Source organism: Canis lupus, chromosome 4 (assembly GCF_048164855.1).
Source record: "Canis lupus baileyi chromosome 4, mCanLup2.hap1, whole genome shotgun sequence".
In the NCBI taxonomy this organism is placed as follows: Eukaryota; Metazoa; Chordata; class Mammalia; order Carnivora; family Canidae; genus Canis; species Canis lupus.
In genome coordinates this window covers 29,285,351-29,356,836 of record NC_132841.1, presented here as the reverse complement: position 1 = coordinate 29,356,836, position 71,486 = coordinate 29,285,351, and the positions used below count along the sequence as shown (strand labels likewise).

At 48.7% G+C, this 71,486-nt stretch overlaps 2 long non-coding RNA genes across 2 annotated transcripts in view; one reads left to right on the top strand and one right to left on the bottom strand.

Annotated features, from left to right (window-relative positions):
* Positions 1-96, top strand: part of LOC140631529 (uncharacterized) — a 3,231-nt gene extending 3,135 nt beyond the window's left edge. The window contains exon 3 of the long non-coding RNA XR_012029071.1: positions 1-96. This exon is cut by the window's left edge and continues 1,802 nt beyond it. This is a non-coding gene — a long non-coding RNA (uncharacterized lncRNA).
* A 27,976-nt stretch (positions 97-28,072) lies between these two features.
* Positions 28,073-36,536, bottom strand: LOC140631528 (uncharacterized). Its single transcript, XR_012029070.1, has 3 exons — positions 36,304-36,536; positions 33,769-33,945; positions 28,073-28,424 (listed from the first exon to the last, which is right to left on the bottom strand). It is a non-coding gene; the product is annotated as an uncharacterized lncRNA (long non-coding RNA).
* Positions 36,537-71,486: the final 34,950 nt, after the last annotated feature.

Sequence of the window (71,486 nt, the reverse complement as noted above, 5' to 3'; positions counted from 1 at the left end):
TGTTTGTATTGGGTCAGAGAAATCAGGATGCCCACCCATCCGTCCAAGTATCTCCCCATCCATTCTTTCGACTAAAATTTATTTGTTTGAATTAAAGTTGTTTGAACTTTATTCTAGCCAAGCTTTAAGCTATGCCCTTGGCTTGCAGATGCAAGACAACTAAAGACACTAACTTGCGTGCTTTGATTAATTTAAAAAGTCAAGTGATTGAGAATCTGTTTTAATGAAAACAAGTTCCCACCAAATACCACTATCTGAAATATTAAATATTTCTGGGTGGCATGAAGCAGGAGCAATATTTAAAAGGTCTGGCCCCATCTTCAAGGAGCTCATCCGGCTGAGTGTAGGAATGAGCCATGTGAAGGGTGGAACTTCACCCAGCGGAGGGTCACAAATAACAACACGAATTTATTTAGCTCCCAGAGCTTCCCATCTCTCTTTCTTATCCATTTTCTGATTTAATCCTGAAAACAATACTGTGAAGTCTGAGGAAATTCAGACTCAGAATTTAAATGACTTGCCCCAAGTTACAAAGGAAATGAGCTACAGAACCATAACGAAATCTGAATCTTCAGAGTCTCCCAAGCCCCGAGCTCATCCATGCTGACTTCCATTCATCATAGTGGAAGATCGGACACCGTGTTACCCGAGTCCTGTTTTGAAGAAAGTGGGGCCCTTTTGGGATGTCCAGGCTACTCATCCTGCCCACATGAAGGGACAGTTGTGGAGCGGTGTCTAACCCAGAAAACAACTCAAGGAAGCCAAGACCCATTCCTTTTTTTTTTCCCCCAAGATCCATTCCTAAAGAAAAGTCATCCACTTCCCAGCTTGGATCATTACAGGGAACTGGAGACATTGGTCTCACCAGCAAGCCTCACTCCTCTGAGAGCAGAATCAGAAAACCCCCAGCTTCCTAACATCTGGTGAATCCCGAACATTCAACACCTTACCCATGCCAGGTCACTACAGAAAAAAAAAAATCAAAACATACACTGGTAGTCACAACATGGCTCTTTGAACAATATTAAAACACTTCAGCAACATTTCATATAGAATTAATTAACATAAAATCCAGCATCCTCATTGCTGCATGGCCCTAAAGTGGTTGCCAGAATTTAATTAGACTTAACCTTTTTTCCTACACCAGTACCACTTTATAATAACTGCAAATCATTATTAATTCCTTTGGTGTTCACTGTAATAACATTAATCATGATGAACTTCTTTCTGTAGTAATGTGTATGTAATATGCAATTCCATAGCAATTTAGTATTAGTTAAGGCTAAATTGAAATTAATTTCACAAAAAGATACTATTTGTTATTGGATACTGTATATTCATAAAATAACATTTTAGAGCAATTTATATGAAGGTGGCCAGATTAGGAGGCATTTGGCAAACTGTTGGAAGTCCGCAGATAGAATTATTTGCTTCTGATTAGTAGAGCATACCTGATTGTTGGCATCTTGCATTCCAAGGTGTTTGAAATATCAAACCAGTAAGCTATTATGGGGTAGGACTGTATCAATCTGAAGGCACAGTGTTGGACAAGAACATACCTTGGAGTCATTTCCAGCGGCCAAGCCTACAATTTATTATGCTTCATCTCAAAATTCGAGACACTCACTTGGCTTTTCCCAGGCCCAGTGTTCTCTTCTATAAAATGGTTACATTGTCCCCTCATGGTGGTCATCAGGGACTCTCTAAGGATGTGTTGGATTTGACAGTGATATGAAAAATAGGAATAGCCGAGAACATAGGTGTTGTTAGAAAGAAGAGAAGCAGGAGTCAGAGAGATAGACAGAGATGAACGACACAGCTATAAATGGATAATTAAAGTGTATTTGAAATAAGGATGATAGAAAGGTGCTCGGGTCAGGGGTGATAAGGTGCAGGTCCTGACCAATCAGCATGGAGGCTGGGGGGTGGGGGTCAGGAAGGCATGTATGTGCCCACTGGTTGGACACCAGCTGAGCTCAGGGCAAGAGAGTTTTTGAGCCTGGCAGCCAGGAAGGCAGGGTTCCTGGAATCCTCCTTAGAGAAGGAGAGGGTCTGGATCAAAATGGGCTTTGGCTAAGGCAAGGGACACCAGAGGCTCAGCTCAGAGACAGGAGACCCCTGATGTGCATGAAAGTAACTACCAGCAGACTGTCCTCGGGCAGGATCTGGTCAACCAAGGAGGATGGAGCAGCCTTGCTGGACCCTGTGCCGCACTGGGGTGCTTAGACTTCGGAGGGTAAGGATGGGGATGGGAGGGATGCAATGGGACAAGAGCACTGCTTTTGGTTTTGTATAGTTTTCAGCATTTGAAAAAAAAAATGATCTCACTGTTAACAGTAAAAGTGATATATGCCACATAAAAATTAAGCATTTATGTCTGGATATAGATACCATAAACAAAATCAAAAGACATATGATAAATGTTGGGAGAAAAGATTTATAGCACACATTACAAAAAATTGATAGCCTTTATCTAAAGGGAGCTTTTTACAAGTTGATAAGAAAAAGACAAATAACCTGATAGATAAATGGACAAGGAAAAGCCACAAATAACCAATAATGCAAGGGGAATAAAAGAGTCCTTTTCTAACAAAGAATCAAGGAAATAGGGGTGCCTGGGTGACTCAGTGGTTGAGCGTCTGCCTTCAGCTCGGGTCGCGATCCCGGGGTCGCATCGGGCTCCTCGCAGGGAACCTGCTTCTCCGTCTGCCTGTGTCTCTGCCTCTCTTTGTGTGTCTGTCATGAATAAATAAATAAAATCTTAAGAAAAAGAATTACGGAAATAAAATAACAATAAAATACCAGGTTTGTAAAAAAAAGATTTTATTTACTTGAGAGAGAGGGAGAGAGAGAGAGAGAGCATCCCAAGCAGACTCCCTGCTGAGTGTAGAGCCCAACGTGGGGCTTGATCCCACAATCTGAGATCATGACCTGAGCTGATACCAAGAGTCGGATGCTCAACCGACCCAGCCACCCACTCACCCCGGAAATACTACTTTTTAAACCAATATGGCACAATTAAAGAATGTTGGTAGTATTCAATCCATTACTGAAGAAGGAAAATGGGTTCTCTCATGCTTGGTGGTTTAGAGTGTAAATAGGATGCAATTGTTTCACTATTAAGGTTTAAAACATGCATGCCATTTTGATCAGAAACTCCATTTTTTGAAATCCCGACTACAAAGAAACTGAGGTAAGAAGGTGAGGTGGGATGTTTAAAAAACCTGAAATTTTGTGTAAGAGCGTTTCAATAAATTTAAAAACAATGTAAAGCATTGGTCAGTGACTTGGAGGGATGCCCTTGGTAAGTACTAGAAGAATATCGTATGCTAAATGTATACTGGAAATCCACTAATGTTAAAAAAAGAAAAGTTACAAGCAGTCATTATAAAAAATTCAGGAAATAAAGCCTACCACCAAGAAAAAGGTAGTGACTGATCCTCACAGAGGATCAGATCCTCACAGTCGTCCCCAGAAATCAAAACTTGCAGATATCTCGATAGCGTCTACATAGACAGGAACATAATGGTGGGGGGTCATACAACGCAGGCAACATTTTAATAAAAAGTATTATGTTAAATTTTGTGTTTATTTAAAAGAGGAGCAAAAAGGAAAATGAAATGGAAGGAACGGTTCCATTTAGATAAATATTTCGCCAGCACAGGAGATATTATTTTCTAACAGATTCTCTCTCAGGGATTATAGAAAACACTAAGAAGTTGCAGTCGGTTTTAAAACGACATATTTTAAATTTGCACAGTATTGATTGACTTCATGCTCAGAGAGCTGAGGAGATGGGCACCTATACTTCCCTGATTCTCTCCTCCCACTTCCTGATATTGTTAGTTATATTATTATTTTTATAATTTTCTTTTATCTAACATTTCTATTTCATCCCTTGGTAATGTCAGTTTTTAATGACATCATGAAAGGAATTTCATGAACTCTGAGTATGAAAACCATAATGTCTCCATATCTCAGTCCCTGATTTAAGACATATCTGTTAGTTGACTGATGTATCGATCAGAATTTGGTTTCACTGCATAAAACAACAACAAAAACTGACTGGTTAAGCAAAATAAAAAGTCTCCTTCTTGTTTGTACACAGTAAGCCTGAAGGAACAGTCCAGAGGAGGTGAGGCAGGTACACAAATTTATTAGGCTGCGAAATTCCTTCTAGGTGTCTTCTCTAACATCATTAGGATTTAGGCTTTGTCCTCATGGTTTGAGATGGCCCCACTCATCACATCTGTCCTTCAGGCTGCACAATGGATGAAGGCCAAAGAGGGATATCCTCCTTTCCTTTAATTAGACTTTCTGGAAGTTGCATACACCATGTCTGCTCATATACTATTGACTAACACTTCACAACTTGACCGTGACTGGCTGTAGGGGAGGCGAGGGTACGTGGTCTTACAGGTGTGTGGCAATGTGCCTGGGGAAATGCCAAGATTCCTATAACTAGAGGAACAGGAAATGTAGATATTAGGAGGTTTTCTAGATTCCGACCACTACTTAAGCTGAATTATATCATCAAATAGCTCTTTAACATGGGATCAGGAGTAGTATAATTCTTTCAATTCTTTCCTAGTTGGAAATGTCTTCCTGTAGCCTTTATTCTCGAGTGACATCTTGGCTAGATATAATAATCTTGGCTTACATTTTCTTTCCATCAGAATTTTGAATATATTCCTCCATTTCTCCTCAAGTGATATACTGTTAACCAAAGATCCAGAGGCCAGCCTGCTTCACAGCAGCTTGTTGATGCCTAACTTTTCTACCTGGATTCCTGAAGAGCTTTCTCTTTGTCCTTATGGTCCAAAAGCATTACCTGGCTGTGTCTTTTTCTTTTCTTTTCTTTATTTTTTTCCTAGTTGTGTCTCAATGTTGATTTTTCTTTCTTTTTTATAAAAGATTTATTTTATTTATGAGAGAGAGAGAGAGACAGAGAGAGAGAGAGAGAGAGAGAGGCAGAGACACAGGCAGAGGAAGAAGCAGATTCCATGCAGGGAGCCTGATGCAAGACTTGATCCCAGGTCTCCTGGATCAGGCCCAGGCTGAAGGCAGCACTAAACTGCCGGGCCACAGGAGCTGCCCAATGTTGATTTTTCTATATCATCTTCCTACCTCCTACCCAAGACCCTTGGGAAAAGTAGTTTTTTTAATCAGCAAATTCCATTATTTTTTCTTTTCAGGGTTTTAAAAATTTCTATTATTATATTTCTATTTCATTTGCCATGCTTTCTGCTTCCTAATAGAAGGTCAACTTTGTCTTCCAAATCCATTAAAATCTCACTATATTACTTTGACCTTCTTGTGTTTTTCTTCTGCATTCACTGTGATCATCTTGAGCAGAGGGCTGTGAGGTCTCGGAGTGCAGAGCTGTGGGAGCCCCCATTCACATCAAAGACTAGGACATGCCAACTCCCTGGAGTTGTACCACTTGGTAGCCCATTCTCAACACTTTATTTGATATCAGGCATTTATTTGTCATCTGCATTGATTCTATTCTTTTTAAAAAAGATTTATTTATTTATTCATCAGAGACATAGAGAGAAAGAAGCAGAGACACAGGCAGAGAAGCAGGCTCTCTACAGGGAGTTGGATGTGGGACTGGATCCCGGATCCTGGGATCACATCCTGAGCCGAAGGCAGACGCTCAACTGCTGAGCCACCCAGGCATCCCTACATTGATTCTATTCTTAATTTCTTATGATTTCTTTCTCATTCTGTAAAGGTATTTTGACGGTTCTTATTTTGTTTCATTGGCTCTGAAGCTCCCTCTCCATATTGTTCTATTGCTTTCTTAAACAGTTTTATGGAGATATAATTGACATAAAACAAGCTGTACATATTTAGAGTGACAGTTTGATACGTTTTGACATCCGAGTACACCATGAAACCAGTAACATAAATCAACATAATGAACGTATACATCACTTCCAAAAGTTTCCTTGCACCCCTTGGTTATTTCCTTATCTCTCTGCTGGCTTACTTCTTTTTTCAGTTATTTCACTATTTTAGTCTTTTAGAGTTTGTAGTCTATGCTTTCAACTTATTGTTATATCTCTTTGCATTTGTTGTAAGATTCTTACACTATACTTCTCTTTTCCTCTCCAGGCTTTGAAACTATTTTGGTTACACATTTTACTTCTATATGTGATAAGCCCTACAATAGATTGTGATTATTTTGTTCTAAACAGTCAATTAGCTTTTATGTCCCTTTAAATGATAAGAAAAAAAATTTTCCATGTTCACTCACATACTTTTCATTTCCAAGTTGTGATGAATCCCTCCAGCTTCTGTTTGAAAATGTCTTTACTTTGCCTTCATTTTAGAAGAATCATTTTGCTGGGTATAGAACTCCAGGTTGGCAGGTCTTTTCCTGTGGTCCTTTAAAGATGCCATTCCATCTCTTTTGGCTCGCATTAGTTCTGACGAGACATCTGTTGTTACCCTTATTCCTCTCTATATACCTCACCCTCAGCCTACCTCTGGCTACTGTTAGAATTTCTCTTTATCACTAATTTTAAGTGATTTTAAAAATCATGTGGCTTAGTGTATTTTTCTTCATGTTTCTTGGGCTTGAGGTTTGTTGAGCTTCTTGCATCTTTTGTGTTTATATTTTTCTTAAATTTTTAAGTTTTAGTGATTGTGTTTCAGATGTCTTCCCTTTTTTCCTTATCAGACTCTAATTACACATCTATTAGGTCCTTTGAGTTTGCCTTACACCTACGTCTTGCTTTGTCCATCTATTTTTAAATGTTAATTCTTCACTGTTTAATTTTGGGTAGTTTCTATCACTCTATTTAAAGTTTATGAATTTTGTTTTTCTGTGATCATTAATCTGCTGTTAATCCCACCAAGTGCTTTCTTTTCCCCCCATCTTAGACATTAAATTTTTGATTTCTAGGATTTTGATTTGGGTCTTTGCATCACCAGTCTCTGTATCTCTTTCTTTCAGTTTCTTGAGCATGCAGATTGTGATTATAATCACCATTTTAATGTTTTTGTGTACTAATTATAGTATCTGTGTCATTCTTGGTCAGGTGTGATTGAACATATTTTCTCCTAATTATTGATTATCTTTTCCTGCTTCTCTGGGAATTTTTTATTGGATGTGAGACATTTTGAATTTTGTCTTATTAGGTGCTAGAAAGCTTTATATTCCTATACATGTCATTGAGCTTGTTCTGGGATGTACTTAAGTTTCTTAGAAACACAATCCTATTACTTTAAGCTTTGTTTGGCATGATCAGAGCAGCATTTTAATCTTGGACTAATTTTACTCCTCTATCCTGAAGCAAAATCTTTTGAAGTACTTTATTTAAAGCCCAGGGACAGGAACGATTCCCACCCTGTATGAGTTCCCGCACGTGCTGCTGCCTGGAGACTGCGCAGTATGCTGGGGCAATTGTAAGGCTCATCTTATTTGTTTTCCATCTTTTGTTTCTTATTCCATGTGTCTTGCAAACTGTTGTTTCATGGATTTTGCCTGTTTCTTTGCTTGTTTCAGGTAATAGGGTAAGTCTGGTGCCTGTTTCTTCATCTGCATATTGTTCTTTGGCTCTTATTTTGATGCCATTTTTTTTTTTTCATCAAGTTTTATTAGATCGGGGAAGTGTTCTTATTTGGGATTACTCTTTTTCCAGACTGGGTTCTTTATCCATTCTTGCTTTGCTTTTCTATTTCTTTTTTTTCCTGAATAATGTTTACATGGTTGTCACGCTGATCATTTTAATCTTGTTTATACCTGACATAGAGACTGCTGTTCAGTTCTTGACTATGAAATAGTGAGTGGATGTGCTTAATCGTATTCCCACTTGAATGGAAACATAGTTAGCCTTCTCTCTGGACCACATCTTAAGGCTTAGGTGTTTTACTATATTACCCATTCTGTTGTTGGAGTATGAGGGGAGGAGGACAGATTGAAGAAAGGAAAACTTTCAGTTTATCCACAGCATCATCAGAATTTTAGAAAATATCCGAGGAACTAGGACATAAACACCATAAAGGTAAGGTGTTTTTGTTTTTCGTTTTTTGCTTTTTTTTTTTTTTTTTTTTTTGGTCAGCTTTGTTTACTCTTGTACCTCTAGCCCTTAAAACAGTGCTTGATGCATAGTAGATTCTCAATAACTATGATTTGAAGGAAAAAACAAATTCCACTTTTTGACTCCTGGTTTTATTCCAACTGCTCCTTTCTAGGAGGGTCCAACTCTCTTGGGCAATAGGGTAGGCCAAGGGTCTAAGCATCACACTGACACAGGTGCTCTGCAACTAAGCTGATGGACAAGGGTCCCCTAGATCAAGATTCTTTCAGGCAGCAATGCCAATCAATAGCATAGGTACAGCATATGGATGTGTGGCCACATTACATAATTGAGACTGATCCCAACCCAAGTCAATGGGAGAAAACCATGGTCTCTACAGTCCAGAGATCTTATTTAAGCTGAACATAGCTCTCAAATACTGCCTCCTTGGTTTCCTTCTTTGTCCATAGCACAGACCTTTCCCAAGCTCCTTAGGCAGAACTAATTAGACCATGTGTTGGTCCGCATCCAATTTCCAATAACTGCATATATGTTATAAACTGAATTTACATTGCTGCAGAATATCTTATTCTGCTATTCTCTTCTAAAGTGGGGAGAGACTTATGCACAGATCAGCTCTCTTGGAATCCCTGATTCATTTGGTCAAACTCCAGCGGGTTCTCAGCTCACCTCACTCTTGAGGTGGCAAGAATGTAAACAGTCTGCAGCGATTCCCCTCCTTGTTTTGTCTGTACATCCTCAAGGTCCTAGTGACCTGTGTATTTTCCATCAAGTTCACTGACTTCAGACTGTCTGTGTTTATTAATTATCATCATATATTACCCCTTCAATATAATTCATTTCCTTGTGATCACTATTGCTCACTCACCAACATTTCTGGACCATAAACTTTGCAGAGCCTCTTGACTCCAGTTCAGTGCTCACTCTATGTTAGAGTCCTTTAGCCTTTTATGGGGTGAGGGGCTCATGGTAGCCATCAGTACCGTTGTCCAGGCTCAGTTCTAGTGTCTGAGCTGCTCCATGGGAATGAGAAGGAAGGACAGGAGTGGTGAGGTCTTGAGAGACTCCCAGTTAATAATGTAGATTCAACCCTAACTGCTTTTTTGGGGTGTCTGCCAAAAGTCATGATGGGGTCAAGATAATTGGCTGTGGAAGCCTACAGTACAAAGGCAGAGAGCCATGGGCAGGTCTCTAATGAGACGTGTCCAGGAAAAGTGCCGTGAGTTCCAAGCTTGCCAATATCTGAGACAGGGAGAGGAATGACAGGATGCTCACAGAAGAGCAATAAAAATGATTGAGCCTCCAGAGAGACTGATTTATGACAAAGGCTCTAGGAGCTAAATACATTTCACTGTGGCCCAGCAGAGCAAGTGAGGGAAGGGGAAGGTGGTGGGATTCTCTGCAGAACCAAGCAGGGGAGAGAGGTGGGAATGGAGGTGGCCTCTGGGGAAGGCGAGTGGGCTGGGGACTCCTTAGAAACAAGGAGAAGAAATTTAGAGAAAGGGAGAGAAAATGTAGAGGAGAGTAAGATTCTAGGGAAAACCTTGCCTGCGCAGTGTAACGGCCCTGGGGTCTGAGAGACAGCTGGGGAAGCCTTGGGGTTGCTAAGGTCAGCAGTGTCATTCAGATGTTCATTTCCTCCCTATCAAGCTCAGACCTGGGGCTCTTCCCTGAGCACCTTCCCAATCCTCTGTCCTGGGGACCTCTGCATCTCCCTTCACTGCCTGGAAGGATAGTTAGCTGGATGCACCTCCTCCCCCAGACCGTGGGCTTCCTGGAAGTCCAGCATCCAGCACAGAGCTTGGCATACAGTCAAGTTCTCCAGAGAGACTGTTAACTCAAATCCCTAAATTTGGGGTAGAGAGGGCTGTTCTGGCACAGGGTAGTTTGGAGAGGGCTAAATGTGCCTCAGGAAGCCCCCGCCTCAGTGCATCCCTTTATTCCCATCCAAGGACGCCTCTGGCTGTGGAAATCTCTTTATGTGGCATTGAATAGCAGCAACAGGGCCGCTGGGAAACGATGCTCTGAGACCCTGGACTGAGCCTTGGAGGAGAAGTATGAGGTTGAACTGTTACAGAGGTGTCTCCAATTCCACTTCCAAAATTACAGTGTAAAGCTCTTCAAAGACGAGATGAAATAAGGGTAATCATAATAGTCATGGTGAGGCCCTACATTTCTATGCTACTTACAGGTCAGGGAAAGCTTTCACATCCATTAACCGTTTGCCCTCCTAACATCCTCGCCTAGCTCAGTGGGTTGTCAGGAAAATCAAAGGTTTCCCCCAGGAACTGAGACTACAGGCATGCCCCACTTTAAGCAAATCCTGCTGTGAAGAAAGCCTGCTTCGCAGAGGAATTTAACGGCATTATTTTAAATGGTGGGTTCCCCCAGCATGCGAAGAAATAGGAGGCAATTTAGTAGAATGCTTGATTGATTGACACGTATCTTGTTCTGCACCAGCTGCATGCCGTTAGCATCTAATGTGTGCTGAGCCTGGCTGTCTGTACTGAGAGATGTGGGAGTGCATCCCATGCAAGTCAACCCTGGGAAAAGAGAAATTTTTGCATCTTAGGGTTCCTCCTCTACACACACAGCTATCTCAGGGGTGATCTTACATCTCCGAGATGGTAAAGATGGCATTAAAACTGCCCCTCCTTCTCCCACAGGGCTGGACTCCTCCTCTGACACTTTTGATTCAGGTCTGGCAAAGAGAGGTAGTCCCCCCACAGTAGGGGGGCCGCCAGATAACACAGGGGCGCTGCTGGTGGTCACTATTGCTATGTTGTGAGGGAAGGGGAGAAGAACCAGACACAAGTGCGGAGAGACAAAGGAGGTCCATCTGGGGCCCTGGTTCTGGGTCTCCTGGGCCTACTGTTTCTACAGCTTGGCTGTTCAGTTCCTCCAGCTACGATCCAATCATGCCCTCCTCTTTTCATTTTCAAGCTGGTTCAAGTTAGGCTTCTTTCACTTACGGTTTTAAAAATCACTAAAAGGACCCTTTGCTGAAGGAGACAGGATATATGTACATAACCCCTTTGAGATGTACAAAGGCAGTTAAATGTGTTGGTTGAGAGTTGGGCCTCCAATGCTTGAAACAGCAAAGATCGAAAATACCCAAACACCAACCAAAAAAAGTTAAGTAAATATTGGTGTACAAAGAAGTACGATGCAGCTGCAGGAAAAAAAAAAAAAAAAAAGAGTAGCTTTCTATTCCAATATAGAAAGAGCTCCAAGCCGTTCTAAGCTTAAAAAGTAAGGTATGTTATGAGGTACCACTACTACACACATATTAAGCTGGCTGAGATAAAAATTGTTGACAATATCAAGTGCTGGTGAAAATGTGGGGCTGTCATGCGTTGCCAGCAGGAAGGCAAAAAGTGGAACAGCCACTCCGTTTGGCACAGTTTGGCAATTTCTTACAAAGTTAAACATACAGGAACATATGACCCAGCCATTCCACTCCTGGGTATTTACCCAGGAAAAATGAAAACTTACATTCATGCAGAACTTTACTCACAAGTGTGCAAATAGGTCCATTTGTAGTAGCTAAAAAATGAAAACAACTCAAAGGTTCTTCAACAGAGAAATGGGTGTCTATAACTATGGTATAAGGAACAGGCTAGTGGTGCCGGTAAATGCTGGATGGATCCCAAGGGCTTTAGGCTGAATGAAAAAACCCATCGCAAAGGTCATGTACTGTGGCTTCCATTTATTGTCTATTGTTCGCAAAATGACAAAATACAGTGATAGAGAATAGCCCATTGGTTGCCAGGGGTTAGGGCTGGGAGGAGAGCATGGCTCTAACAGGGCAGCACATGGAATGTTCCTTGTGGTGAGGGAGCAGCCCTGAATTCTGACAATGTGGTGCTTACACAAGTCTACACATGGGATAAAACGTCATAGAGCTATTTACCAAAAAACATTAAAAGTGGTGTGCCTAAACCTCGTAAAAATTGGAGGGATAGTAATTGGATTATGCCGTTGTCCATTTCCTGGTCTGATAGCTGTACTATAGTTACATTAGATGTTGTCACTGAGGGAAGCTGGGGGGGCAGGTCTGTGGGAATTCTCTACTATTTTGCAATTTCTTTTTTTTTTTTTTAAACCTTTTTATTTATTCATTCATGAGAGACACAGAGAGGCAGAGACACAGGCAGAGGGAGAAGCAGGCTCCATGCAGGGAGCCTGACGCGGGACTTGATCCCGGGTCTCCAGGATCAGGCCCTGGGCTGAAGGTGGTGCTAAACCGCTGAGCCACTCGGGCTGCTCTATTTTGCAATTTCTAAGTGAGTGAGTCTAAATTATTTAAAAATTATTTAAAAATAAAAATCTAAAATTATTTTAAAATAAAAATAACAAGATGAAAGCAATGTGTCTAGTATCTGGCCTTTTGTGTAAAAGGGGAGGGACAAACTTTGTGTTCATGTTTGCTTGCCCACTCCTAAAGAAACTACGAGTTAAAATAAGAGACAGAAGAGTGGTTATCAAGGGGAGGGTGGTTGAAGATGCAGAGTGATGAAGAGGAGGCTTTGCTCTGCCTTTGGTGCTTTCTGGGTTTTGAATCATGTTTATGTTTTCTTAAATTTCTTAACAATTAAGAAAAGATGAATGTGGCTTCTAGACTCACTTAATAGGGGGGTAACTATGTTTGAATCACAGTGCTAGTATTTACCAGCTGGATCACTCTTTACAGTCCAGTTTGCCTCTCAGTGCCTCAGTTTCCATGTCTGTAAAATGGAGTATGTGTCTCATAGGGGTGTTATGAGGATTAAATGATCTATAGTATGTAAGATGCTCGGCACTTTTTCAACCTGGAAATATAGTGGTTTTATTTTTTTTCACATGTCCCCATTTGGCAGAGATGGAAGCTAAAGCAGAGAGGGATAAAAGGGTTAGTTCAAGATCACCCATTTGTAAACACTGGAACTTGAACTCAAATCCAGATGTTTTACTCCAAGACCCACATTCTTGACCTCTATACTTGCCTGCTTCTATTTCTCACTGGGTGGTTCCTTCTCTGAGTTTCTAGCTGGGAGAAGAAGAGATGAAGGGGAGCCAGCTAGCCCCCAGCACAAACACACGTCCCTTCCAATCTCCTTCTTGTGTCCTGATAATGGCTTGCCATCTTGGCAAGCAGCTGCCTTGGGTTGGGGTCGGTCATAGTCATGGCCATAGCCCGGCATCGGGCTTCAAGGGTCAGTATCCCCAAAGTGGGTCCCGCCCTCAGGGCCCAGCAGCAGCCATGGGACCTGGCTTCAAAACACATTTTAGTAAAATAAATTAATTGCACATTCTAAATAGTGATTTCTGTTTTATATTACACGAATGGTTTTCCCAGTACATTTTGAGCTGAGTGCATGTCGGGATGGTCATGGCTCTCAGGTCTTCTGTCTGCATCTGCCCAGGATGGGAGTGGGTGGGACGTTTGGCCCCCTGAATGTGGGCAGTGCTCTGAGAGAGACAGAAGGAGAGAAAGCTCAGGAAGGGGGAGATGTCAGGGGTTTCCACATCACACTGCCCTATTCCAGATTCAAGGTTCAGCTTGGTTGCCAGCTCACGGCTCGGCCTTATGTGAATCCTTTTTTTCCTGCCAGACTTTGTTTCCCTCATCTGGACCGTAGACTCTATGTCCCTTCTGCTTCTAATCCCTCTTGGCTCTGACCTCAGTTTCAGAGCCTGGAAACATGGTGAAGGGGTTGCAGGGGATGCCTGCTTGGGCTGGAGGCATGTGTCGGGTTTTGGATTAGGGATTGTTGAGGTAGGAGGAAGAGAATGAGAAAAGCAGAGAGGTCTGAAAGTGCATACTGTTCTTCATTCTTTCATTCCACAAACATTGTTTGAGCCCCTACTCTGTGGGGCCTTCTCTATTGCTTGGGAACAGGGCTGTCTAATCCATGCCTGTCAAGGGACTTGAGGTGTAATGGGGGAGATGGATGAGAAGGTGAGGATGGAGCCGGTGGAGAGCATGCGGAGAGAAATGGAGTCGGAAGGAAGGAACCAGGAGGCGGAAGGGCAGGAGGCTCTCCTCTCCGTGGGAGGAGAGAGAGGTCCAAACCTACCATTCACCCAAGGAAAGAAACGGGTCTCTGACATAGATGTTTCAAGATGGCGGTCCATGGGCCAAATTCCAGCCTGGATAGATTTTTTTTTTAAAGATTTCTTTATTTATTCATGAGAGACACAGAGAGAGAGAGAGAGGCAGAGACACAGGCAGAGGGAGAAGCAGGCTCCTCACGGGGAGCCTGATGTGGGACTTGATCCTGGATCCCAGGATCGTGACCTGAGCTGAAGGCAGGCGCCCAACTGCTGAGCCACCCAGGCATCCCCAGCCTGGATAGATTTTATTTGATTCCATGAAATATGTTAAAATTATAATAAGCTTCCAAGTATAAAAATAGATTTTATATCGAAACCTGGAATTCTGTTCTTGAAGGCCCAGCAGCCCAGGCTGCATTGCCGGGATGTGACAGTGGCTGGCCGGAGCCACGTCGAGGTGGCCTCGGAGAGAATGGGCTCCCTGGCTCCCCAGTTTCCACCACTCCCTATCAGACACTTCGCCTGGAAGCCCCACTCGTTTACTTTACCCTCCCGACTCTCCTGACATCTGGGTTTGTGAACTGCCTGTCTTGTTATTCCTGTAAAGGGCTGACCGGCCTCATGCTTGGATTCATTCTGAGCCAGGTGGATGGAGGCCTGCCACATGTCCCCAGGCCCCAGCAGCCACTTTGCTTTGGTCATCATTAACACGATCTGCGGCCAGGTTAGAAAGATGGAAAGCATCCTTTCAGGCCCAAAGGGAACCCCTTGGCAGGTGCAGAAGCCAATTCAAATTGTTTTTCTTTTTTTATTTGCTCATCTGAAAAGTCCTCCCAGATCTTCCTTCTTATTAACAACCTGCACACCATGCTGTGCTTAAAGTTCAGAGCGCCATAGGATACAGAGCCGTAATTAATCTCAGTCCCCGAGTTCTAGAACACTTAGAGCAATTATAATTTACTGTCGGAAAACCAATTTGGGGAAGCGGTGGTGTTCTCACCCCTGATCAGGGCTCCACCAAATGCCACTTCCTGTCCACGTGCTGCCTGCCGGGAGAGCAAGACTTTTAGTCTCTACATCCATGAGAGGCGACACAGGCTGGTGAAGGCAGGGGGAGGGAAGGGGGACGGGGAGAGCCACCCAGGTGGGCATGGGCTTGCAGGACCACCGCGCAGCTGCCTCCGAGCAAGCTTTGTCACCCTGCTACGGGCATATTTTCCAATATACGCAGATGTCCCAGCCACTGTCCAGTCCCTCCCACGGTCCAGATGCTGCTTGGTTGGGGCCCACGCCAAGGCCTGCTGCCCATCTTCTGTCCTCAACCCTTTCTAGCCACTCTTCCTGCTTCCCTGGGCCACATTTGAGCTTCCAGATCCACGGATAGAAGTTCCTCTTTTTCTCATCATTTCTTGTTCGCTCAAGGGCAGGTCGTCGTAGTGTGGAAATCACTCCCAGAGGACTGGGTCCAATGGACTCACCAGGCACGTTTCCAATTATCCGTGGGACAAGAGTGGCGCTGCACGCATGCACGCCGGGTCAGGGCTGCACGCTGCTGGATACAGCTCGCTGGTTATGGGCCTGTCTGCCCTGCTGCCGGCCGTCTGCCGAGGGCCACGTCCCATTTGTCCAGGGGGCCCAGGACCTGGCAAGAGGCCTGCATGGAGCCAGCAAAAAGGAACTGTGGGTCCATAGGGATGGACCCACAGTTTAACAGAAATGGGTATACGCAGTATACCCAGGTTTAACAGAAATGGGTATACACAGTAGCGCATTTGCAAATATAAATACCCCAGAGGAACAAACTGATCATGGCCTGTATTTGTTCATTCATTCATTCATTCATTCACTCAATCCTGACAGTCACCAGGACCTGGACTATATTGAAATTAATACATCTTGGGATGCCTGCGTGATTCAATGCTTAAGTGTCTGCCTTTAGCTTAGGATGTGACCCCGGGGTCCCGGGATCGAGTCTTACATTGGGCTCCCTGCATGGAGCCTGCTTCTCCCTCTGCCCGTGTCTCTGCCTCTCTCTCTCTGTGTTTCTCATGAATAAATAAATAAAATCTTAAAAATAATAATGTATCTTGTCTCTGATCCTAGCTTTAAAGTATCCATAATGCAGTGTGATAAAAGCTGTACTAGAGGCCCATTTAAGGGGTCACAGGCACACACCAGAAGAGTCCCTGACTGTCTGGTGGGTAGGAAAGCATCCTGAAAGAGGTGATACTCGAGCAAGGCCCAGATTATTCTGTGCTCCTTTCCCGCACTGCACTTGAAAGTTGTTCTAAGCTTATCCCTTATGTGCTTGTGTCCCCAGAAAGGCTGGGAGCCCTTTACAGAAGGGACTCCATCTTTGCTGCCCTTGGGTTCTCCTCACCCGGAACAGTGCCTGGCCCATGGGAGTGTGTATGTGGTGCGTGTTCGGGGGATGAATGGATGAATGAGCATCTTCTGGGTAAGAAAGAGGAGAGGGTGCAGCCGGACGGTGGAGCAGCTCAGAGGAGTGGGAGGGTGCAGGGCTGCGAGCCTAGTGTTGGTGCCGAGAGCCCCCCGGCCAACAGGGCTGGAAGGGAGTGTAGTGAGCACCAGGGTAGTAGAGGGGCAGGGACACAAAACACAGCTTCCAGGGGTCACACTTGGGGCGACAAACTCTGATGCCTCCAGAAGCAAGGCAGACAGAAGAAATTCATGAGGGTGGCAGGGGTGGGGGGGCCCATGGAGAACTGAACGGAGCAGGACCCACCAGCAGCATCGGAAGGCAACGCTGCACAATGCTGTTGGCCAACCAAACACCTGGGCCCTTGGGTCACAATTTTGCAATTCCCCCCACCACACCCCCATGCTAGGCTCTCTAGAGAGGGCTGTATGGAACTGTGGGGAATGCCCTGCCTTGAAAAGCTGGAGCAAAGGGAACAAATCCCAGCTTGGCCCCTCGAGTGCTGGGAGCCTCCTGAGCCTTGGCTGAGCCTCTTGTCTTTCCTGCCCCTCTTGGGTCACCTGCTTGCTCACCTTCCCGGCCCACCTGTCAGGCTGGTTGAGATGATGGACACTCAGTGCTCTGTAGATACTGCAGCCCTGGGCACAGGCTGTGGTGGTGGTGGGGTTTGTTCTAAGGCTGAGGCTAGGGAATGTGAGCGGTACCTGTGGAGAGAGGTGGCCTGTAAGGGGCAGCCTTACGGGGGATGTGGAATAGCTCCCTGGAGGGGGGTTCTGGCAGAGGGGAAAGGCCCCTGACCAGAGTGGGGAGGGGACCCCCCTGGGGTCCAGGGCAGAGGGGGTGGCAGGGAGGCTGGGGTGGCTTGAGAGGAGATTCTGGAAGAGCCTGAGCTGCTAGGGGAGAAGGACAGCAGGGAGTGGATGGTCAAGGAGGTGGCCCGAAGCCTCCCCAGTGGCTTGATTCCCTGAGATGTGGCCAGAGCAGGAACAGCATCTGGAAGAGGCCGGGTGGAGGATGGCCGAGATGATGCTCCTGGAGGCCTGGGATAGAAGTTTGGGGTGCCCTTCAGCTGTACTTCAGCATTCCTCACGGCCAGACACAAGTCCCCATCACCCACCTGGACCCACCTGGACCTACCTGGAGCAATCCTGGAGTGCCCCTGCCTGCTGGAACTGGGGGCGCAGAGCAGGCCCCCAGGTCCCAGGGTCATCGCGGTCAGCTTGTCGGTGACTCTTAGCCTCATGCCTGCCCACCACTGCACCTCGGCACCCTCAGAGGTGCCCAGCACACAGTAGGTGCTCTGCAAATATTGCCGCACAAATGAGCAGAGGGTTTGGAGTCCCAGGGGTGTAGCCAGCGCACAGTCTCCAGAGGCCTAAGCGCAGTTAGGCAAACACTTCCCGAGCATCTACCATGAGGCAGCAGGAGGCGGGGGCCAGGGCCTCCCCCGTGACTGGGATGGATCTGGTCCTACCCCCAGGGAGTGCATAGTGCAAGAGGGAAGCAGAGGGATGAGGAGAGCAGAGCCCTAAGCTCCCCCATGGCCAGAGAACCCTGGCTACCCTACTGGGGCTTCCTGGGGGCACTTTCTGAGTCCCCGCTCTATGTGGGCTCCTCCTTCTTCCCCTTGTCTTGCCTTCCTACCCACTCCCATTCCCTAGTCAAGGCCTGGCTCAAACAGCACCTCTTATGGAAAGTCCCCCCTTACCCTTTTTTCAGGTGGGCTCTCCCTTGGGCCAGCTCCATTCTAGCTGTTCTCCTCGGCTGTGCTTACCGGCTCTGTGCATCTGCTGAGCCCAAGGCCGGCTGCTGGGTGGGTGTTTGTCGACTGAATGCCTGACCGACCAGCACTTGGGACAACATTCCTGTCTCCTTCATGGGAAGTGCGGGTGGGGCGCTGAAGAGCGTGGTCCCACTCAGCGTTCCCCACTTCCACCCTCCGGATGGCACAGAGCCCGGCACACCACGGGAGGCTCGGCTTTGCTCCTGTTGAAAGTACTTTTGAATGGTCACCAGGTACTGCTGGGCCCCGGCTATGCATTACCTCATTGTAACCCTCCATGGCCTTGTGAATTGATTGCGGCATCATCATCCTCATTTTACAAAGAGGGGCAGGTGGAAACTCAGTGACTCAGAGAGGCCGAGACATGGGCCCAAGGTCACACAGTCCTGGCACGGTGCTAGGACAGATGGCTTAGCCTGTGTGTCTGGTGAAGGAGGAGCTCATGTTTGTCGGAAGAGGACAGAAGAGCCCCCCCTTCCCCTCCCCTTCCCCTGTATCATATTCCAGATACTAAAAGAGTCTCCACCTGGAGGCCTGTGGATTTGCCAAGAGGCCTTGGTATTGTTCCCACAGGGAGCTTCCTGGGCTGCTCTGACCCTTGCAGCTTTCTTCGTCCTCCAGGACCTGGTCACAGGTGGGATCTGATTTATGCTGTTGTCCCTTGTGCCTGCACATGGGCAATTCTTGCTCAGCTGGCCTCCCCACTCGCTGAGGTCAGGGATTGAGCCTGGATACACAGCAGGTACTTCTTAAAGCCACGTGGCTTGTCATATCCATTTTGAAGATCCTCCACCCCCACACATAGCCACCTGCTTTTCCCCCCTTGAGGCTGACTTTTGCCCATGTCCGTTCTAACTCATGTCCTTCCTGGGTGGCCACCTGGATGGCTGATGGGGCAGGTAGGAGGCCCAGGGCCTCTGCCACTGATTGCTCACAGGGCTTTGCCTCTGGTCCTCAGATGCCTCATGTATGACCAGAATAACCAGACATGTCCTTCAGGGGACAGTGAGTGCCCAAGGAAACCCAGGGGCCATTCCCTGTGCCTCAGTTTTGGCTAAGCTGCCCAAGGTTGAGAACCACCGTGGTGGGTGCCCTTTGATTTCAAAGGAGATGCTAAAGCAGCAGGCTGGGCTTCAAGGTAGATGAGTAACAGCAGGTTGGGGACCTTAGCTCAACACCCCGCCCGCCCCCCCCCAAAGGGATAGGGAAGAGGCCCTCAGAAGAGTTCCCTTTGGGGGAAGAGTAAGGGTGCTGGGGCCTTTGTCCTCACCTCCAACCTAGTGAGAGGCTTTCAGGACTGTGTGTCGGTCAGGGTTCTCCAGAGAACAGAACCGGTAAGATACTGTTGGTGTAAGTCTTGGAGTCCAAAGGCCCAAGAAACAGAAGGTCTGATGTCTAAAGGCAGGAGAAGATAGATATTCCTAGTCAAGAAGAGAGAAAATTTGCCCTTCCTCTGCTTTTTGGTTCTGTTCCAGGCCTCAAGGGATTGGATGATGCCCACCCGCATTGATGAGCATGGATCTTCTTTACACAGTCTATTTATTCAAATGCTAATCTCTTCTGGAAACAGCCTCACAGACGCAACCAGAAATAATGTTTCACCAGCTACCTAAGTATCCCTTAACCCAGTTGAGTCGACAAATAATAACCATCACAGAGGGCTTGATATGGGTGCCTGAAAGTTTGGGAAGCATAGTGATAGGAGTCTGCTCCACGTCAAAGAGGTCTGATGGAAAGCCACTGTGGCTGGAAGGGTCTGGGGCAGTAAAAGGGACAACGAGGCGCACACGAGGGTAAGCTGCCCTCTTGCCAGCAAGGATATAGGTGAGCGCCTGTGTGCTAGCATCTGGCTGTGCAACTCCTTCAAAGAAGCAGACCCGGAGGGGCAGTATGGCCTCAAGAGGATTCCCAGAGGCCCAATGGCTAAGGAAGTATCTGGAGGTGATCAGCCAAGGCTGATGATGGAGTTCCCAGCAGGGGCTCATCCAAGAACCCATGACAGCCCCATATCAGAAAGAGCTGGATTTTATCTACCAACTCCACGGAGAACAACACCAGGTCCCGGATGCTGTGCTGGAGGAGGGGCTGGACATCCTGCCCTTGATCCCCTGCCTCTCTGGGCTTCACCCTAAGGGGTCAGAATCCAAAGTCATGCATGAAGTTGGAGAGCAGAGGTCAGGAGAGAGGTAGGTTGCCTCTCCCCTTCAAGGCCAGTGACATTCCAGCCCCAACTGCTGGAGGAGACTGGCTAGAAATGGGACGAGACTGTGGTCTTAACTGGACTGGATGTTCTAACTGGTGAAAATAAGACTCTTGGTTACTCCAGTGATTACCCAAGAGTAGCAGAAAAATGGGATGCCATGGACCTGTGGAGACTTCATTCCACGCAGGGAAAGAAACACGCCCTTCAAGTAGGTTTACATTTTGGTATTTTGTACCTTATGGACCTCTTTTTGGTATTCATTCTGATGTTTAAAAATACTGCATTAAACTATGTCTTATTTTGATTACTGAGATTTTTTGGTACTATCTTAACTTCTACTCCCGAGGCCAGTGCCTCCCTTGGCCTCACCCTATTCCCAGTCCCGGTGGGGAGGAAAATTAAGATCACTTCCAGCTTACATGCTCTTGGGTTTAGCAGATTCACTCCAAGGACTCCAGCGTGCTCGGCAGCAAAGTAGCGGTAGTGCCACTTATAATGAGGATGAGGATGGCAGCCCACACTCGTAGGGAGCTTCATGACTAACCTACATGGAAGGGGACATTTTGTCTCTATTCTATGGAAGAGAAAAGCAAGGCTAAGAGATATCAAGTGAGCTGCTCACCATCTCCTAGGGGAAGAGTGGCAGAGCTGGGATTTGAACCCAGACAGTCCGGCTCCAGAGTCCATGCTCTTATCCACTCTCCACAACTGCCTCCTTGGTAGGCAGTGCCACTGTGAAGTGTCACCAGATGCTGCTTGGGCTTGAAATCAGAGGCTGGTGGCTCCATGGCAACTGCTTTCCCAATTTGCTCTTGTTGAGAATCAATAGTGGAAACCCAATTTGTACCTAGAGCCCGGTTTATCCCCCCAAACTCTCTGCCTGGGTACAGCTCTGCTCTGTGATGGGCAGGTCAGCTCCCTGTTCTACTTCCTGGTCCTCACAGGGCTCCTGCCTCAGTAGGCAGAGGGTGAGCAGAGGGGGGCCCTGGGAGCCCGAGACCAGGGCAGTGACTGGCTGTCGGGGTGAGGGCCACCCTGGGCTGATTTGCAGATGGAAATTTACATACATAATGTAATTTGGGCCAATTGAATTGTCGATTAAGATGGAATCACTTGACATGCAACACGTACCCTGGCGGGTGACCGAGGAGACAAGAGGCCCTTGAGATGCCTGTAGCAAAAACACGCTTTTGTTTTTCAAGGAGATGGCCATTTCCAAATTCCACATTTTAACAACCTCCTCTCCTAAGCCCCCCTTCCCTCTGGGTCACAGCTGGGATCTGTTGAGATGAAAAACTTTATGGGCCATTCGCATTTAAATCCCAGGCACGGTAAGCATGCTCCTGGGTGCAGCTGGTGAGGTGGGGGGGAGTTGGACTCCTCGGACTGGGGAGGCTGGGGAGGCTGCAGGCCGGCGGGGCCTTGGGTTGGGCCCTACAACCTCCCACCTATGACAAGCAAGGAGGTGGCGCTGGGCGCACACTGGGGCCGTGGGGAGGGGAACACTTCTCAGAGTCTTGCCTCTCAGAGCCTCCATCTCATCTCTCAGGTGGAGAGAATGTTCCACTATAACCCGGGATGACAATGGTGGGAAGGAAAGCTGATAGCCTAAGAATCTTGGAAATCATTACATGGCGTTCATCATAATAACGAAGGGTAACTACTGCATTGCCACGGTGCTCCAAACTCTCTGTCTTACTCATTATTTTCAGGTCTATTAAAGTAATAAATTCCTTGCTGCCCCAGAGCATTTGCACAGGTTGTTTGGCCCGAAATTTACTTCCTTCCCACTGTGTCCCCTGCTTTGCCTGGTAGGCCTTTCCTCTTTTCTTAAGCTTTGCCTAAATTGAGTTTTCCAGTGACTTCTGTCTCCAGCCATAGCCCAGCCTGGTCTTCCTAGTCTATGTTCTGAATGCCCTGAACCTGTCCTTCTTACACAGTGATAATTTTATGTGATTACTTGTGTCCCATCAACCTCGATACCAGGCTCTAAACTCCATCCAGGCTAGGATTGTGTTTGCCTTATTCGCTGCTGATTCCTGGTGTCTGCTGCAAAGTAGACTTTCAAAAAGTAGGTGTTGCATGCTGGCAAAACACACTGCCTCTCTTCCCCTGGCTAATTTTTGTCAATCTTTTAAGTTTCAGTGTGCACATCGCTCCCTCCAGGAAGCCTTCACAGATGCCCCCGATGTGAGTTAAGTGCCTCCCGTGCGGGCCTTCCACTGCATGGCCCCTGGATTGTCACTATTCATTGGTTGGTCTCCATCTCCCCACTGGACACTAAGTTTCCAAGGTCAGGGCCGGTGTCTTGTTCACTGGGGCACCCCAGCACCCAGCTCAGGGCCTGGCATATGGTTTATCATGGAATAAACCAATTGGAGGTCCAATCTGGGTGAGAGAGTGTGGCTCACACTATGGCTGTGGATGGAGGGGAAGTGACCCAGAGGCTTAAGGCAAGGAGGTGAGGAATCCTGCCTGGAGAGGGCTGGGACCTGAGACTTTCTGGCTTCATCTCCAAAGTGAGGGGCAAGGCGGGTGGTGGCAAGTCCACCCCATCTTCTCCCTTTTGTCTTCCCGGCGGGTGCTAAAATTGGCTTTGGCTCCAGGATTATGACTCAGCAACTGGAGCCTTGCTGTCCTTCTGCTGCATCAGGCCTTCACCAGAGGGGCCCATGCAGCAGTGTGGAGCCCTTGGGGGTCCTTTGGGGCTGCTTGCTCCCTATAATCTCTTGGACTCCAGCTGCAGCACCCGGGGATAGGCCTTGCCTCAGTGTCCCCACTGCCTGCGCTCCTCCATCTCCTCAGGTAAAAGGATTCTTCGTGAGTCCAGTGGACAGAAGAGTTTTGCACACAGTAGGTGCTTAATGAATGCTTGTTGAAACCCTGTTGGGAATCCTAAAAATGTCATCCTTCACATGTGCTTTTCTAGCCACCTGCTTCGATCAGCAAAGACCTATGAGCTCATTCATAAACCTAATAAAAGTTATTAGCAGCAGAAGGTAGAGCACAGAGCCCTATGTCACTCTGCTAGGTGCTTCCTTCTAGGTCACTAGGAACCTACGTTCAGTAGCATTCAGAAGTTTCGCAGGTTGTTAGATAACAAGGGAGCCAACTCTGAGGCCATAGAACTCATCTCTGTCTTCCATGTTTAGAAAGTATAGGGGAAGTATGACAATGCCTTTCAGGAAATCTTTAGGTTCTGTTGACTTTCTCTTCTCTCCCAGAGCCACCTGCTACCTTCCATGTGTCCCCTGGAGCTGATCACCTTTGTGGAGACTGGGTATATATTGGCCTTGGGATAGATACTCTGGCCCATTCTCAAGGGAGAGCACAGAGAAGGAGGGTCCCTGGACTAGTCTCATTCATCTGCTTCTCACACTGCTCCTTCTAGTCACCCCAAATTGCCTCCTCCTCTTCCTACACCCCCCTCATCTCCTGAGGCCATGGGCTCCCCTCACTCCCCATCAAGCAGGGTAATCCATTGACCCATGTTAGAGAGCTGCCACCTTATACCCCAAGGACCTGGCATGTCCTTTCCCTTCTCTGGGCCTCAGCCCCGTGCTGTCAAATGGAACGCTTTGTGGTAGATGGTATCTGAATGGTTGTGCAGGTTTAGCATGCTCTGCACATATTACAACTTGCATTCTCGGCCCGCTCAGCCACATATGGTGGGATGTCAGGAAAGTCCCTGCTTCTCTGGCTTTGAGAGCCCTCAGCTCTAAAGTTGTGGGGTGGGGGTGGGGGCGGTGGGCGTGCTGGGTGCAAAAGCTTCAAGCATTCTTCTTACTGTTCCTTTTCGAGATTCTATGAACCCTAATACCAGTGACTTTAAAAAAAAAAAAAAACTATTTAAAGAAAAAAAATCCCTGAAAATCACTATGCTGTAAGGTTTGATTTCTCAGAAATGATCAGGAAGGAAGAATGTGGGACGCCTCAAGGTGGTGTGTGTGTGCGCGTGTGTGTGTGTTCTTTTTTTCCTTTTTTTACACTCCAGTGAATCAATCTTTGCAGAGAGTATGAAATGAAAATCTGCCACCTTGCAGTAAAATTAGAGCTGGCATCGCTGTCTTAACCAAAAAAAAAAAAAAAAAAGAAAGAAAGAAAGAAAGAAAGGGAAAAAAAAAGAAAAAAGAGAAAAGGCAGCCTCAGAAAAATTATGACCAGCTGCCTGCTGGATTCACCCTGTAGAGGAAGTGCCTTGTGACACATTTTATGACCCCGAGGATTATGGCGACCTTGATGCTATCATCTTAATTGCAGGAGCAGGGCTGAAGCCAGTGGTCTCCCTGGAGCCCCCGTGCTCTGGCCCACATAACGTGCCTGGCTCTTAATCTGACGAATTCTTTTCTCTACTCTATCTGCTCCAAATTACTTTGTGGAGGCTGCAGGCTTCCTGGCTACTACTGCTTTTTTTTTTTTTTTTTTCTTTTTTCTTCTTTTCTAAAGTGGGGCTGTGGAAGCCCAGAGAGGTGGCAAGAGGGAGTAGGGCAGCTTATTCCTCTCAGAGTATTCTCTCGACGTGGCAGGAGAGGATTGGAGAGGAGCCTCTGTCTTTCTGGGCCATGAGCTGGTGAAACATATGGTGGTGTCTGAGGATCATAGGTAATGGCAGGATTTGGGCTTCAGCTTTGGAACCAAAGGAGTCACTACCATCTTGGGAGCTCATCCTCATTTGACTGGAAGGGATTGAGGCACATGTGCTGGGGATAGGGTGCATTTCCCAAGATGTTGTTTGGAGGGAGGAAGGTGTCTGGAAGTCCTCGTGTTGAAACTAGACATCTAAATCCTAATCCCACCTCCACAACTTGCTCTATCTCCAGAAGAAATACACCTTCCCTGTTTGGGTCTCAGCTCCCTGTTTGAAAAATTGGAACTTTGAATTTGAGCTGGGGTTGCAAACTAGTGGCCCTGAGGTTTAACCCACAGAAATTGTTTTGTTTGGCTTGAATGATGCTTTTAAATCTGGAAATCTTATATTTTAAAAGATCCAAAATTTTTTACTTCTCTTGAAAAATCAGAAGACTTAGGAAAAAAAAAAAAAAGGTTTACTTTGCCACGCGGCAAAAAGTGGATGCACCTAGAAAGTGACAAGCTAATCTTAAAATTCATCTAGGACAAGAGACCTAAAATAGCTAAACCAGTCTTGAAGGTTTAGAACCTTCCAGTCCTCGCATACTTCCAGGCCTCAAAAGTTACTGCAAAACTACATTAATCAAAACAGTGTGGTGTTGGCAAAAGGGCAGACCTGTAGCTCAATGGGATAGAACTGAAAGCCCGGAAATAAACCCCCATATTCATAGTCAAGGGTGCCATTTTTTGTTCAGGGTGCCAGACAATAGAGAAAGAGCAGCCTTTTCAACAGATGGTTTTGGGATTCCCTGGATTTCCACATACAAAAGAATGAATTTGGACCCCTACCTCACACTACACATAAAAATGAATAAAAAATGAATCAAAGACCCAAATGCAAGAGCTCAGTAATAAAAACAGAACTTAATTTAAAAATGAGCAAAGCGTCTAAATGGACATTTCTCCAAAGAAGATCTATAGATAGCCAATAAGCACATGGAAAGATGTTTAACATCTTTAGACATTAGGGAAATGCAATTCAAAAGCCTAGTGAGATACCACTACAATGAAAAAATTGGTTAACAACGGGGACCCCTGGGTGGCTCAGGGGTTGAGCGCCTGCCTTCAGCTCAGGGGGTGACCCTGGGGTCCCAGGATCGAGTCCCACATCGGGCTCCTCACAGGGAACCTGCTTCTCCCTCTGCCTGTGTCTCTGCCTCCCTCTGTGTGTCTCTCATAAATAAATAAATAAATAAAATATTGGAAAAAGAATGGTTAACAACGAAGTGCCAAGGATGTGGGGAAACTAGAACCCATCTGCCATGCTGGTAGGAGTGCAGAACAGGGCAGCCAGTCTGGAAAAAGATATGGCAATTCATCCAAATGTGGACTGTAGAGTCACTGCGTGACACAGTAATCCCACTCCTAGGAAGGTATATGAAATGAAATCCCGTGTTCACACAAAGCCTGGTCCACGAGTGAGCAAAGTGGCATGACTCGCAATAGCCAGGAAAGGAGAGACCACATGAACGTTTGTCAAGTGGGGGGTGAATGAAACCAGGTGGCACAGCCATACGATGGAAGAGTATTTGACAATGGGAAGGAATGAAGCAGTGATGCATGCACAGCATGGATGAGCCTTGGAAGGTGGAAGTCATAGAAGGCGGTAGCTGGGTACTGTATGGTTTCATTGATAGGAAATTACTGGAACAGGCAAATCAACAGAACCGCAAGTAGCTTAATGCTTGCGCCGGGCTGGTGGCCGTGGGAGGGTGACTACTACTGGGCCTGGGGTTTCCCTTTGGGGTGACAAAAACGCTTTTGCGTTAGATTGTGGCAATTGACATACAGTTCTGTGAAAATACTAAGAAACATCGACTTGATCACCTTAAATGGGTGAGCTCTATGGTATGTTCTATGAAATTCTATGGCGTTCTCTGGAATTTTGTCTCAACAAAACTTCTTTAAAGAAATAGTGTCGGGACCTGAGAAGGGGCATCTCCCTTTACGTGGGGTAAGTGCCCTCGGCTCCCTAAAGTCCCTACCTGGGTTTTCAGCCTCTCAACTTACCTGCCGGCCCTGTCAACCTCTGTTTACAAGCTCAGATTGGAGGTTCATAGGGGGTGCTTCGGGTCCTCTTTCCCAAAGATCCATGGGATGTCATGTTCTCCCCTTCTGGGAACACTCTCTCTTGCTGCTGCTTCTCTGCTGCATGACCTTGGACCCCTGCCTTCTGTGAGCCTCGGGTTCCCCAGAGATGCAGGAAGGGAGGGGTTTGGACTTGGCCATCCCTCAGAGTCCCTGTCGCCCCAGCCTTCTATGGGTCTTCGAGCCCATGAGCTCTGGCTCTTACTGCCTCTTCTATGCCCTCTCATCTAACTGGCAGCCTCTGTGAAGAGTTGGAGGGGCCAGGAACAGGGGCACAGCATGCAGGTCACAGGCCCGAGAGGCCAGCTCAGTGGCCGCAGGCCATTCTGAGGGCACCACCCCATTCGTCCAAGAGCACGTTGGGAGCAGAGCTGCCCAGTTGCTCCCCAGCCCCCCCGGGACCAGGCCTCATCACAAGCTGGCACAGGGCTGTGAGGCCCCTGGAGTGGCTGCTAGGGCTTCCTGGGGGCAGAGCAGAGAGGTCCTGGGGAGCCAAGTCTTCACCATTCGGGGAAGGGGATACAGGAAGGAAGTCCTCTTCCCACCTTGTTTGAAAGGAGAGAGAAAGGCAAGCTGGGTATGAATGAGGAGGAAGGTACAGCTGCTCCACTAGGTGCTGGCCAGGCTCCAGCCCTGCTCTGAGCGCCGTTCCCCTCGGGTCACACCTCACGAGAACAGTGTGCTCATGACGGCTGCTCCTTCTCGTTATGATCCCCACTGTATCAGAGAGAAAATCAGGGGACAGGGTGCTGCACAACTGGCCCAGGGTCACTCAGTGAGAAAGTGGCAGAGTCTGGGTACAGAGTCCACACTCTTAACCAGTGCACAGATGTAGGATTTTTATTAAAATGTTTCAGACTCACTTCTGACTGTCCTTAGTGTTCAGAGGCTGGGATGGTCAGGGAAGGGTTCATTTTCTAATCCATCTCTCTGGGGGAGGCTCCTGGATGATGGAGAATCAAAGGGTACTGTGTCTGGATGAGCCCATCCCCCTTCAATCGAGCATGCGGTTGACATGATGGCTCTTGGGGAGCGAAGCGGACCCAGACCCAGGCAGTCTGGAGCTGGCCATCAGCTGTCTGTGGAACCTCGGGCCAGCTGCTTTGCTCTTCTGACTCTTGGCTTTCCTGCTGCAGGGATGCTCAGCCTGAGGATGAAATGCAGTCATGTCTCCAAACCAAATTTCACATGGTCCTGGGCAGGTGGAAAGCCCACAGTGAACGGCAGCAGTGACCATTGTAACCACACCTAGGGTTGGCATTTTCTATGATAGTTGATGGGCCAGGAGCTGCAGCCCTGAGGTGCTCCTGCTGCTACAGTACTGAAGAGACTCAGCCTTTGTTTTCAACGATGGGGAGGATGGCTGGTCCCAGCGGACTGGTCTGCTATTCAAGTTCAGCGGGAGCACAGACCTCAGCTCCCACTGCATTCTTGGCTTCCTTTGGATGGGTGTGCTCCTGCCCTACATGCTCCTTCTTGTCTCCAAACCCATGTTTATGCTTTCCCCCCCTCCTTCCCTGGAGACTTCCCTTCTTATGTCCTCAGACTCCACTATATCCTGGTTCGGGGTCATTCTGTGTGTGTGTGTGTGTGTGTGTGTGTGTCTGTCTGGGAGCAATGAAAAGGGAGCAGTGATCTGATTTAGGAGCAAAGAAAGTCTCCCAGGACTCCCACAAACCTCAATTCCCAAGGGAACCAGGCAGGGTTGGGTCATTAGTGAAGCAAGGACGATGGGATGGGGTCTGTGGTAAACCAGGGCACCCAGCTCTGTCTCAAGTTCCTCCCAGTTGGTGTCTTGTGAGAAGTCACCTTCAGAAAGGCTCGATCTTTTAACTTTTCAGGAGGAACTGGAAATCTATATTTGCATACAAAATGTACTGATTTTTTAAAAGAGCATTGCATAGACCAGACAGAGTTGTGCAATGCTTTTAAAACTTTCATGCCCAAGTCTAAGCTGGGGGCCACCACAAGGCCTCTTCTTCGAGGTCTGTCACCAACAGGCCTCTGGGGGGAGGGGGCGCTGAGTACACCTGGCCCGAGCCCAAAGGCACCAGTCTGCCAATCTGGGCTTTGACTGAGCTCAGGAGTGGGAATGACCAGAGGGATGGTGGTAAGAGGGAGGCCAGGAGAAGTTATAGCAGATACAGTAGGTTTTGAGAGAGAGAGAGAGAGAGAGTGAGAAAGAGAGAGAGTGAGAATATTGGAATGGAATGGAATGTTTGAAGTTGATCCATGTGTGGTGGAAGGGTCACTTACTGGACTGAGCCCTCACATTGGTCAAGCCCCAGAATCTGGCACACAGCGATAACACATCATACTTCCTGTCCCATGGCAGGCCTAGTTTCCTACAGTAGAATCAGACATGGAACAAATCTTTATCTTCTATACCTGTGCAGTACCCTGGCTGTCATACTGTCAGGGAGGGAGCATTGTCCGTGCTGCCTAAGGCCTGGCTCACTGGGGCAGGAAGAGAGACATTTGAGCTGGGTATAGAAGTATCACTAGGATACTGTCATTTAGATAAAGGGGAGGGGGGTACTTTAGACCTCAAGCTATTCAGGCATGCAAAAGCAGGGCCTTCCAGAGTGGTGTGTAGGGTATGACAGAGATGGAGAGAATCATGGCAGGAGACGAGAGCCAGAAGGACTGAGGTCAGATCATGAATGGCCTCAGTACTGGGTAAAGGGCCTTCCTAATGAGATCACGGGGGTGGGGAGGAGCCATGGCAAGCTTTGAGTTCAGACAAAGCCCCGATACACTCGTTTATCCACCCACCCATCCATCCATCCATTCATCCATCCAACTAACCATTTATCCATCCATCCATCTATCCATCTATGCATCAATCCATCAAATATATACTGAGCACTGAGGACTCAGTCGTGAGCAAAGCATGTCAACTCTTGTCTCCAAGGAGCCAATGGTCTAGGGCAGGGGGAGATAAGAATGAATAAAAGAATCATGCAAATAAGTTTATCACTTAAGATTGTGTGAAGAGCAGTGAAGGGAGAAGCCGGGATGCTGTGATTAGGAGCCAGGAGTGAGGGGGAGGGAGGGTTGCAGAGGAGGCTGGAAACCCAGGCTGTATGGACTCAGCCACAAGCCCCAGTTAGGATTTTTTCTCAGGTGCCCAAAGCCTATGGACTGACTCATTTGGGGTAGGACTCAGCCACAGTCTTGCTGGGAGCCTTGGCATGGTCCCTCACCCCCCTCTACTTCTGATTTCCATGCGTCCAACCAACAGGCAGGACAAGGTCTCCTCCCAGGCCCCCTTTAATTCTCTGTTTTCTTTCCTCCAGTGTCTTCCCTCCCTGCTACTGCCACTTAGCCTGTTGTTTGAGGAGACACAGCAGAACCAACGGTGATTTCATGTGGTTGTTTCTCCCACTGGCCTCCCTGCCTTCCCCTTGAGAAGCCCCCTCTGGTCTCCTGGCTACCTCTGTACCTCGTCAGCCCAGCCTGGAAGGCAGGAGGGTGATTGTTGGGGGCCCTCCTGGTTGCTGAGGCACACATCCTGCTGAGGAAGTCCCCCTCGGGGGCAGAGGGGACCTTCTGTGTTCAGAAGCCCAGGGAGCCTAGCACCGAGGCGCAAACTGCTTGAACCTGCCCAGTTGTGGGCAGCCTGGTGGGGTGGCCAGACCACTGGCCTGGAGCTGGGCTCCTGGGCTCTATACTTGGCCCCATCCCTGACTCACTGTGTGCCCCAGGCCATCGTCATGCCCATCATGGCCTCAGTTTCCCCAACTGGTAAGATGAAGCAGTTATTTCAGAGAGGTAGTTTTATTAATAGTCTGGAGCTCCCTTTGTTCAAGGAAAAACATGCGCCTGATCCTGTTTTATAAACCAGATAGAATCGGAGTCACCAAATTTTTTCTGGTGAATGAGGAGTGGGGGCACCACCCACTCAACTGGCCTGACCCTCTCCCCACCCAGAGCCCTGGGGTAGATGACCTGGGCTGGGTGGCCCCCAGGTTCCTGGGCAAGTTGTAATGCTGATGTCAGAAGAGACTGTAAGTATTTTGGGGCTGACAGTGTTAGGGTCTCCCCCCTGGACAGGGTGGCTGAGGCTGGGGAAGCCCGAGGAGGGGAACGGCTCACCCGGCTGCCCACTGGCACCCTGCTTCTCAGTCAGGGTCACCCAGTCTGGAGGGGCCTCTGGGAGACAAGAAAGACCCCTCTCCACAGATAATGTCCCTCTGGTTTTGGGGGAGAATGTTCTGGTGCGTTTGGGCCCAGTCCTTCTTACTTCTTTAGAGGAACCAGGCATCCTGCTCCCCACCCCCTCGGCCCCATGGAATGTGGGAGGGGAGAGCAGCCCAGGCTGAGGCGACGTCTTGAATTATTTTGCAAACACGTTGGGTTCACCAAAGCCCCGCTCACATCTTGTCCCCGGCACCCTCTGCCTGGATGTGTGAGCCCATATGTTCCTGGGCAAACGTGCTCCGTCTGCCCAGGCTGCATTTGCAATTAGCTCATCAGGATGCTGTTCTCTAATAGTGCTTTGATGTCCAACGAGCCTCCTAAGCCTGTGCGTTTCCTTTCCTTTGAAGCAGGACATTGTGTTTTGCCAGAAGTCAATGAAACGCCCTAGTAGAACAGAACGGTTTAATTCCCGCCTCAGATACAGGGCTGAGGAAGTTCAAACGGCCTTCCGCCCATGCCCACCGTCCCAGTCGGCCTGTCATGTCCACCGGGGACGCCTGCTGGAAGCCACAGCCCCCGGAGGCCAGGCCTTCCGAGGAGGCTCTGACCACCTCTGTCAGGGAACAGCCCAAACTGCCTTGCAGCCTTGGTCTGCCCTTGGGCCCTTGGCCTGCTTCCCTGTGGATTTGCCCGTGACCCTGATTCCTGGGCTGGCTCTCACCTTGATTTGTTTCCTCTGATTTGAACCTGGCATCAGGCCCAGCCTGGGCTCCTCTCTTGAGTTCTGGTGCCCTGTGCACCTTGGCTGGGCTCACGGTTGGCTTCGGGACTCCATCTCAGCCTGACGGCTCATGGTTCCCCCAGCCATGATGTGTCCAATGGAACATTCTCCTTGGACCAGCTGGGGCCTCAGTGTCAAGCCTGACCCCGAGCGGCCTCGTATCCAGGTACGGGTTCTACCCGTAGAACGTACAGGTTCTACGTAGCCTGAGCACGTACCACCTGTTCTGAGTCTTCCTCCTGCCACAGATATTTTAGAGGCATGAAAACTTCTCCTCCTTGGTGTTTTGGGATTTGCTAATGCAACCATTATAGGTTGTTCTCTGGGCTGCTAACCAAGTTGACACTGGGGACTCCTGGCCACGTCGGTGACCGCTGTACTAGGCCGGACCAGTTCTACCAGCAGAACTCTGCCTCCTAGAGCTGGACCTTCCCCAACCTGATGCTCTGAGCTGTCCCTGGGCTCCCAGTAGACCTCCCAAGTCGTCCTCATCACCTGCTGCTTGGGTCAGAGCTGAGTAGTTTGGACTCAGCTAATGACCTTGAGATGCAGACCTCAGCATATAGTCCCTGTGAAATTAGAAGGAGCACATTCCCTGCCTTTGGGTCATGTTGACTTAGGGGTGCAGAGCCCCGTGACAAGACTACTTGGGTCCTGGGGAGGTTTTCATTCATTGATGCATTCATTCACCAAAACGTTGTTGGGCTCCCGATGGGTGCTGGGCACGTGGTGATGAGTAAGCTTTCCCCCTTCTGTCCTAATGGAGCTTACACTCTCATAGTGGGCACACCCCATTACACGAATAAAACAGTATCTCTGATGAGAGAACAAAGCTAGGATGAAAATATGACCGGGAGCTACCACGGACCCGTCTAGGTGGGGTGGTAAAAAACTTCTTTGAGGAAGTGACATTAAAGCTGAGAGGTAGGGGCAGCCCAGGTGGCTCAGCAGTTTAGTGCCGCTTTCAGCCCAGGACCTGATCCTGGAGACCCGAGATCGAGTCCCACGTCGGGCTCCCTGCATGGAGCCTGCTTCTCCCTCTGCCTGTGTCTCTGCCTCTCTGTGTCTCTCTGTGTCTCTCATGAATAAATAAAAAAATAAAAAAATAAGAAAAAAATAAAGCTGAGATGTAGATGATGAGCAAGAGCCAGCCATGCAAAGTTCTAGAGGGAGAGGAGGAAGCAGCGGTGCAGAGGCTAGGGGCTGAGGATAAGATTGGCAGATATAAGGGTCAGAATGACTGTCTTATATATGTTATATATATTACATAGAATATATACATCATTAATGTAATGTATTATATGTGTGTTATGTATATTATATATGTAAATAAGTGTGTATATCTAAGAGAGAGTAGAAGTATAAAACTATATCCTGAAATAAGTATTGAGATAAATTATGACAACTGAAGGCAGCTCTGTCCTAAACTTAGAAAGATAACTTATCACTGAAGGTTTGGATGCCCTGTCCCTTATTTTCTTGGTCGTTCTGATGTTGAGAAAGCAGCCTGATGGGCCTTGGCCATTGGCCAAGACAGGCTACATCTAAAAGGCTCCTTTGGAAAATTTGATCTGGAAAGATGGACTTAGGCTTTGCTGTAAATTGCAGTTTTACCTGTAGGTCTGGAACACCTGCCAGTGAGCTGCGCCCGCCGCTTTCCCCCCCCGAGGCCTGCGCCCTGGTCCGGGGGCCGGCTAGAGGGCCCAGTGACAATCCGCAGTGGCTGGTCTGAAGCTGGCTCCGGGCACTGACGGTTGCCTCCTTTGGATTTTCTCATTTGAAACTCACGACCTGCGAACAATCCATGTATGTTGTTGGGAAAGATGGAGCATCTGATGATGTTATGGTGCAGAGCCTGGCCCCCCAGTGGGTTCACTCTAGACAAGCCATGTGATGGGGGCAGAGCATGAGGTTCCCTCTTGGGCCAGTTTCTTCATCTGTATCAGGGGATGGGGATCCCTTTCTGGAAGGCTGCTGTGGAGTCAAGGATGAGTCCCCATCGGGCTCGACCAGAGAAGGGCTCACACATGCTTCTTCTTTTTATTAATGAATGTAGCCACGGTTGCAGAACAAAAGCCAAGTTATGAATTAGTGATATATAGCCTTGTTGGTTCCAAGGATAATCAATTGTTGGTTAAACCTCGCTCTTGGCCAGGCGGCTGACGTTCGAGCATGCTGGCAACTGGCTATGAAAAATTAATGGCCTTAAGGCAGCTCTACCCAGCCTTCCCGGGTCCTCCCCACAGAGGCAGAGGCTTCAAATGCAGGACCATGATGATGACAGGGCTAGAAGGGACAACGCCAGCCCTGCCCTGGGTCTGTGGCTGGGAGCCAGGCCGGGAGCCCACTGGGTGGACCTCGTGCCTGACTCTCCCTGGGCCACTCACTGCCGACAGCACAAGGCCTGGCACAAAATAGATGCTCAAGGAAACATAACATTCACACATGGGTTCATTTACCGCCAGCCCCAGTGGTTTTAATCAAGGCATGGCTGGGTTCTTTAAAAATAAACAAATCAAGTGTATGGGTTTGCTTTGACAATGGCCTCATTCATGCCTTTTGCTTCGTCCTTTTTGTCCTGGGCTCACTCCTTAGATACTGTCCTTTACTGGTATCCCCAACACATTCACGGACACTCATGCACGCGCACATGCCACACTCATACACACACACACACGGTGCACATACATGTACTCAGAGAGCAGCACTACAGGGTGGCTAAGAGCTCCATTCAGGCGCCCAGGGTTTGCTCCTGGTGCCAGTGTGTCATTGCTCTGTGACCTTGGGCAAGTTGCTTAATCCTTTTGAGACCCAGCTGCAAAATGGAAAACAAAACAAAACAAAACAAAACAAAACGAAAACCAACTAAATAAAAAGAAAAAACAAAACAAAACAAAAAACAATCCCAGGCATAACTGTTGTAAAGAGAAGCATGTAAACCACTTGACGTGGCACCTGGCACGTAGGACGTCCTCAACCAGCGCTAGCCCTGCATCCCACAGTGCCCCTGCGCGCACTTACACGCCAGCACGCAAGGACCAGCACGTCTAAACACGCGGCTGAGATCCGGGGCTTTTTGGCTGCGGGAGTCACAGGGTCAGGGGCCCCCCGGGAGGGTCTCGGGCTGCTTGCGGCTGCACGTGGCTGCACGCTGCGGGGCTTTGCTGTTGGTCTCCGGCGGGGGGCTGTGCTGGGCAGGGAGCAGCAAAGGTTTCCGTCTGGGAAGACGTGGATGGGAGCCAACAGCGACCCCTCATCCTCCTGTCAGTTGGCCGTGAAATAAAAGCAGGCTGGCTTTTGTCTCTATCAAGTGGTCTTTTATGTCGAGAGATAACGAAGGACAATTAATATAGCAATTGGGAGCAACCTTTGATGCCCTAGTAATTTCCCTGCCTTATAATTATCAAACAATCAGGGTTTTTCAAGCTTCCAATTAAATTCCAGTCAGAACCAGAGACAGCCAGAAAGTGGGCACTGCAGTAGCGGCCCCGCGGACCCGAGGAAAGACAAGAATCTGTGACCCCCAAGGAAAGGCCTGGGGCGAGGGTGCTGGCAGAAAGATGGGCCCGGGGTTGGGAAATGAGCCTCCCGCCCGGGTGGCAGCTGGACCAGCCTGGGAGAGGAGCAGATGCCATTGCTGATGGAAGGTTCTGGAGGGAGCATCTGGCCCCTGGCGCTGGCACGCACCTCGGCGGAGCAGGCTCTTGGCAGGCCTTCTCCCCCGGCCTGGCACGCCCCGCAACCAGAAGCCGGCCCTGTGCTCCATCTGGGGAAATCAGCTTTGGGAGAGGCCAAATGCCTCCCGGGGCCTCCGCTCTCAGGCAGGCCTCAGCCCGTGACCCCCCGGAGCCCCCCGTGGGGCAGGCACCCGGGGTGAAGTAGCATCAGGGAGACCTAGGTCAGTTCTCCCCGAGAAGGTCAGCACCCAGGGCGATGGGCCCTCCTCCGCCCTGTGCTTCAGGACAGCCTTTCTGGCTGTTTACAGCGGGGTGTATCTGCCCTGGATTCAGACACCCATTCTGGAAGCTTCTCCTCCTCCATCCTTATTCATGTAACCTCCATTTATTCAGCCCCCGCCAGGTGCCAGGCCTGGAGCGCCACTCACATTATCTGCTGTGGGCCCCGCAGCAGCCCTTGCGGAGTACTTACTGTCGCGTCTGCTTCATGGGGAGAGAACAGTATTCCGTGAGGGTACGTGGCACACCCACAGGCGTGCTGCCCGTGATTGGCACACACAGAATGTCTCTCGGACTTCACAGCTATGGCCCTACCGGTCGGGCCACCGTCCTCACCTCGATTGCTGTAAAATGGACAGGGAGCAAGCCTGCAGCCAGAAACAGGCAGCTCACACCGCAGGGAGGTGTTTGGAGCGTGGCGGCTGATCTGGCCACTGCCAGCCGCTTGTCACTGCACCGTCTCTGGGTCGTTGACAGCTCGGCGGCACCACCTCGAGAAATCTCCAACTATGCCTGTGCCCTTGTGTTACCGGCTTCGTACTCAAAGTCCAGAACGGGAACGTCCTGTTGGCCAATCCTAAAAGCCCGTTCTCCTGTCCCAGAATATGGGAAAAGACATTTCCACCCAATGGACAAGAAGAGGGATTCGAAACTCTGCTCCCCGTAGGCGGGATTCTTTCAATAGGAAGTATTTCGGGGTGCTGGGAACCGAAAAGAAGAAGTACATTTGCCTGGTTCAGATTCCGAGGACAGACCCTCTCTCCAGCAACACGTGGGAAACGTGCAGGGATTTGATTGGCGAGACCTGCAGGCTTGCAGGGGGAGCTGGAAGTACAGGCTGCACAATTTCTATCTGAGAGCCCATCGAGCTACCTTCTCTTCTTGATGGGGACAAGGAGGGGAGCACACCGGCAGAAGGTCACACAGCTGCTGGGTGGTATTATCATTATAAATGAAAATTCCATCAGCGCATACCAGCTTGGGCAGCTGGTCCGAACCAGTGATTGTCCAGTGGAAGTCCTCAGCCAGCCTTCCTCTGTTCCTTCCTTTCTCTTCGTGTTAATTAGCAAGCCCTAAGGTAGGTGCACTGGGGGATACTAATACCTATGAGACCTGATCTCTGAGCTCAGAAAACTATCCAGAGACTCCCAGGATTTGGGCAGGGTGAGCAGAGGGTGCTCAGAGCCAGCTCTGCTGGCTTAGGACAATGACAAGTGTCTCGTCGGCCTCTTGCTTGAGGCTGAGGAGCATCTGAGCCCTAAGAAGTCCGCATAGGTTTGTAAGGGTGAACACTGACGATGTCTCTGGGCTGACTAGGGACAATGTTGCTGGCGCAAGGTGAGTGGGATGGCACGTGGCCTGCCTTTTGTCCATGGTGGGGACGTGCCAGTTCTTGTCCAACGGAGAAGAGCTCAGTTTCCCTGGCTTTAAACTGGAGACCATGGTCAGACTTACTTTGCAGGGTTGTCATGAGGATTGAGTGGTATAGGATGGTTTGAGTGCTTCGTAAACTGTGAAGGGCATGCACGTTAGTTGTCACCGATGTTTTGTGAGGCTGGAGGTCCAAGGATGTCAGTTCCTATGAGACCCATGGAGGTTTGGAGGCCAGGGACTCTGAAGAGGCCTGGACTGTTCCTCCCAATCTGCGTGGTTTTGCTGTTCTAAAAAGAGAGCCTTGAGGAAAGCAAGTGACATCATGGGGCAATGGAAGGAGTGTTGGATGGCAGTCTGTGACCTGGGCTTCATCCAGGACTACGTGGCTAGGTGACCTTGGACTGATTCTTGGGCCTGCTTCCCATCTGCAAGATGAGGCAAATGTGATGGGACCACGGGAGTCGGTGGGGGCAGTAGAGTTGTTAAGAACTCCAGATCTGAGCTAAGGCCTGAGTTCAAACCTCAGTGTTGCCACTTAAGTGTGCAGATCGCTTAACCTCCTCTCCACTCCTTTGCTCCATGCCTCAGTTTCCTTGTCTTTACCATGACCCAATAGGAACACCTCTCTCGTGAGGTTGCTGTGAGCATCCAGGGAGTCAGGCACATAAAGTGTTGAGGATGTTCCCAGCAGCGAGTGCTAAACTCTTGAACAGTTTGTATCTGGCACTGGTTTCTTCTTCCTCTGGCGTGCTCTGGTTCTATGGATAGGGGTGGAATGTTCCGTGGGGGCGGGGGGCGGGCAGACAATGTGGCCTGGAGTAGATGAGCAAGGGCGCTGTGCCCAGGGGAGGGGGAGAGTAACGGGCGACCTGTAGCAGCTTGTTTCCTGGGCATTAATCAACGGGCCCACTCAGCTGGGCAGAGCCACTAACCAATGTACCCACCCCTGGAGGATGTTGAGAGGTTCACACTTGCATTTCTGAATTCTTCCCTCCTGGAGAAGCCCCAGGCAGCCTCTGTGCCAAGGCTGCTCTTGGTAATTAGGGGTGAGTGACAGTCCTGCAGCACGGGGCTGAGTGGCACCTGGCCACTGCCGGTGGAGAGTGGAGGGCGCACGCTCCCGGCGCAGGGAAGGGTGACCGGTGCTTCATTACGACATAGGACTAGTTTCTCGGCTGCTTCATCCTCCACCAGCGTGTATGCAGAAGCTCATAAGCGATTCACTCTATTTTGCCCCTGAGGGTGCCTCCCGAGGAGGGAAATCATTGATTTTTAACACCAGTTCGGTAAACTCGAAGCTATTCCCTGAATTCTTTGGTCCCCAGCAGTGCCCTGGTGGAGAAAGCCAGCTGAGTCAGTCCTGAGGCTTACACGCAACCAAACCAGGTGGTAGTGACCTGGCCACCGCTGCGGGGAGGGACTGTGGTGCCAGACCTGCACACTCGCCCTCACTCCAGCCCACTGCCCTTCCTGAGCCTCTGGGGAACAGATTCCCAAGCAACTCAAGGAAGTGAGGTCCAGACCGAGTTGGAGACGGTGCCGGCTCTGGGGAGTACAAGTGAGCACTGGACATGGATTCTGCCCTCCGAGATGTGACAGCCCAGGGCTGCGGTCATCGCCTTATCCCCTCCGAGCCCGTCACTCACATCTGTAAAGTGAGGGTCGCACGGCCACTCTGTGTGGACCCAGAGGGGATGGGTGGACCAGACTGGTACCTATGGACCATGGCTCTCACCGTGACCCAGGGCATCAGTAGGGTGTGTGCTCGTAGCCCAGGGAAGCGGCTCACCTCGAGCATCCCTGGGCTACCAGGCAGGATGGACACTTCCCTAGCTGCAGTCCTCCCTGCTCATTTGACAGATGGAAAAATCGAGGACCAGCGAAGGCGAGTTACAATGCATCTTTTTGTTTCCCGTCTCAAGCTCCATCAACCCAATCGGCTCTGCTTCATTCTCTGAAATATCAGCCTTCTGGTCAAAGACCCAAAATAGTTCCTTCTATTTGCTTCTCTGCTTTCCAAATGGTCTAAAGGCACTTGACTTTTACAATTAGGAAAAAGATAACAACCATAAAAATAATGCAAATTCATCGCCATTTTTTTTTCTTGTAGAGAGAGTACGGAAAAGCAAATGTCTCAAGAACATTTGAAGGTACAGAATTTAGCAAATATTAATGACACCGAGCTTATGATCTGCAGGATTTCAAAGAAATTTTAGCGAGCTTTTCCCATTGCCTGCAGAAAAACACCCCCAAAAAAACTAAAGTCCTCAACCCCTCATCTAAAGCCTCCCCCTATCTGTTCTTAACCACCCATTCCCCAGTCTGATCAGCACTCACGCATCCCTCTGCTGGTAGCAGCCCCCATCTGCTTCCTCTCCCTCCCCCGGGCCCCATGTCAGGCCATTCTTCCAGCATCCAACTGCTACCCATGACCTTCTGTCTCTTCCTTCTTTCAATTAAAAGTGCTTTTGAATAAAAGAAAAAAATGTTTTCGGCAATAAAGCCACTTGCATATCTGGCTTCGGAAGTCTGGAGGTAGACAAGGGTTTATTGATGGTGTCAAGGCCCAGGCTCTTTCTTTCTGCTCCAACATCCTCAGCAGCCTGCATGGACGTCATCGTATTTATTGCCTCATGGTCACAAAATGGCTTCCACAGCCCCAAGCATCAGCTCTGTGTTACGGCAAGAAAGGGAAGAGGTCAGCCCCAGTAAATCTCTCTCTCACCAGAAAAGCAGAATCGTCTCCAGAAACCCTGAGCTGACTTTCCGAGACATCTTATTGGCCAGAACTACTCACGTGCCTGCAACTGGCTATAAGGCAGTCAGGTAACGTAAAGGTCAGTGAAAAGGGAGTATGATGACTTGATCGGCCTGGACAAATCGTGATTCATCCGTAGAGGTAGGGCGCATTGTTACTTGAACAAAACTGAAGTGGTTTTTTTGGTTGATTTTTGTTTGTCTTTGGGTTTTTCTTAGAAAGAGAAGGAGAGGGAGAGAGAACCTCAAGCAGACTTCACAGCCATCCTGGATTCTGATGTGGGACTCAATCCCACAGCCCTGAGGTCATGATCAGAGCTGAAATCAAGAGCCAGGGGTTTCATTGGCTGAACCCCCCCCCCCCCCCGCCCAGGTGTCCCCAAATCGAAGTTTTGATAACAAAGATGGGGAGGATGGTTTCTGGGGTTTTGTTTTCTGGTGACTTCCTGGGCACTGGGTTTCCTGATTGGAAGTCTCCTCGATCTTGCCCATGTTCACAAGGGGTAAGTCTGTCTATTGACCCACCAGATTTTGCTGCATGGATTTATCATGAGAACCTAGGAATTCCTGGGTGGGCCAGAGCTCCAGCAGTCCTCACCCGGTCTGTGCCGTAAGCACCCCCTCCCCCTGCCCAGCTCCCCACGCGGCACCTTACCACCTCGGGAACCCTCTCTCTCTAGTCTTATTCTTTGCCTTCGACCTTTTCAGTCTCCTGGTTTTTTTTTTTTTTTTTTTTTTTTTTTTAATTAGTTACTTTGAGTCCATCCAGCCCTCCCATCCTCTAGGGCAGGGTTGAAAACTTACTCTCAAAGGGCCAGATAGTAAATATTTTAGGCTTTGCCGGGTACACAGCCTCTGTTGTCACTACTTGACTCTGTCCCTGTGACACAAAGGCAGCTAGAGACAGGGCACGAGGAAGGGGCATGGCTGGTTGACCAAACTTTATTGACAAATAGCAGGTAGTGGGGTGGGTTTGGCCTCACACCAAACTCCATGACCATCACTCCTCTTGCCTTCTATTTCTTACCTCGTCCAGATTCCGTGGGATATTGCTTCCTCCCTTCTCTCCAGGCCCCTCAGCACCTTTACTCTCATATTTTTAACTGTGATATAACTGATGTTTGATGAGAACATTCGGGGCCCCAAGATCTAGGCTAAGTGCTTTACCTATGAGGTGGAGAACATGAACCCCACTTCTCTGCCGGGGCTCAGAGGGGTAGAGGGACTTGTTGAAAGCTGCACAGTCGTGAGTGGACTCACACCAATAGCCAACATTCTCTGCTGCTCCTCTGGGCAAGGTGGGGTCCCCCTGCCAGGTATGAGTCAATGCCAGCAGTAGGGTGAGGCTGCTGTGAATGGAGGGAGAAGGCTTTCCACCTGCACTCCTGGGCCCCCTCATGCTCATGGCCCCCGTCTGAGCTGAACCCTCAGCAAAGTCAACCATCTTCACTGGACTCAGCCCCACCTCACTCTACCGAAGACCATTGTTTGCCCTCCCCTGTCCCTGTGACCATACCTCTGACGTCCCTGAGAAAACTGAGGCCACCAAGCAAAAAATATCCACTCAGTTTTCATCCTCTTGCCCCACCTTTGGTTTGTGGGTGGGACCCCCTTTCCTCACCTTCCCAGAGGCTTCTGGATCAGGTTTCGGCCTCCGATGCATCACAGAGCCTTCCCCGCCTCCCCCAAGGGACCTCACTTCATTCATTACATCCGGTTTCTTTAGAGACCCTTTGCCACTGTCTGTAATCCCGCTCCCTCTCCTCTTAAAGCGACAAAACAAACATAAAAACTAGCAGCCTCCACTCAGCCTGCCCTCTAGATACCGCGCCTTTGTCTGCTTCCTTTCACGCCAAGCGTCCCTACGGAACAAGAGCCTCCCCTCACCATCTCCACTCTCCTCTCCCATTAACCCTTCAACCCGCCGGAATCATGTGTTCCCTCTCATTAGTACTTCCCTGAAATTGCTCTCACCGCGGCCACCAAATGACCTCCTAATTGCCAAGTGCAATGGGCTTTTCAGGGCCCCACCTTCCCTGACCTCTCCATGGCACCTGACCTTGTAGACCATTTCCTGCTTCTTGAAACTGCCTCCTCCCTGGCCCTTCTCGCTGGCTCTCCCTCCTGCCTCCCTCCCTCTGCGTTCATTCTCAGCGTCCTTAGCCAGCTTGTCTCCCTTGGCTTTAGCCCCTGTGCTCTCGGGGCTCTGTCCCTCACTACACCTCCTTCTCCTCTCCAGTTCTCTTGGCTTCAGGGATCACTCATCTCTGGCTCTCTCTCCCACAAACCTCTTGAGCCTAATTCCCCTGGCTGAGCTTCAGACCTAACTATCTGGAGGCTTCTAGAAATTTCCACCTGGATCAACCTGCCAACACTGAACTTAATGAACCTTTCCTCCCAAACGTGCTCCTCTGGGAAACCTTATTTCCCCAGTGGCTACCAGATGGGTTCGGTCATCCGAGCCGAGAGCTGGGAGCCGTCCTAAGCTTGTCCCTGTCAACTCCGTCTCCGTATCGGACTAGCTGTCAGGTTCCGTCCTTTCTCCCTTTTTCATATCTCCAAATCCAATCCATCCCTTCCTCCTTAGGTTCTTCTTTTTACCTGTGTCTTGGGAATAATCTAATTGCTCGACTTAGTGTCTACACTCGGACTGCTGTCCAAAATCATTCAGCTGTATGGCTTCTGTCTCTCCTGAATGCTGACCTTCAGATGTGACGGGGAGCATCCCACCGCCCAGGACTCCTTCATCTGTGGTTACTCAGCCCCTCCCCTGCCCGTCAACCTTTCACCCACACACCTGAGTCTCTCCAGGATCTCATGGTTCATGAGCCCTGGAAGGTCCTCATGGGCAACTCCTACTTCTCTTTTCTTTTCTTTTCTTTTCTTTTCTTTTCTTTTCTTTTCTTTTCTTTTCTTTTCTTTTTTTTCTTTTCTTTTTTCTTTCTTTCTTTCTTTCTTTCTTTCTTTCTTTCTTTCTTTCTTTCTTTCTTCTTTCTTTCTTTCTTTCTTTCTTTCTTTCTTTCTTTCTTTCTTTCTTTCTTTCTTTCTTTCTTTCTTTCTTTCTTTCTTTCTTTCTTTCTTTTCTTTTCTTCCTTCTAAGGATGGATGGATGGATTGATTGATTTGACAGAGCACAAGCTGGGGGAGTGGCAGGCAGAGGGAGAGGGAGATGTAGATCCCCGCTGAGCAGGGAGCCAGATGTAAGGCTTGATCCCAGGACCTCAGGATCATGACTTGAGTCCAAGGCAGACAGACCCTTGACCAACTGAGCCACCCAGGTGTCCCCGACTCCCGCCTTTTTAAAGATTTTATTTTCCTACTTCTGTTTCAAGGAAAAACCTCAAGGCTCATTCAAGCAATTCCTCTACTTTCCTTGTTGAACTTTCACTGGTTACTTTAATCTTGAATATGTCATTAGACACACGGTGAATGAGTCAAATATTAAAACTATAAATGGACAAAGGACTCTTTTCATCCCCAGAGACACTCGATATCCCCCCCCCCCCCAATTCTCTTTGGCAGGGGCAATGGCTATTACCAGCTTCTCTAGATTGGTCAGAAATACTAACTGTTCACATGCATAAATGTGAGCATCTTCTAACCTGCATCATCCAACGTTATAGTCATACGCACCTCTTTCAATTTAGATTGATATTAATCAAAATTAAGATTAGAGACTCAGGTCCTCAGTCACACTACCACATGTCAAGCATCACTAGTTGCACATGGCTGGTGGCTCCCAACCTGGACAGCACAGATCTAGAACACTTCTATCTTCTAGAACACTCCAGAGTTCTACTGGATAGACAGCAGCTAGCTGTCTCTTGATTTTTACAAAACGATTTAATCTTAAAGACAATGCCTCTACCTAATTCCTTATCATTACTGTATGCCGTTTTCTGTTAGTTGTTTAACTGAATTCCCTACTGATGGACACTTAGGTTGTTTTCTAGGCTTTGGCTGTGACAAATGATGTTCCCACAATCTTTATGCATAAACGTATTTATGTCTAGGCACATGTGTGTCTCCAGGATAAATTTCTACAAGGAAATTGCAAGTTCTAAAGGTATGCAAATTTTAAAACATTGGAAAAATTTCCTCACATACCAATTACTCCCCAACGGTGGGACGTGCCCATTTCCTCATGAGCTCTTCGGCAACACACATTATCAAGCTTTTCAGTCTTGATCAATTTGATAAGTGACACATTTACCACATTGGTGTCTTATTCTCCATATGTCAAAGTATGAGGGATTATAAGTCGTTCGTATATTTTTTCCCGTGAAATGTTAATACCCTGTCCTTTCTTTACATTGGATTGTTTGTTGTCTTTCTTATTGATTTACACGATTTCTTTACATACATTAGCCTGTTGTCGATTGCAATTTTTTTAAAGATTTTATTTATTTATTCATGAGAGACACACAGAGAGAGAGGCAGAGACACAGGCAGAGGGAGAAGCGGGCTCCACGCAGGGAGCCCGATGTGGGACTCGATCCCAGGTCTCCAGGATCACAACCTGGGCTGAAGGCGGCGCTAAACCCCTGAGCCACCCAGGCTGCCCTTGATTGCAATTATTATAATCTGGGTTTGTCTCCCTTCTCTTCGCTTGCCAGGATGAAATGTTTGGTATAAATGTAAAAACATTATCAGTATTTTAATGGCTTCTGAATTTTGTGCCTTCCTTAGAAAAATCGTCTCCACTTCAACATTTTAAAACATTCTTATATTTTCTTTTATTGCTTAATTTTTTTCCTTTCTCCTTTGATTTATGTGGAGTTAATTTTAGTGTAAGGAATAGAGACCTACATTATTTTTCCAGATGGCTAGCTAGCCTCAAATTATTTATTGAGTGATGCTTCTTTCTCCTAATGAACTAAAGTGTCAACTTTATTATATATGAGTTGCAGAAATGTCTACATACCTTAGTTACCAGATTTGTAAAATGAGCATAACAACTCAGTGTTGTTGTAAGGGCTAATGAGATAATTACAGGTATGTAAAAACAGTGCCTGGCACAGAGTAGGTGCTCAATAAATGCTCGCTATCATTACTGATACTTCCTCCAGAGGTATATGGTTTATTTCTGGACCTTATATTCTGTTAATTTAGTCTGTATATCAGTCAGGATTTGAAGTTGCAAACAAGGAAAACTACTGAGCCAACTGGAGCAGAAAACGAATTTATTAAAGACTACCCAGAAGGCCAGAGAATCAGACCTCATGGCCGTGTAGCCAGGAAACCTGCCTCTGCTTCCCTGGGGATTGTTGCTGTTGGGCACAAATGTGAAGCCTTCTCTGATGGCACTGGGAGGTGATTTCAGGGGTTCCAGTGCCCCTGCCCCTGTCTCCAAGCCAGGGGGCTCTGCCCTCCCCCATCAGCTCATATCACCTGGGGCACCTGTTTCCTCTTTGGGAGAAAACCCAAAGAGGAACCTAACCCCAGCCTCACCCGGGGGCATCTGATTGGCAGAGCCTGGATCACATACCTGTGTGTTATTTTGGGATTAAGCTAGCACAGATTTATTTAGTGAGGATTGGACTTTTTATAACATGACTCTTTCAATCCCAAAACACGGTGTATTTTCATTTATTAAAGCCTTACTTTATGTCCTTCAGCAGAGTTTGAACTTCTTTTTCCCTTCGGATTAGGCACATTCTGTGTTAAGTATTTCTCTGGGTATTTTATCTTTTTATTATTACTGTAAATGAGATCTTTTCTTCATTTAATTTTTAATTGGTTATTTTATATAGGGAAGGTATTGATTTTGTATATATTAATTCTTACCGAAGCCTTTTAATGTTTTTAACCAGCTTTTTAAAAGAAGCTGGGCCTTGCTCCTCTGTTTTAAAAGTGTACAATCAGATGATGGATAAATGATGATAATTTTATATCCTCTTTTCAAACTCTACCTCCTAATTCTTTCTCTTATTTAGTTGCATTGGCTAGTAGGTCAACAATAACTCTGAACAAGAGTCGTAACAGTCGGTTACTATCAGGTAACTATTGTTACAATAATGCTGCATAGCAAACCTCTCAAAGCTCAGTGGTCGAAAACAATCCTTTTCCTTGTCCATGTGTCTGCAGGTCAACTGCAGGTGGGCTGGTCCACACTGGGCTTGACTTGCTTCAGGCTGCAGGTTGGCTCTGGGTCTGCTCAGTGTATCTCTCATCCTCCCTGACCAGGTAGCAAAGGCATCCTCTCCTATGGTGGTGATGGAAATGCAAGAGTGGGCCGTAAAAAAACACGATGATTCTTCAATCAATGCTCAGAACTGGCACTCTGTCGCTTTTGCTCACTTTCCACCAGGCAAAACAAATCCTACAGTCAAGTTAAACATCAATGGGGTGGGGAAAAACACTGTCTTTAGAAGAAACTGCAAAATCACATGGTCGAGGACATGGGTACAAGGAGGAGGGAAGACTTTCACCATTGCTGTCAATTACAACGTCATTTTTTGCTTGTTCTTGATTCTCATGGGAAGGATTCTACTGATTTGCCATCAGAAATTATCTGACTTTTGGCTTGACTTATGAGGTATGTATATCAATTCATATTAAAGAAGTTCTCTATGTCCTATTTTATTAAGACTTTTAAATCAAAAGTCAGAGTTGAATTTTTTTCAACCACCTTCTAGTATACATGAAGAACTATATGGTTTTCATTGATGTTTTAGATCATGAATTATATTTATTGATTTCTTCATAGAGAACCATCCTTGCCTTACTAGAATAAACTTCACATGGTAGTGGCACATTATCCTTTTAAAATGCATCTGTGTTCCACCTGCTAGTCTTTTATTTAGGATTTTGCATTTCTGTGGTCTTAAAGATAGGATTGTGTTTTGTTTGTTGTTCTATCTTTTTGGGATTTTGTTTTCACTGTTACACTGGCTTCTTCGATTCATTTGAAAGTCCTCCTCCCCCCTCCCTACAATGTGCAGAAGCAGCTTATACGGCACGACAGTGCAGCTCTGCTTTGAAATTGTGATAGATTTTACCTGGGAAACTGCCTAGGTCTAGTACTTTAATGGATAGTGGCTCTTTGACAACATTTTCAATTTCTTCTCTGGTAATTGGACTGTTTAGATTTCCTATCTTTTCTGAGGTTAGTTTTCATCATTTATGTTTCTAGAAAATCACCCATTTTGTCCATATGTTCACATTTATTTTCAAAGCATCAGACTGAGTAAGTTATAATTCTTTTAATGTCCTCTGTATGTGGTTATTTCTTCATCCTCATTTCTAATTATGAGTAGTTGTGCTTTTTTTTTTCTTGATTAGGTTAGCTAGTGGTTTATCTACCTAATTTCTTTACTTTTTGCCCAACCCCATACGAATGTATTTCCATTAAATCCACTCTTTTTCCCCTCCCGTTCACCTCGCCTTGGGGCTTGCCCCTCCCCTCATTCTTCAGAAACATAGTTTGTACCATATCCACCCTGTGTCCTGTTTTTTTTTTTCCAACCCCCTTTGCTCATTTGTGTCTTTCCTAACAGCTTATACCCCTTCACCAGTTTCCTCCATCTTAAAGTCTCTTTGCCCAAGAACCCCTCTAGGAGGTGAGTGATATCTATATTTTCTAAGGCTCCCTGGGAGTGTGTTCCCAGCATTCAGACCACAGCATTGCTCCTCAAGGATCACACCCAACTCGCACCTTGCTGACACACTTAGACCACTCCCTTTGAGGCCGTCCGTGACCTTCCTTGGAGCCAAAGCAATGGGCACTTGCCTGTGCTTGCCCCTCCTGACTGTGAGTTTGGCCAATGCTCACCATTCCTTCCTTCCTGACCCTCACTCCACCTCTCTTTCCCTGACACCTCCTCCCTGGTGCTGCCTCCTATTCCTCTATTTCTTGCCAGGGAGCGCAGACATCTTTCCCTCTGCTTACTTAATACACACTAATTTTATGCAAAGTCCTTGGTGACCTCACCCATAGATGTGATGTAGGTGACCACTTAGATGTTGAGGACTCCCCACACTCTATCTGTAGCTCAGGACAGACCTCCCTTCCTGCTTTCTAGATGTCCTCTTGGGAGTCCCACAGGCACTATAGTTCTGGATGTTGTCATTGTCCGTTCAACCCTTGACATTTGAAATGCCCCACTCCATGGTCTCCCTGTTCTAGGAGAACCCCTTCCAATATATACTCTCCGGGGACTGTTCTGAGTCATAGGTCTGTTGCTTCATTCCTTCACTTAGCATCTTCAGTGGCTTCCTGGGGGTTTTAAGATTGAGGTCAGCTCTCTTGGCTTTTCCCCATGATCTTCACTCCCTGGATCTTTCCAGCCTCTTCATTCATCACCTCTTGACCTGCCTGTGTGTACTTTTACTTTAGTCCTCAAATTACTTGGGTTTCCTTGAACATATTGCAAAGTTCCATATCTGTGGGGATTTGCCATATGATTTCTACTTCTTGGATTTGCTTTCTCACCTTTCCTTCCTGCTTCCTGGAAAGTTGGCTTAACATTCACCTACTTTGGGAAGTCATTCTCAACCTCCAACCTGGTCTGATTTTGACGCTCGTTTGTGGGGAGCCTCCTCTCCCAAATCCACCTCTCCTTCTATTGCTATGTTGTGATGGCTACCTCATTTTTGCCTTCCAGAGGAAGTCATTTTTGGAGATGGAGTGGGTCCAAGCCCCAGAAAGAAAAGGAGAGAAGTAAGAACTTTCGAGTGGGACAGAGATAGAGGCACGACCTCAGGCCTCTCAGAGCTTGTTCCTCATTTGTGAAGTGGGAGCAAAAAGAATAACTATCATACATTTTTCCTAGGATTAAATGAGATAATGTACACGAAAGTACCTTGCACATGGAAGTTCATTTTTTGAAATGCATTTGTTTCTTTCCCTTTCCTCTGTATTTTTATGGTACTGGGACAGCAAAGGATTTCTTGAAACATGGCTCAGGCCAAAGCCCTTCAGGGAATTAAGATGCTGGGGAGCCACAAGCACACCAAGTGTTGGCAAAGATGTGGAGGACTTAAGGTCTTACATGCTTTGGGAATACACCGGGGGGCTGTAAAGTGGCACAACCACCTTGGGAAACTGCTTAAAAAAAAAAATATGGGATGCCTGGGTGGCTCAGCAATTGAGCATCTGCCTTTGGCTCAGGGAGTGATCCTGGAGTCCTGGGATCTAGTCCCACATCAGGCTCCCTGCACGGAGCCTGCTTCTCCCTCTGCCTGTGTCTCTGTCTCTCTCTGTGTCTCTAATGAATAAATAAATAAAATCTTAAAAATATATATATATGCCTGCATAATATATATATATATCTATATCTATCTATCTATCTATCTATCTATCTATATATGTACACCTGTCACATGGTCCAGCCAGTCCACTTCTAGGTGTTGACTCAGGATAAAAGAGAGCGTGTGTCGATACAGAGACTTGTTCACGGCGACTTTCACAGCAGCTTTCTTTGTAATAACCCCAAATGCAAATATCCATCAATCGGTGAAGGATGGGTGCATGGCATATCCACACAATGACATACTACTCATCAATAAGAAGGAATGAACGATTGATACCCACAGAAACGCAGGGGAATCTCCCAGTAATTCTGCTGAGTGAAAGAAGCCAGACAAAAGAGCACATGCTGTGTGACCCAGTTGTGTGAGCCGTAGAGCAGGGAAGCTGATCCACAGTGAGAGAAAGCACATCATTGGTTTCCTAGGGACAGAATCAAGGGACAGGAGGGGGAAATTGAAAAGAGGCTCAGGAAAACTTTGGGGATGATGGATACGTCTGCTGTCTTGATTGTGGTAACGGCTTCATGAGTTAAACATATGTCAGAGCTTATCAAATCACACACCTTAAATACGGCATATAGTTTATTGTATGTCAATTAAACCTCAATAAAGCAGTTAAAGAAAAAGAAGTCATGGATAATACAAACTTGGCTGCCTGCCTATCTAATATTTATTGTCCCTTCCTTTAGCTTAATGGAGCCCCAATTTTGTTTGGGGTGGCAGTGTAAATGGATCCTAGTCTGTGCCATTTAGAATGGTCCCATTGCACACACACACACTCTCTCTCTCTCTCTGCCTCTTTGAACCTGGGACTTGAAGCCATATGACCTAAGTCCAAAGAGACCTAAGCTGACATCTGCTGATGATGTTCTGGGAAAGCTTTGGCTCTCTCAATAAAAAGGGGCTAAGGTGGCTGGTTTAGCCCCTTCCCCTTTGGCCTTCTTCCTGCTTGGAATTAGAACATGATCTCAGGAGCTGCAGCAGCTGTCTTGTCACCTCGAGGGAAAAGCCAAGAGAATTTTAAAGATGCTGCCTTTGATTTCATAGAGACTTTAAGTAGGCATCTTCCTCTACTTTATTGTTTTTGTTTTTTTTGTGTGTGTGCGTGTATGTGCACGTGCATGCGTGTGTGTGCAAGGAAATGCCTCCTATTTATTTTTATCTTTTTTTATTTGTTTATTTAAACCATTGCAGATGGGTTTTCTGTTACTTGCCCCTGAACACATTCCTACCGTCTTAGCTGGCTTGGCAATTCAGTTATTTACTGCAGATAACAAGCCAGTCCCAAACTTAGAACAGAAGACAAGAAAAACAACCAAACAAACCATACCCGTTTTATTATTTTCATGATCCTTTGGGTCAGGAGTCCTGCCAGGGCACAGCAGGAGTGCTGGTCTCTCCTCCGTGTCTGGGCCTTAGGCAGGCGGTGGCCACAAGTTGAGTGGAGCCGGTTGTCTGGGCCGCTGTGAGGTTTCCTGAGGTCAGGATGTCCACGAGGGCTCCTATGCTTTTCTGTCCATGCCGGGGCGGGGAGCGCTGCAGCTCTGCCTGGCATTATTCTCTCCCTCCAACACCTTCCATGGCTGGCATGGGCTTCTTCGCAGCATGGCAGCTCCGGCATTCGGACTGCTGGCAGGGAGGCTGGCTTCCCTCTGAGCAAGTGTCCCGAGAAGGAGGTGAAGACTTCCAGGTCTCTTGAAGGTTTGGCCTGGCAAAGCTTCATTTCCACTTCATGCTATTGGTCGGAGGAGCACAGGCCGCCCCGATTGGATGGAGAGAGAAATTCTGCTCTTGAGGGTAGCAGCAGGCCTGAAAAGGAAGGCAGGATCTGGGCCGCCGTCTCGACGAGACAAGGCAGACACATCGTTCAAGGGCCCGTTGCGGCTTGGCCTCCCTCTGTGACCTGCGTGCACGCTGCTCTCTTGGGACCTCAGGGCAATGTCTAAATTCCAGGTCTTGATGCATAAACCCTTTCTTGCGGCCTTTGGCTATGGCCTCGCTGAGCTTCCTGCAGATTTGTCAGCACCCGGGTGCTGCTCTCCATGCCTGAAATTCCTCCCCACCCCTTCCCTCAACCACTCCTCCGTGAACCCCTACTGAGCCTTAAGGACTCAGGCCCAGCGCCCTTGCCCTGGAAGCTTCCCCGACAGGCCTCATCCTGGTGAGGTTCCCCACCTGTGGCCGCTCACCCCGGCCTGGCCGCCTCGCCTGCGCTGCAGCATGTGCTGCCTGCTGGGCTGCTTTGCCCACGAGAAGGTGAGGGCTTTGAAAGCTCAGGCCTCCAGGCTTCGTCTTCGCCCCCCACCCCCTCCCAGTTCCCAGCACGGTGCCTGGCAAAGGGTTGGCAGGCAGGCAGTGTTTGTGGAAGAAAGAGAGGAAGGCTGTAGACACACACAAACTCTACAACAAACATATCCGGGGATTCTCACAGGGATTTTCCCTGTTGGCATACTCTCTGCTCCCAGCCCTCCTGGGAATAGCTGAAATCCGGGGCTGTAATTCTTACACCAGAGTTATATTGAAATATTCAATGGCTATAGAACAACGTTTGTTCAGCACTTGGCTTAGGAGCTGTCAGCACCCCTCCTCACATGCTACCACATTCCCGATGCTGCATTTGTCAGACGTAGCTCGCCCGCCCAGCTGATGCGCGGGGAGCCCTGCTTTAGAGCCACGACAGGCCTTCCTGGTGGACCCCCGGGGCTGCTGCTGCTCCTGGCCTTCCGTTAAATCCAGAGCATATTTTTTAAACACCTATTTTGTGCCCAGCTCCCTGCTGGGTGATGAGGGACAACAGAAAAGCTGATAGCGAAGCAAAGGTGGGGAGGAAAGAGTTTTTGGACTGGAGGGTGGGGAGTGGGGGTGAGGTGGGGGAGATGTGATGCAGAACATGGTCAGGATGGGGCCTGGTCCCCGGCCTTCTATCTGGCTCATCTTTAGCTGAGCCTTAGCACTTGGCCTTTGGGGCTATTTCCCTGCATCTCTTCTGATGGGTGGAGGCCCAGGCCTCACCGATCATTCAATATTATGAATACCAATCTTTCCCTCCAAGGCACAGAGAGAAGTCTGGACTTTAGCCTCAGAGAAATGGACACACATCAAACGGTTCCTTACAAGGTACAAGGTGATCAGATCTGGGCTTAGAAAGCTCACGCTGGCTGTGGATGGAGAATGGGTTGGAGGAGGCGTGAAGGAGGCAGAGGGACCACAGGCGACTGTTCCAGCCTTGCTGAGGACCGATGTTGGCAGCCTGAAGCCCAGGGGGGCTGCGAGGGTGGGGAGAAAAGGACAGATTCAAACGATGTCTGGGTTGTGGACTTTCTGTTCCTGGTGGGCAGTGGGTGCAGAGGCAGAGAGAGGGAAGCATCAAGGCCATCATTGGAGGAGGGTCCTGGGGAGCTGGCCTCTACAGAGAAAGGAACACTTCAGTGACAATGATGGGGTCAGTTCTAGCACCTTCACTGATGCTCCCCTGTCTTGCTTTTTCTGAAATCCCTAGCTACCAAACGCATAGTGATTTCCTCAAGACCGGGGCGGAGAAATCTTTCTAGTATCTCTGTTATGAATGTCCCGTCTGCTGTGCTGTAGCTTCAGGAAGATCGGGGCCGTTTGTGAGCATAGAACTTACATTTCCTTTGCACTGTTACTCACTGTGCATCTGCTAAGTCAACCCTGGTGACTGGCAGGATCTTTACTCCATTAGTAAACTTCCATGATGATGTCACACTCTATGAGATTTGGAAAGAGGTAAATAGAGAGAGTGCCCTGAAATCACAGAGGACAGTCTCCATGCCCTGGGGGCAGGAGAAGGAAAGAAGGGTTTACAGAGGTCTTGATGTATGAGTAGGAGTTTGCCAAGGAGGTGGGGTGGGGGGTGAAGAGGCAGATGGTAAAGCGGGAACAGAGGCATCACATAGGGACTAGAGAATTTGGAGAGGGTGCGACTGGGATGGCGAGCAATGACCCTGGAAGAGAGGCTATGGGAAGGTCAGAAACAGCCACGCTCCAGAAGTTGAACTTTGCCTTGCAGTATAGCGATGCCAAATATATTTCCTTTTATACGTCATCACTGTCTGATTGATGGTGGTTGCCTGAACCATGTGTTAAGAAGGATTCTGAGGTGGAGTTTGGAGGACTGAGACAATCGCTTATTGATGCCTGCTGTGTTGCAGAAGTGGAGCTGGCAGTCTGGGTGCTAGGGACTTGCCATCTCTGCTGTGGGAGGCAGGGCCACTGGAGGGTAGCTGGGCGTGGGGCTGAGGACTGGGGGTTCAAGTACACGTGTTAGAGAGATTAGCTGGAAGCTCCGGGAAGCAAGAGTTGCTGGGAAGCCAGGCTGGGGCCACATTGCCCATGAGCCAGCAGTGAGTACAAATATATCCAAGGAGTGAAGAAACTACCAAGTGTCTGCAAGGCGAAGGGTAGACCTTATTGTAGCTGCTTGTGTAATGAGGGTGTGCAGGAGGCATGAAGAATTCCAGCGCCAACACCGTCAGGCTCCCTTCTCCCCTTGAGCAAAAACACCCAGGGTAAAAAAAGCCACACACACACACACACACACACACACACACGCGTGCACAGTGATGACCCCACCAACGGGCACTTTCTACCTCCCCCCTTCTCTGCTCCCCATGAAGTCAGTGCATAATTACCGGAAAGCATTTTTGACTGAATTTTAGATGAGCATTTTGACAAAATATAATATTGGAAACAATCTTTATCAAACATTCATGTGTCGTGTGAGAGATAAAGCCCGGAATCCATAATTCATACGGCGTGTGTATTACCAAGTGTGCATGAGAGACTGAATTTCAATGAGGCAGCCTGAACAATATTTTCTGCCAGACGCGGGCTTTCATCATTTACATTATTCACTAGGTTTTCCAGAACAGTAAATCTTAAATATATATTTGTGTTGGGAAGAGCTTGTGTGCGTGTCTGTGTACACACAGAGGGACGTGCGCCCTTTTGGGCACAGATTTGGCGGATGCGTGTTCCAGCTGGAGGGGCACGCGGTGACAGCCGGGAGGCTTGGCGCCGCGAATGCGCAGGGTTCCTCCTGGAGGACAGCCCGCATCACCATGGACGCCACAGCTCGCTGCACAGGCATCGGATCCACCCACCCTGTTGTCTCCCTCTTCACACCCATCCAGCGTCTCACTTAGAACCCTAAAATAGGCGAGGACTCACACGAGGGCATTGCCGCGGAGGCTTAAGAGCAGAGCTACTCAAAATTTATTTGCTGGACTCTTCAGGAAGTAATTGTCCCTGAGTCTACAAAGGTCAAGATTGGAATGAAGTGCTCATAAAGATCGGTGGATTTTGTCTCACTCTGATGCTTGAGTCTCTTCTGCAGCTTCCCCAGTGGCATCGGCCCTCCTCGCAGACCTCAGAGACCGGGAGCTCAGTACTCCCAGAGTTCGCCCACCCCACCTCCTCAGAGAGTCACAAGTGCCCAAAGGACTTCCCATCGAGGCAAAATTTATCTCCTAATTGTCACCCACTATTGATGGACCGGCCCATGAAGCCCCAGAGAGAAAGCCTGCATCCCAGAGCACAGGGCAGCCTTTCTGAGCTCCCAGCAAGGACATCACATCCCTGGAAGCTTCTCTTGCCAGACCTCTGTCCCTTTAGCTTTTCCTGGCCTGGCTTGCGTGATGGGTGCAGAGGTGCCGAGCCTGGGCTCTCCCATAGGACCGAGGAGCTCATTCTCCCAAAGCCAAGGCTGATGCCTGCGGCCGGCTTGCAGCTGGGTCCTTCCTCATGCATTGGCCCCGGACTGAAAGGACTGGCCTGTCCCAGGTTCTGTGCTACCCGGGGACAGTCACGGCCAATGACTAGTAGATGCATCTCTGAAAAGTCGTGCCCAGCTCTAGAACCCCCATGGCATGAGCTCAGGCTCTGCTGCCCAGCATGCAATTCAACCCCCGCCTCTGCCCCCATCCGCCAGTCAGTCTCCAGGAATCCCCCAACACTCCCTGCATGCCCCGTCTTTGTGGTGAAGTCTCAGGGAGCAGGACCATAGACGATCGGAGGTAGGAGTGAAGGAAAGACTTCCAATGTGACCGTAGAGCAGGATCCCTGCTGGCCCATGGACCATGAGGACGCTCTCCCTCGTGGTGGGTGCCAGATGGAGGGCAATTGTTAGGACTTTTTCCTGCTGGAGAAACTGGGATGGGATCCTGGTGGAAGGGAATTACAACAAGGCAGGTTGCATATTTCTTGAGGGTGAGAGGATTGAGGAAATTAGTAATTATAAAGACAATGGGATTGGATGGCTCGCGTGCTGAGTGCAATCATTGGATCGGAAAAAACCGATAAAAGGCTGTAGGTGATTAATTATCAATTGAAGGCCACATGTGGTGGTAGTCAGTGGGCTTCCCTGCTTCCATATAAAGAGATTCACTTCTCTAGCAGCTGGAGACAAGAGAGAGCTAAGGTTCAGGACACAGGCTTAACCATTGGTGGAGCTCAGAGAAGAGGACATTCGGAGTTCTCACGTTGAGTGAGCTGGCTACGCCAAGGTCACGGCCCTACCTGGAAAGGAATGGGGTCTTAAGACTGAGGATGAGAGTATGTGGGTCAAAATTGTGAGAACTTTGACCTCCTAACACCTCTGAGCCCCCGGCCTGCCAAAGTGGCCCCTTCCGTGGCATTGAAGTCTAGTGGCTCCCCTCTCCTTGCTTGCAGATGATGCACACATGACATCTGTCCACTCAGGATCTACCTCCATCCCCCTCTGGGACACTGGACCAATAACTGGGGCCAAGTCACTATATAAATCAGCGAGCGAAGTAGAGGCCTTCTACAGGAGGAAAGGAGGGCAGGCCCAAAGGAGGTCTAGGACCCACCACACTGGCAGGGCACAGGGGTGCATGCACGGCACATTGGGGGTGCCCCCCGAGGGATGGAATGAAAAACTGGATGAGTGAGTTTATCAATATGGAAGACTCTCCCTTGATAAAGGATTTCACACCCTGACAAGGACGTTGGAAGATGAGGCGAACGCGCTGCTCATGCGGCTCTTCCAAGCTCGGAGGAAGATATGGCCCACACTATGAAAAGCAGAAATGTCAGAATTACAATGGCAGATGGCAGGAGAGGGGACCCACAACTCTGAGGAGGGAGCTTGCTAGAGTGGCTATTCTGTGGAAGGCCGGAAAACTTACCAACTGGCTGTGTTCCACGGAAGGCCCTGGATGACAGGCCATTTGCCAAAGCAGTGACAGATGTGCTGGTGAGGAGGGACCAGCAGCAGGGAGGAGCGCATTGGACATGTTGTTTATAGACTAGGCATGGCCGTAGGCAATGTCAGATGTCACAAACCTGGGCTCCCTGCCAGCAACTGGGATCCTAGAAAGGGGCGGAGGCAGGTGGTGGCGCTTACCTGTCCGGAGCAGTGGGAACAACCAAGGCAATGAGCAGTAAGGTCTCAGTGGTGGCCTCATTAGCAGACGGATGGGTGTGGCTGGAGAACATGATGTCCCCCGGGTAGGGTGGACTAACTGTGATTCTTTGTTCAGGACTGAGGGGTTTCTGGGACAGGGAACGTTCAGGGCTAAAACCGAGAAAGTCCTGCTCAAACTGGGATAAATTGGTCACTTTGCCCTCAGGGCAGCTAAGAAGAGTATTGCTCAATTTACGAAAAAAAAAAAAAATCAAAGTCGGATGATCAGGAGGCTAAAAGCAGCTGTCCCAGTTTAAACAAAAACAAACAAACAAGAAAAAACCTCCAAAAGACCCCAAAGCAAACAAACAAAAAAAACTCTTGATCTCTTGTCCAGTTTCTGAATCTGAGCCAATTTCGCAGGCCCAGATTCTACGAACCTCAGGAGAATCTAAGTTCCCATAAGGAAGGACCCTGCATCATCACAGCAATGGGCATCAGGGATGACTACCCTTGTCCTTTTTTGGGCTTATATACTGAGGAATGGCAAATGCCCCGAGTTGGCGCTGATAAGCAGGGTTCTGAAGTCACCCTGGCCACTGCTAGAGTGCGTGTGTATGGGGTCAGGTTATACATAAGCTCTTGGCACAGACCCGACTCCCGTAGGTCCACAGCATCCACTGAGCCACACCGGGGGAGTGTACCCTCGTGGGAAAGGCCAAGTGGAACTCTTCCAACCCAACTCCCAGTTAAGATGACACGTTAAGAAGGATGCTGCACTCCAGGTGGGAAATGGCAGGGATTAGTGCCAACCTTTAGTCCTAAAGAAAGAGGACTGGTGGTCCCCAGCATTTTATGCACCAGATGGGGCCTCCGAAAATGAGATGGGTCTTGGAGGACAAGAGTGGGCTACCATAATTTGAGCAAGTAGTTGCCCCTGGTTGCAGATGCTGTGATTTTGCCAGAGCAGAGGACAGCCCTGAGCACTGTGAGGTGTGTGCACACAGATCTTTATCAGGAAAGGGGGCCCAGAGCGGATCACACTCTCCTGGGGCTGGAAAACTGTACCTATTGAACGTCTTTCGCTAGGGTTAGTTAATGCTCCTGTCCTCTAGCATAGTATGGTCCCAAAGATCTGGAAATGTCTAGACAAATTGTGTAACATCTCGCTGATCCGTGGAATTGATGAAATCGTGTCAATGAAACTGGATAAGCAAAGAAGAGCAAGGAAGTTAGAGGCCTTGGTATGAGACCCGTGTGCTCCAGGGAGTGGGAGCTAACCCTATGAAGATTTGGGGAGCCACCATCATCAGTGAGGTTGTTAGTGGTTGGGTGTTCTGGGGCATGCCAGGACTCTCTTCCAAAGTAAAGACAAACTATTGCATCTCGAAGCCTCCACCACTAAGAAGGGAGCGCAACACCTAGTGGGTCTCTTGGGATTCTGGAGCCAGTATACTCTACATTTGGGCAAACTGCTCCAACCCACTTATTGAGTGACAGAGAAGACCCTAACTTTGTGGGGAAGAGTCCTGCAGCAGATCCAGGTTGCTGTGCAGACTCTGAAGTATGACAGGTTTTTGTGACCTTTGAGGGAGATCAACTGGCCGCTCAATGGAGCGATGATCACCTTGAACCCCTTTCACTCTGGAAGAGGAAATGATTCATTTTGATTGGAACTGACATAGGTTCCAGATGTAGGCTTACCTTTTGCACCTGCTGGACCTCAGCTTGCATCATATCTGGTGGCTTGTGAAGTATGTGATCCCCCAACCAAGGATCCTGTAGAACATTGGATCTCATGATTCGAGATCATCCCTTTACAGCTAAGGAGATATGGCAGTGGGTGGAAGGCCGCAGGATCCTTTGGGTTTATCACATACTGCACCCCCAGAGACTGCCACCTGATAGAGTAGTGGAACAGCCTTTGAAAGTGCAGCTGAGGCACCTGTTTGGAGAGGATGCTGTGGGTACGGGACATCCTCCAGGGTGTAGCATGTACCCTAAGTCAGTGACCTATTCCCAGGAGAGAGAATGAGTGGGTGTGGGGAACAAGAGGTAGAAGTAGGAACGTCTCTGCTTATTGTAACTCCCAGGGACCCACCTTAGGAATCTGTGTTTCCTGTCGCCACACCGCTAGACTCTGCGGACCTAGAAAAACCCTGGTTTCTAGAGGGAAAATGTTTCCACTAGGGGGACACAGGAAGTCACACTAAACTTTTGGCCATGGTGTCGCCCCATCTCTCCAGGCTGCTTATTTATGCCGAGAGACTAGTAAACAAGGGACAAAGTCACTACCCTAGCAGGGCTAAGGGGCTTTGATCGTTGGGAGGAAGTAGAGACGTTGCTGCACCAAACAAAGGGCAGGGCAGAGTGTGGTTGGCATCCAGGCACTGGGGAGTCTCTTGTTCTCTCTCGCCCAATCTTGCTGGTAAACTGAGAAGCACAGTCGCCCGTGAGGCAAGTCCCCATGACACAGACAGGCCTGACAAGGGTGTGGCAACCAGAGATTCAGTCCCATCAGGGATGGGCGTCGGGTTCATGGAACCAGGTAAGCCACCAAGTCCAGCATAGGTGATCAGTGCTAGTGAAGGGAATCTGGAATAGGTAGCCGGGAGGGAGCTGAGAGGAGCCACCTGCAGCCGTGGCGTCTACAGTGCATCCCACAAAACTCCCTCTTACCCACGTTTCCCCAGGAAAAGAGACAACCAGAAGGCAGCAGTCAGGGTAAGCTGCTCCAGGGGGTTGTTATACAAAACAGGTGGCCACATGCTTCACCAGGGGGTGGACTGTAGCGGACGGTGGGACACGCTGCCCAGGGCCTGCTCCGGGACTCAGCTCGCTCCCACAGCGGCCAGCAGTGCCGTTCCCCGGTGGCTCCCACCCCAGGCCCTCAGGGGGAACTGCCCTCGGCCCAAGGGAGCTACCGTGCCTCCTCTCCGGGAGCGGCCCACACCTGCTTGTTGGTGGATATGGGGCACAGAGGTCCACCCCCAATCCAGGGACTCTGAAGGGCCATGCCAGCAGCACAGTTCTCCCTCTGCCCAAACACCCTCACTCCACTCCTTCACAGGTGTGGCTCCTGAGAGCACTCCGTAATGAGCTCTCTGTGTTGAGATCTCCATCTTAGAGTCCGTTTCTCAGTGAATACATCCTATTACACAGGATTTTCAGGAGTCTGGTGTCTGGTTTCTGGTCCTATCAGTGTATCTCTTGACAAATGGTTTCTAAAATAGAGATTTGATTTTTCAGGGTGGGAGATGCTCACCTCCTTTGCTGTAGACTCTATACATTCATTGATATGGCCTATGTTAGCAAAACCTTTTTTTAAGGCCATGCCACACTTTTCTAAACTCACTCTTGGTTAGAACTCCGCGTCTTTTCTAAGCCTTGCTGCTGTTAAGTCTTGTGTCCCTCATTAAGCATGTGCAGTCAGCTGGTGGGGGATCAAGCACAGGACTTAGATTCTTCTGTTCAGTTCCATCTGGTTGGCTCCCACTTATCATTCCTACCTGTTGAAAGATTTTTGGATCAGGCTTTCATTTGATTCATTTATCTTTCCTTTCAAATTCATGTCAGACTCAAATTTGATAAGCTGGCCTTCCATGTCCTCATTCAGGCTCTTAATGAAAATGCTCATCAGGCTGCCCCAGGCCTTCCCAGGGGGTGGCTGTCTTCTTCCCGGAGCGGGACAGAGTGCTCAGTCATGTCAAGGGACAGCGCATCTCTTCTCTGCCGTGGGCTTTGTCAGGAGCTGATTATCACGATTGCCGACAGGCATTGGCCCTTTGCTTTGTGACGCACCCTGGGCACCGCCTCGCCGCCTCGCCACTGCCATCAGCCCTGGGACGTGGCTGCCCTTGTTAGCCTCCCAGAGCAGCGAAACAACGGACCAAGGTCACAGGGCTCTCAGGTGTCAGGGCCTGGACTCCCACCTGGCCAGGTTGACCCTGGAGTGAGTTGTCACCCACTGTGTCATATGCCTCTTCCGGGAAGCAGTTCCCAAGGCGGGCTGCCCCTTGCTGTAGGACGTGTGACAAAGGGGTGTACAGGGACTTGGGGACTTGGGTCAGGTTAGGGGAAGGGGGCGAGGTACCCCAATGCCTCTTCTCCTGGGAGGAGGAAGCCTCTTGAGGGCCAGGCTGTGGAGTGAGGAGCTCCGTGTGATTTTGGGTAACGATGCTAACGCTTGCTGGGTGTCACCACTCGCCGGGCACCGTGCAAAGCCATCGGCCTGCGCTAACCCGCTCTGCTATAGCAGGAGCCCCATGAGAGCACAAGTTATCCCCTGGCTGTCGTGTTTGCCGATGTGCTGCTGTGTCCCCAGCTCCCGTAACACTGCCTGGCGCAGAGCAGGTGCTCGGCCTCTTACTTGTTCCCCAGAAGCTGGGGTCACGATCTCTGAGGTGCCGGTCCGGTACCCAGCACCCCGACACGGCGTGTAACCTGTACCGGGGTGCAGAGGCCCAGCAGGACCAAACGCTCGGGCCCACGTCTCCTGATGCCATGTCCTCCCCGTGAATTGGCTGGGCCCCCAGGTGCCCGCCCTCCCCGGGCCCATTAGCTCACTGTGTCCTGGCGGAGATCACAGCCTGTGCTGGCGCAGGTAGGGGGGCACAGGGGGCACCCGCATTGCTCTCAGTTCTCTCACCCACACGGCACTTGGTCTGGGGCTGGGCACCAGACAGCCAAGGGATCTTGTGGCTTCACGCCAGGAACAGGTGGCATCTTTGCCGCACAGGTTGTGCTGGTGCTGGAATTCATTTCCTTTACCCCCTCCCCCCACCCAAAGAACTAGGAGCGCACCATTCTCTTAACACAACACAAAGAATCTGCCTCAACAAGCCCCTCCATGAGCTAGTGGCAAGTACTGTGAGAAACCCACCAAGGGTTTAATTATCCGTGGCCGTCCGGCCTGCCGGGGAGCTGCAGGAGGGAGCCGGCTCCTTTGGAGACCCCCCCGCTCCCCGCAAGGCCGTGCAGAGGAGGGACCCTCCTAGGCCCTTGAAGGGCCTCCAGTCTAAGCCACTTCTTGATTTCAGGACAGACTCTGAGTATTTAGAATAACAGAGTGTTTATTCTCAAGTATTCATCAATATCGGGAATTCACTGGGCAAGAAGACATTTTGAAGGTCAAAGTGCAGTTTCCTCTCCTCTGCCTCTGGGCTCAGAGGCGTAGGTCATGCTCATTACCACGTGGTCAGCCAAGAGACTCTCTGTCCTTGGCTTCCATGGGCAACCGTGCCCCTTCCCACAGTGTCCTGATGGCCCCACACAGGGAGCTGTGCTCGTTTGCCCTGGGCTTTCTACTCCGTGAAGGCCCAATACTTAAGTGGTTCAAAACTTCCTCCCTATGCTAGAAATCAAGCTTGTCGGGATGCCTGGGTGGCTCAGTGCTCGAGTGTCTGCCTGTGGCTCAGGGCGTGATCCCAGGGTCCTGGGATTGAGTCCCGTGTCAGCTTCCTGCTGGGAGCCTGCTTCTCCCTCTGCCTGTGTCTCTGCCCTTCTCTCTGTGTCTCTCATGAATAAATAAATAAAATCTTGAAGAAGAAGAAGAAGAAGAAGAAGAAGAAGAAGAAGAAGAAGAAGAAGAAGGAGAAGGAGAAGGAGAAGGAGAAGAAATAAATCAAACATGTTAGCAAGAACATCTTCTGGATCTGCCCTATGTGTTCCTCCGTTTTCATCCCCTGCCACAGGGCCATTTCTGCTCGGGGTCCTGTTAGGATGGCCCTAATATCTCAGAAATGGCCTCTTTTGCTGACTCTTAATGATTTTTTAAAGGTGCACGCATTGGATTTGTCAAGTATCAGAACAGGAGGCCACGTTGAGACCATCTAGTCTTTCATGCCTTGTAATAGAGCAGGAAACTAGGTGCAGAGAGGTTCAGGGTCTTGTCTAAGATCTCCCAGCTAGTAGCAGGCAGAGTAGGGATGCAAGGCCAGGCAGGTGGTCTCCTGCTTGCCCCCCACCCTGTCTTGACCCCTGCCTTCTGCTGCCCCTCCAGGACGGATCCAGAGAAGCCAGTCACCCAGGTCACCCAGCAGCTGGAAAGCCAAACTAGAGCCCCGTATTATATGCTAAGGCTGCCATAACAAGATAGTGCAGAACAGAAACAGATATTTTCTTTCTAGAAGAGGAGTAGACATCCAAGATCAAAGTATGGGCAAAGCTGGTTCCTTCTTAGGCCTCGAGGGAGAATCTGTTCTGGGCTTCTTCCAACGTCAAGGCCGGCGACCTTTGGCGCTTCCTGGCTGCAGACCCATCACTCAATTCTCTGTCTTCATCTTCACATGGCATTCTCCATGTGCCCACGTCTTTTCTCTATCTGAATTTCCCCTTTTAAGAAAGGACGCCAGTTATGCTGGATCGGGGACCTGTCTACTCCACTATGACCTCATCTTAACTGATCACATCTGCGGTGACTCTCTTTCCAAATAAGGTCACGTTCTTAGGCATTTGGGGTGAGGACTCAACATATAAATTTGGGGGGACACAGCTGAACCCCTAACCAACCCTGATCTTCTAACGCTTGGTTATTCTCTTGTGATCTTGGCCAATTTTTAATTTAACAAATCATAATTAAATGGAATAAAATATGGGTTCTTAGCCACCTAGAAGGAACAATTCCAACTTTAAATAATTGAATAATGTGACACCGTAACTCTGAACTAGCTGCACATAAATTGGTCATGCCTGGGGCTCACACTCACCAGAACAACGAGCTGCGGCAGCTTGAAGAGGATGAGGAACAGAAGAATCCAGAGAGAGGTAAGGAAGGTTTAGTTCTGAGCAGGAGGTCTGACATATTTATTCAGGGGGTTTATTTGCATTTCCCATCTCCAGGCTAGGGGTCAGCTCCTCAAGGGCAGAACTGGAGCTATCTGGTGCACATCAGTGAGGCTCAGAGGCCAAGTGCCCCGTTCAGGAATGCAGGGTCTTAACCACATGGCAATCATGATGCCTGCTTTTTTTGTGCTTTTCAGACTGGTTTCCTCAACTGAACCGTAAGCCCTTTGAGGGCAGAGATCCCCTGTCCCAGGGCCTATCTCAGAATTCCAGTTGGAAGGCACTGGGTACTGGGGATCTGACCATGACCCATGGCTTCAGCCTCTTTCCCCACCACCCAATCTCCAAGAAGCCCCAAGGCAGCCTCCGTGAGCGAAGCGATTCCTTTGGCAGCACAGTGCTTCCCCGTGGCCTCTGCTCCCCCCACCGTGCACCCCCACCCGTTTCTCCTTGTGTAATTAAAGGGAAAATGTTCTGCATTCATTTACTTTATACTTTATCAAATAACGGAGAGATGAATTAAGAGGTCCATATTTCTATTTCAAGGTTCACGTGCTTTCACAAACTGCGCGAGTTGTGCTCTTAAAACCTGCCGCATCAGCAGGATGTCTCGGCTCGAAACTCGCCACCTCTCCCCCTTCCTGTTTGCATCCCCGGTGCAATTTCTAACTAGATGTGATGGGTAGGAATTCTGCATAGACAATCGTGAAATAATACTCAGAGCCACCAAGATTCTCCTGTCTCTCTGTCCCTTTCTGTCCCTCTCAGGTTGCTCAAGGAGCCTTCTGGAGAGAGGGATGCCAGGCTCTTGGCCCAACTAACTTGACTGCAACAGATATTTATTCAGTACCTGCTGTATACCGCTGGCCATCGTACGCACCACTGGAGAAATGGAAATGTTCATATCTTAAATTTCCATAGTACTTTCTACTTACGATAGTTCTACATTCAAAACTGCATTGAATTCTGGCAAAACCCCTCTGATATGGCTATTATTATTATTAGCCTTGCAGGGGGAAATCTGCAGTGGGGAAATCCGAAGCTGAGAGAAATGAAATGACAAGGGTTCTTCACATTCAGCAGGTCAAGGACCCCCCCGCCCCCCGGTAGGCTAGTGAAGTCTATGCTCCCCATCTCAGAATAAACTTTTAAATGCATAAAATACAGAGGCTCATAAGGGCGACACATGATACTGAAATGCAGTTTTCAAAATACTAAAGAAGTCTGATAGAGTAACTTACGTGCTTCCTTATTAAGGTATGAAATATCAGGATTCGGATAACTATTGTAACTTTCAGGTAATGACTTGCATCTACCGGGGGTCAGCAAGCCATCATCTTTATTTGTAAATAAAGTTTTATCGGAACTCAGCCCCACCCATTGATTCTCATACTGCCTAAGACTTCCTGAGAGTTATAACAGCAGAGCAGTAGTTGGAGCAGAGAATACATGGCCTGTAATGCCTAAAATATTTACCACCTAGACCTTTCTTTACAGAAAAAAGTTTGCTGACCCTCATTGTATTCAAAATTTTTAAACATCTGCAACGACTTTAATGGACTAGGCAAAGACCTGTGGTTTCTGTTGGTGGCAAGCATCTCAGATATTACTGCAAATACGACTGTGGTTTGTTGTCTTCGTTTGTAATTGAAGCTTGTCATTTTCTCCATTCAGGTCCATGGGTCCCCGGAATTCTATTCATGATGCCCGTGAAGGTAGAATTTGACGAATCAGCGTCTGCCCTACAACCCTTGATGTCTGATATTTGAGCGTCTCAAGTCTGGTAGAGCACACATACACACAAACACACTCACCCTTGTGGGCAAGCGACCCCTGCTTAGTGCTGTCGTGAGGAGAAAAAGCACCTGGGACTCCTTGGGGAATCAGTAGGGTCAAACCCCTTAACCGTCTGAAGTCCTTGATAAATCCAGAACCACTGCATGTGGTTCTGAGGGTTGGTACCTGGCTGAAAGGGTGAAGTGGACTCTAGGTCAGCTGCCCCCGCCTGCTTGTGTTGGGGGTGAGATGCCTTTCTAAAATTCTCATAAAAATGCTCTTTGGGCTAGGGAGAACCTGGGTACATCTTCCCTGGATCAACACGGATAGGCCTACATTTGGGCTTAGACTCAGTGGGTACTTACTGGTTCATGGCCGGTCCCAAAAACACTTATAGGTGCATTGATGGACTGACTCCGGGGTAGGCAGTGATAAAGAGGAAGGCCGTTATTATATTGAGGGATCATGAAGACCTCACTCCCCAAACTTTCTGTTCACTTATTTGTTCATTCACATCTTCCTTCCTAACAAAGGCTCATTAATCACCTCCTCTAGGCCAGCCTCTTAGCTAGGCACTTCAGTGATCTATCTGTGAATCACAGGAAGTATAGTCCCACTTTATAATTTCCTAGCTATGTTACTTTGGGTAGCTTCTCTTCCCTGATTTCTATTAGTCTAATCTACAAAATGGGAATCGTAAATATACCTGCCACCTACCTGACGGATCTCAGGTGAGTCCAAGGAGATAATAGACAAAAAGATTGTTGGGGAGAAGTTGTTTCAAAAATTGAAGGGAAGGAGATAGCTTTGTAGCTCAGGTGGGTTGGGCTCATCCACAGCGAAGTGGCCTTGAGTAAGTCCTTAAAAGATGGACAGGATTTGAAGAGGCTAGAGGTTAGCTTAAGCCAGTAGAAGACTCTAAAATGGTAGTGTGAGTGAGGGCTAGGAGGCGGGGAAAGCTGTATAATCCGGCTGCCTCCCTGAGGAGCATGCCACTCTGCATACTCCCCGCCGAGATTTTAGAGCCGGCCAGGAGGCTTGTGTTTATTACCATCCTCATCACCATTATTATCATTATTAATAATATGATATTTGGAGCATTTATGCACATTAATTTTAAACAAGCCTGTGTGGTGGCAAGATTTGATGCTGCTACCAATAAAGACCCGTAACGTGGGTCTTTAATTTACATAAAATCATTTATGCTAATTTAATTAGTCCTTTGTTTACAGCTGAGACTCACTCACCACTGGGCTGCGAGATGTGCCCAACTGCAAGCGCATACTGCAGAGCCAGAAGCCAGACGCATGCATCCATTTTGCAGGGATGCTCCTCCTGCAGAGAGGGAAGAGTCACCTGCTTCTTCGTGGGAGGACACGTTCAGACTCAGTAGTTCTTATTTATAACTCGCTCCCTATGGAGTACTGTGCTGGGTGCTGTCCTATTTTTAGCTGACCTGTCCTGACAGCCACCTTGTGAAAATCAGAGAAGTTTCACATCTGACCCGATATCACACAGCTACCAAGTGGCAGGCAGGTATTAAAACCTAGCCTTATCTGTGTCTCTTTCTACATCTCCATGAGTGTAGACATTAAATAAGAAAAGCTAACATGGCTTGGTACATGGTAAGGACTCTGTGAACGTTGGTTGAATGAATGAATGGATGGATGGATGGATAGATAGCCAGATAGAGAGCACCATTCCAGTTAAAAGTGCTTTCAGGTGCATTTTCACCCTGATACCTTATAGCAGCCCTGACAGATAGGTCTGGGCAGCTCCATTCTGCAGAGGAAGCTGAGCAGGTGGGGTGACTGAGAGGGCACTGAACTTTGAACTCAGAGATCTGTATCCTCCTACTGATTGTGTTGCTGATGGATGCCCTGCCCTTGGCCTACCCTTGACCCTGGTCAGAGTACTTCCCCCATCCCAGTTCCTCCATTGCCCCATTTGCAAGACAGAAAGAAGGATCCCTCGTCCTTCTACTCTGACGGGCAGAAATAAAAAAATGAGTCTGTGGAGGGGACCGTGCAGGGTGCCTGGAAATTATAAGGTGGTATTTGTCAGACTTGCCTTGGGAAACCTTGAAAAATTGAATGGAAACCACTGGGCTCATTCATCTCCTTTTAACAGCCCCATGTCATCCAGCCTGGTCTTTTCCATTCCTGCTCTGTCCAATCCTGACAACATAATTTAGTTCCAGAGAACTTGAATAGAACAGAGTGGACTGATATTTCCACGCACCCAGGCCTTGATTAATACCGTCAGAGCAGCTGCCTGTGAGGACGAGGAGCCAGAGAGGATGATGCTCTGCGGCACCCAGCCTCCTGTGCTCACCGCCTCTGCCCTGCCCCTTCCTGGCTCGCCCCTTCCCAGTCCTGCAGGGTCCCCTTGCCCCCTCACTGCTCCTGCCCAGGCTCAGAGCCCCAGCCCTTGCCAGGTGGATTTGTCCTTCCTGCTGTTCAGCCATCCATTCTGTAAACATACTGCGTGTTTGCTGCGGTCGGGCAGTGGGGACGCAGAGTTAAGTAAGGACCAGCCCTGTCCTTCAAGAATTCAATCAGGAGAAAATGAAGACCAATGGCCATTCAGGCAAAAAACAGCTTAAGGGACAGAGCAAGTGCTAGACAAGGGATGGAGTGAGAATGGGGGTAGATGGGGGAGCCCACTCTGCCCAAGGAGGGGGGACAGGGCTTTGCAAAGGAGACGGTTATCAAAGGAGGAGTTTTAGGATTTGTGTGCTTTCCCCAGGCAGAGGTGTACAGAGAGAAGGAGGGGAGGTGGGGAGATCTCTGGTGTAAGCAAACTGGTGAGGGCCTGAGATCCCTGATGGTGTGGATCTGGCCAGAGAATGGGTGCTGGGGTGAGGGCAGAGCCCAGAGCGCAGACTGTGATGTGCAGATATCGACGCGCCTGCCTCAGCTCTGGTTCCATGGACATGTCTTTCTGTGGGAATGCACCCAAGCCGGCCTAGGGAGATGAAGAAGTAAGTTAGGGGGTTGGAAAGCAGATGGGGGAAGTTCTCCCCACATCCCATCTCAGCAAGAGTGGAAGTGAATCTCAAATACCGGTAGGGTGGAGGAGCGGGGGGCAGGCTGAAGATGCAGGGTGGGAATCTCCTTGCATGTGTGTGAGCAGGGGCAAGGAATGGGGTCACTCTGGCGGTCCTGAGAACAGGGCACGCTTCTCTTTTTTGTGGACTTTCTTCAAAATATTCAGCCACCCAGAGCTACCTTGACACTGCTAACCACACCCACGCCTCCTTCCCAATATTCTGCACAGAAGCCTCCTTAAGCCATCACAGAAGAGGCAGGATTACCCTGTCCTGAGTGTGCCCCGGCCCTGCCCAACTACACCTGCATCGATGGCCTCTTTCCATGGATATCAAGATTTATTGTTCTTCAAAATCAAATATTGACCTTGGCTTTTCGTCCATCAATATATGACCTTACAAGTCAATGAACCTGGATATGCGAGTCAATGGTTACTTATTACTTCCCCTGCCCTGAAATGGAAATCTCAGACCCCAGTGCATGGATTGGATCACAGTCATGATCTCTTCATAGCTCCCTACACTTGGCATCTGTGATTGAAGAGTCTTTGAATAAGCTGCGTGGTTCCCAGGAAGCCCGTGTGCTCTTTCTCTCATGACATCAGAAGCCACTCAGGGCAGATTTGCCATCCTATGCCACCTACTTCCCTCCCTCATTGGGAAACATTTTGGTCTGGTGACTTCTCATGTCAACGGGCTGGGGTGGTCCCAGGCCACTGGGTAGCATGGTGTCTCTCTCTCTCCATCTATCTAATGCCAAGAGGACATGGATATCTTTCTTGGGCTAATTGACGAACCACATTCTGACCATAAGTAGCTCATCTCTGAAGTCCTGTTGCACCGATGACCCCTGAGAGTCTGGGAGGAGGTGGAGTGAGGAGGAAGTCTCAGACCTCTGGGTTTGAAGTATTAGTCTTTCCTTACTAGCTGAGTGGCTTTGGGTAGGTTCTTTCTGTTCATTCTTTTGGTTCCTCAGTTTCCCTATATGTAACAGGGGTGGTTGTAAAGAGTCACGGAAATAATCTGGGTAAGGTGCTTAATCAACATCTGGCAGAGAATCAGCGCTTGGGGAAGACTTTGCTACTTCCCAGCTACTGCTTCTCCCCCTTGCAGCTACATGGAAGACAGCCCTTCCCACCCCACCCCTGCCTTGAGGTTGAGTTGATGGACCAAGTTCCAGATTCAGGCCAACAGAATTTGAGCAGAAGTGACATGTGTCACTTCTGAATCTGGTTGTGAAAGCCAGGGCACCATTCTCCAGTCTTTCCTGGAGTAATGGTGACCAAGAAGGTCACATGCTGCACATGGGGTGGATTTAGATGGTGTCATTTGAGCAGCCGAGGGGCTACATGGCCATCACCTAGCCCGCTGTTGCGGGAGCAAGAAACAATTCTTTGTTGTGTTAAGCCCATGAGATTTTGGAGCTACTTATCGTTGCCACATAGCTCAGACTCTCCTGGCTGATGGGGTTCTCAATAAAAATTAATGATCATTAGTAGGAGGACTGTTGCTATGAGAGTCAAGTAGAATGCCCTGATTATCTGCTTTTCTCAGCAGCAGACACTTGACCATGACAGGCAGGACCTCTTGTCCAAACCGAACTCGACTCTGGATTCCACCCTGATCCTCTGCCTCAGTCTCATGATTCGGTTCCTGCCTTCCTCTGGGCTTTTGTTCCTGGAGCCCCCACTCTCCTCCCAAGACTCTACCTGGAGCTCTTTACTCCATCAAATGACCATTTTATCGATGCCTACATCAATTTACTCGATGCAGGTGGGGGGACAGAAAACATGGCACCGAGTGCCAAGAATCCTGGATTCAAATATCAGCTTGGTGTCAGCCTTTCCCTGAGCTCCTGCCCAAGCTTGGAAGGACCTGCCCTGTCTTCCATGGCACCTGGTGACTCTGAGCAGTGACTCTAGGTGCCTCCTCCTCCCTGGGCCTAGGTGCTCCTCAAAGGCAGGGATCTCTCTGGATCCTCTACACATAGTATGAGGTGTGGTTCATAAGTAAGGCCGACTTAAAAATGATGCTAAGAAAGAAACAGTCACCACAATCATCTGTTCTGTGGCTGTCACGGCCACAGAGACTCTTCCAGCATCTCTTTCTGAGGAGCTCAGTGTTTACCTGGGGGCGGCTGGCAGGCGTGGATGGCCTTGTACCCAAGACAGCCCCAGGGCACATCTGTGGGAGCCCAGAGCTGTGAGGAACACGTTTGGAACACCACGGCTCTGCTCCAAGCTCCTCACTCTTGCAGGATGGGGTTGCTGAGGCCTGAAGTCATCCTGGGAGCTGTCGGGACACGATCCTAGGTCTGTTGCCCTCTAACCCTCTTGGCTCGATGCTCCTCATTTGTGCAGTTTTATAGCATTCAAGTCAACTCTGCCTTACGCAACTTTCAAGTGTGTTTGATGGCTCTCTACGTGGAAAAGGTGACTCCTTCGAGCGGATTCAAACGACAGCGTCTTAGCCTGGGGGCATGGGAGATCACATTGCCAGGCTTGGGGCCCGGGTCTACTGTGTACTAGCTCCGTGACCTTACTTGGGTGAAAAGTCACTTTACCTCCCTGAATCCGAGTTCCTTCCTCATCAGTTAAATGGGAATAAAAATATAACCCACCTGCAGACCCACTGTGGGTGCCCGATGAGATGCTCGTGACTGGTACGCAGTCGGGCCTTGGCGATGCCACCGTCTGCCTGCCTGCCCTCCGTGAGCCCACTGAGCTTGAGTAGACTGTGTGCAGGGCAGCTACCAAATCAATCATCTCTCCTCCCTCTCCAGAAAGCGCGATCACAGGGAGGGAAGAGCATCCCTGAAACACGGAAAGCGATGCAGGAAATACCTCTTTGCCTGGCAAGTCTTGCTCCATCTCCAGGTCCCACCAGGTCCCACGATCAGCTCAGAGGAGGAGCCCCCCCTGCCTGCCACAGATGGTTGTATGACGATGTCCCCACTCTCCATGCCGAGGAATTCCCATTCACCTGTTCACTACCCATC